This window comes from Polyodon spathula, chromosome 23 (assembly GCF_017654505.1).
Source record: "Polyodon spathula isolate WHYD16114869_AA chromosome 23, ASM1765450v1, whole genome shotgun sequence".
Taxonomy (NCBI): Eukaryota; Metazoa; Chordata; class Actinopteri; order Acipenseriformes; family Polyodontidae; genus Polyodon; species Polyodon spathula.
The window spans coordinates 23,651,246-23,707,355 of record NC_054556.1 but is presented as its reverse complement, the minus strand read 5'-3'; the positions used below and the strand labels follow the sequence as shown (position 1 = coordinate 23,707,355).

Genomic DNA, 56,110 nt, shown 5'->3' with positions numbered 1-56,110 from the left:
ATTAAAGATATTTATATATTACAAAACTTTTCCTTTTTTTTTTTTTTTTTTTTTTTTCTTTTTAAAGAATCATGTTCTGTCAATGGTGTAGCCTAATCTCAATTGACCAGGATTGTATACATTTAGCAAATATGTCAAAGTGTATTTCAGTAGGTTATGGGCAAGTGTTGCCTCATTTTTCCACCTCCAGTGGGATAAACTATACCAAACACTTAAGACTGCAGATGCTTGTTGACAGTCATTTCCAATATAACCCTGCCAGCCACCCCTAGGGCTCATAACCCATTTTGGCATGGGTATAGGAAGGTGGGCAATTGGAACCCCCTATGCCAGCACATACTCTAATGTTGTATGATTAAATACTATGATCTAGTCGCCTGCTACCAGTATTTCAAGACAGGATTTGGGGTATTAAAACTTCCTGATCTACACATTTGTGAATATCCCTGAATTCTCGGTTGTGCTAACCTGCATCTGACCTGCTCTTGAACACTGGGCAGTTGGTGATCTTGAAGATTTCCTTTTATTCTGCTCTGCTTATTTGACGTCTTCAGCATCCACATATTTATTATTAAATATGTAAAAACACAGTTGTATGTATGTACACAATTGTGCTGACTTTAGAAACTCTGAAAGAAACTGAATTCAATGCAGTGACAAACATTAAATCTTGAAGTCTTTTTCCTTTGCCTGAAGACTTCTAGTCAATGTTTGTAATTGAATCTGTGTGTATTTTACACTTTCTAAATACTCTTTAAATAATAAATGCATCTGATTGTTAATCATGCAATGCTGCAGAAGTATAGTGTGTGGGCGGTTCAGTCGGTAATATAGATACATACTCTACATTTGGTTAGACATTTCTAAATGAGAGAAGACAGCACCACCCTCTGGACATTTACAGAAACTGTGGAAAACTAAATAGTTGTTTGTATGAGGTACAATCTCACGTCAATTTCTATTGCGCGTTTTGATATTTTTCTGTTGCAATGATATGCACCAACTGTATAGACAAAGCTGAACGCCTTGGTGGTCCTCTTATTCCTTTCAACTTAAACATCTCCTACCTAATTAAGGAAGCGCAAACGAGCCCCAGTCAAGGGTCCGTGCCAGAACAAGGGTCTCATTTCACTCAGAGAGACAGGCTTTGTCATGCTCAGATATTGTAATGGGCAGCGGGGTACCAGTGTACACATCACAGCTGAGAAAGGACTTGAATACAATGTGTTACATTTTGAGGAACAGAGACATAATGTCAGCCTGAAACTTGATGGATATAAAGGAATCACAAACAGCAAAACAAAACACACAGCTGGTCTTTCTTACAAGACAATACTGCAGTATTACCACACTGGGTCTAGATTGATGTATACTTAATTATTACTGTAGTACATGCATGTTGATTGCTATGTATTCAAAACTGTAGTATAGTTCAATATGTTTTTGTTTTGCTAAAATGTACTCTTCCCTTATGTAAAATTAGAAGAGAAAAAGAGAGTTAATCTAGGTATGAAATGTGATAATGGATTGGAAGGGTTGATACTGTTTATTTCAATAATTATTTAATGCAAAAAACAATGGCTTTCAAGACCTCAAAGGTCACTTCTTCAGATGTGCTTTTTGTATACAATCATACAGTTAAATACATCTTGCAGTAATCCTGATAGCACCCTTATAAACGTTCAAGTGTAACCTTGCACAGTAGTTTGGCACTTTGCCATGCTTTTCTTATGCTTAAACAAGGATGGCAACAAGACTCCCATTTCATAGCACTTTGATCTATTCCTGGTTTTACACCTGAGCTTGTTACCTATACACTGTGGCTAACAAAGATTGTAGCAAAACCTGGAATGGATCAAACTGCTATGCAATAGAAGTCTTATTTCCATCCCTGTTATAGTGTGCATGGGTGATGCTTTACCATGTTAAAGCATGTTTTTGGCTAAAATGTGCGCTTTGCCATGCTTACAGAGACTTTCACTAGACTTTGCCGCTCTCTGCTTTTCTGGTATCATGGTCATTGACAGGGTCTAGGACCACAATATTTACTGGTTCAAATATACAGTTTGAGATGTGGGGCTTAAAATATTGAATGGAGCCACTGATCTATTTAATTAAACAACTAAAAGCAACTTTACATGTATTCACAACTGTGCATGTACTAGAACTGACAACTTACTGTCGTCTTCTTTATAACTGAATGTTTCTTATTTATTTCACCTGGTTTGTGTGTGCGTGTTCAGTTTGGGAAAGTTCTAGGCTTTAAGATGCTGATTCTACATTCATAGACCCATTATCTGGCTGGAAAAAAAATCTAAATTTATACTGTCATTGTGGTAGAGAAGTTAATTTAAAAAAAAAAAAAAAACAACACACAAACCATCACAAAACCATTTTGTTCCAGACGCAGTTAGTAAGTTATTCTGATTTTCAGAAAAAAAAAAACAGTGCTGTGCTGTTGGCTCTGATTTGCACATAAACTAAACAGCAAACTTGAAAAAAGACTAAATATTTAAACAGAAGTTTTTTTTTTTTTTTTTTTGTTAATTCTTTACAGGAACAAGAAGTGATTTGAGGCTGTTTGAAAATATTGTCCACTGGTGCCTTGTGTGGTAAATTAAAAAAGGAACTCGGACAAATCAGAGAACTTCAATGCATGCAGAATGAGGATCGCTATGTACTATTACAGGGTCAGCCAAGCTGGGGGTGTGATTGACAGGCAGCCTGCTGGTGCCTGCTTGGGAAAGTGGTTTTTAAACATGGCTGCTGTGGGGGAACAAACAAGACAGCACAACTGTTGCAGAAGCTGCTTTTCTTCATGAATACATTTTTAATACTAAAGCATATTTTATAGGAACATGGTGAAATATTTCTGCATAAGATCATGTGTATCTCAGTTTACTGTTTCTCATAGTTACCCATGCCAATCCATTCCCATGCAAAACCAAACCTAAAAAAAAAAAAAAAAAAAAAGATCCAAGCTTTTTTAAGTTTCTATTAATGTTGTACTTTTTATCAAGTAAATGTGCTTTTCCTCCAGAAATGCATGTATTATGCATGTATGGAAGTTATTTTGTTTGAGAATATGTTTGTATTATAAGATTGCATGTATGTTATTTAAAAATTGTAATACAAATGTTTATTTAAAAAAAAAAAAAAAAAAAAAAAAAAAAAAACATACAACGAAATTGCTCTAATGTCTTTACAATTCATGATTATTTCATATATATTATACACATGATTCTAACAGTGTGATGCCACAGCACATTTTTTTAATGTTTTCCCATGTTAGTAAAAGTGATACTTTTCAAACTTTTGTCAAATTGACATGGCTTTGTGTACACATACTGCACAATTCACACTCATGACGACAAGCACAGTGTTCCCAGTTAAAAATATACGGGTATATGTTTTTTTCCCTTGTGTTATTAGCATGCAAATTGTACTCACGCATGCACGGTTCAAGTCACCGCATTAAATTAAGCCACGGTGCTACAGAAACAGTTGTGCCCAGACGTCGGTTTTTTTCAAGACCACGTGTCTGTAAGTTGAAACACAGATGACAAGGTAAAGACATTGTCTAGCACCGGTGCTAAGTCTGTAACGTTCTTTGTTGCCACACGGCTAGGGCTCCCATGCTTGCAACGCTATGTGTAAAAATCCTGCCATTTAAACAAGGGGAGGAGCTAATGGACCAGTACGCAAAATTTCTTCCCCCCATTTAAACGAACCGGAGCATGCGCAGTCTACGGAAAACGGGACTTAGTCTATTACACAACTGCTGTTTTCTCCATTCTGCCTTATTGCACCTCACCGGCTACTGCTCTCAGCACATTTCACATTTTATTTTAAAATAAAGAACCAGGAAATGAGTGGGGATCAACTACACAATGACTCGCAGGTAAAATTAAAAAAAATAAGTGTTACAATCGTGCTGAAAACGAATATCTAGTGTGATTAAGGGTGGCTACACATTGCTTGTGATCTTGAATAATAGTAAAAATCATTTTGGGAACACGGACAGTAATGCTAAGGGTCACGGTTGAAGTATATTTTTATATATTTGCATGTTGCCGTTTTTATGACAACTTTACACAAAGTTTAAGGGTATTTGTGTGCTAGAACAATCTACCAAAAGCCATTTTCGCATACCGGTAACCTTAGTTGAAACTTACGTAGATTTAAAAAAAAATAAAAAAATAAAAATAAAAAAAGCGTGTACCTGTATTTAAAAAAATATATATGTCATATTTTTACAGATCGACTCTGGATCACGGACCAATGGTAAGTATTTTGTGTTCCGCAAATGTGTGTTACTCTCATTTCATCTGAGGCTATGCGATTCTGTAGTTAGTTTTTTAGAGACAGACATGGCGTCCCAGAGACTAAGTCCCTTCTCCTCTGCTCACAAGCGCCTATTGTTCAAATGGAGGGCTTAAAAACAGCACTTAAAATGGTCAGTTTTTTGATCGAAACGCGGATTCCTGTAGAGGAGATACTGTTTTTCACAACCCAGCCTCTGATTGGGCTTAGCGAGGGGGTTTAGGACAGTATTTTGGAGCCGAAAGTTGGGGTTTGGAGGTTGAGGACTTAGTCTCTACGCCATTTTCTTTTTCTCTGCCTATCCACCTCTGTGCAGGCGAACACAAAGTGCAGATCCGCTGTGATATGGAGGCACAGGCAGAGGGTGACTCGGTAGGACTTCCCAGGCACGGTTGTATGCACAGTGCTGCAGGGTTTTCGCTGAATCATAATCATAGAACAAAAGCTTTTTAAAAATGTTTTATTATATATATATATATATATATATATATATATATATATATATATATATATATATATATGAAGTATTTTATTAATTATATATACAAAATAACTAAACGTCACATTTACAGAAACAATTTCTGAATTGGTATTTTGGTGACTTGTTGTAAGATCCATACACTTTTTATAAATGTTACCTTTTTCATACTGTAAACAGAAATAAATTAAGTTTTTTTTAACTCATCAATTTATTCTTGCAATATAATTATAATTGTCACCTTCCAATGTTATGAATTTCAGAAACAGACAAAAAAAAAAAAAAAAAAAAAAAACTGCAAATAACGGCTTAGATTTAAATATGTATATAATATATTTGTAAAGGCTTAGTTTTAAACTAATACAACTGAGAGAAACTTAGTCTTGGTGGCTCTCGTTGGCATATTGCATTTTTAACTTTTAACTATTTACATGTGACATTTAGATCAGGGCTGTGAGGTATAACTTCAGGTTCAGGTTGGCACATTCACTGGTTAGGATTTTTCATGTTGGCACATGCAGAAGTAAACTACATTTCAGATTGAATACTGGATCTCAATCACACCAGAGCTCGACGTCTGCTTTTCTTAAGATCGTTTATTTATTTATTTTTTAATCTTTTTGTCTCAAGTAAGATTCAACCTTTGGATAGCTGGCAACCATAAAGGCTCAAAAGATAAATGATCAAATAATCCAGATAAAATATAATTAACTGTAGGGCAACCAATTATAAAATTATAAAGCAGCTTATATAACGGAAGGCTTCATTTAAGGGGTCCGTGGGCGTATTTGCGTAAAAGTAAATTCTGATTGGCTGTGAAATAACTTTGTCTTGGCTCTTTCTGCATTAGTGTAGTCTCTTCAAATTATTTTTTTCTCCAGTAGCACTAGGTAATTCACAAGTCTATCGGTGTCAGAAGTTAGGATCTACAGGCAAGCTAAGCCGGGTAAAGACATATACTGAGAAACCAATGATAATTACTTTGTGCTGGAGCAACAGAAGCCACAACAACTCCACAAAAGTCATAAAATACTTCTGTACTTGGTGTGCTTTGCGTTATAATACGCTTCAATGTTGTACACTGATTAAAGAGGAAGAAACTTTTTAGTGCTTTTTAATCCTTGATCAGTATAAAATGAACGAAGGGTAATGCATTAACTCTTGGTGATTCAGGTACTGTAGAACGTAAATCCCCTTTCACACTGTCACTCCTACCTGGGTCCGGTCACAGTCTCGTGTAATGTGAAACCACCTACCTGGGTCAACATGCTTTGACCCAGGTTGAATGAGACAAAATGCATGACGGCCATTCTTAAGCCAACAAAATAAGAAACGGTCACGTCTGTGTGAAGGTTTCACTTCCGCAAGGAACTGTTTTTGTTTATTCTGTTCAGCTGTATTTTTGTTGCTTGAGACACACCATGAGCCAGATTGCAGCAGGGATGAAGGAACTTTTGCTGTAATCAACGTTTGGGGTGACAGTTCAATCCAGAGAAGATTGGATGGAAGCGTCGGTGACAAGCTGCTTCTGGGGCATTGATACCCACATTGATTACTTGCGTCTGTCACCCAGGTCAACCCTGCTTTATCAAACGCAGTGTGATAGTGCATGCCAGTGTGAAAGGAGCTTAAGAGTACTATTGGAGTGGCCTTTAATGAAGTGTTGAGTAACTTAATAAAATAAATGCAGTGTCTACTGACTCATCCAAGTCAACGTCAGAACTGATTTTTAAACCACAGTACATTGTGTAATTGCAAGTGCGGAAATGATGGTGGTACCAAACTTGAAACGTGGAATTCAATATTTTTTCCACTATCTAAATTTAAAAAAAAAAAAAAACTCCTTTTAAAATGGGTCAATTTTCAGAATGTAGCATTCACCAAACAATGCATCAGGCATTTCATTGCGTACAATGAGGTTGTCTACCTTGATTCCAAGTGTATAACGTTTCCCTTTCCCACACCTCTAATTAATCTGGGTGGGGCTGTCATTTTATACAATTCGTTTGTAATCCACTGCATTTACTTCCTAATTGAACTGTGTTTTCATTGGAATTGCTCTGGGCATTTGCAGTTCACAAGCCAGCAGAGATAGAGAAGTGACGCCTCTCTGATCAAGATCATGCCTGTCTCTGATCAAGCCGTCTTGTTTAATACTTGCTGTGTTTCTTGTGATCAGTTCAGGCACTGACTCAAATTCTGCTTTGCGCTGCCATTTACCACAAAGCACTTTACATTAACTCTGTGTATTAAGTGAATGTTGCCCTCCAGTGCATCCCAGTTTACCCTGCTTGTGGCTGGAGAGGCAGTACTCAGCAGTGTAGTGGGAAGAAAACATGCTGCACCTCTGGGACCCGGGTTCAATTCCTACATACCTGGTAATGATCCGTGGGCCAGTCATATTTTGATCCGAATCCGACCCGAACCCGCTAAGCCTTGACCTGCTGAGTCTGTGTCATGTTCATGAAAGTACACTATTTCAACCGTCAATTTATCTGACATCAAAATCCTTTATTCGTCATCCATAAACAGTCCATAGTCAAAAGTCCATTAACACAGTATCATTAGGCATTTAAATATCACATTTAGTTGCCTTTGCAGCGCTGTGGAGGAACAGAATAGTTTCAGAAGCCATTATTTTAATAAGGAATCTGCTAGAGATAGATATATATATTTTTTTACTTAACATTAAACTGCTGACTACACCACATGGAAATCGTTACTGCACATGCCCAGCAGATATCGGAGAGCTACAGACAGCAATAGCTACACTATTTAGAAATATATAGGGTAATACATTATTTCAAAATTTAATTGTCAACACTTTTTATAGATGACGTTAGAAATAGTTGCAGATTAATGTAGACCCGCACCCAACCTGACCTGAAGTATATTTAAATGTATCTAACCCAAACCCGTCCGACCTGCGGGACGACCCGCGCATCACTAATACCTGGAACACATGAGTTCTGGGGGGGTGCGTTTTCCACCTCGTTCTCTTAAGAAAACCACAAACAATAATTCTGTACGAAAAAACAAACTGAAGAGTTCTGTAGTGTGCAGGATGGCTTCTCGTACTGCCCTGAAGGTGGTTGCTGAGTGACTTGGGTGTTTGTATCAGATCATAAATGCACTACAGTAAGTGCAGAAGGTTATCTTTTAAAGCATAGGAACATAACCTTGCAGCCTATCCACATGAAATCAAACCAAACAGCATTTTTCCAAACAGCACAAGGTATAAAGTAGAATGCAGTTTGTCACTGCCTTCAGCTGAAGCTTTAGTTAGACAAGCAGTTTATAGACTGAGGTAAAACCGCTGTATATAAAGGCAGACCTGTCACTTATCAGGGAAATGCATGTATTAACATTGACAAACGCACACACAGTAGAAAATCAACATTTTATTACCCGTCTCTTGCTTTGAATTCAGGGAGCCAAAACAATTGGTAGTCTTGTAATCATCGTTCATAGTTCCTATTCCAGCCTGCTGGCAGGCCTCTGATTTATCTAAACATTTTCGTTTTTTCTTGCTTTCTACTGGGATCCCAGGTCAGTTGCAGAAGCAGTGTCTTGCGCTGTTGTTTTAATAGTAAAGCAAGCTACGACCTTGTGATAATTGTGTGGAAACCACATGGATTTAAACGCATACGGCACATGCTGTCACATATTGAGCACAGTTGCTTAGTTATTGCTCCCTTTTCTTGCTAATGTAAAAAGCTTGTAATCCCATTTTTGTTGTCATAATTGAAAATGTTTTATTTGAAATGCTAATTTTCTCCTAATCCTGTGTGCACAGTTTGGTAAATGTTGCCTATTGGACACTTTTCAACCTGCTGTTCAGTGCCTGGAGGTGTTCCTGGTCTCCCTGTACTTGTGAATCTCTGACATGGCTTCTGCCTTGTTTAACCGTGCGTCTGTCCTTCCACGTAAGCCTCTCGGCGTGCTCCCGTTTCTCCTCTGAATGTGCTCTCTGCCTGTGCTTCCTTCCTGAGAGATCTGTGGGTTGGGTGGCCTTTTCCCTGCGTATGTGTGAGTGGGGTCTTGTGCTTCAAGACAAGAACATAAGATATAATTAGGATGCTGTGGTACTAAACTAAGTCATAAAACATAACAAATGCCCTTCGAGTTGCTCTCGTTGACAGTGCTGCTGCTGATTAGATTTACTGTTTTCTCGAATGAGGTTTTGCTCAGACTTTGCGTTTTTAGATGCATCTCAAATGTTCCCCCCCCCCCCCCCCCCCCCCCCCCCCCCCCCCCCCCTCCCCCTTCTTGTCTCCTATTTTTGTGTCCTGGATTTTCCAATGTTTTCACCCTTCCTTCAGCTTGTGCCTTTTCACGATACATTTGACTCTGGGTCCGAAGGTTCGTTCGCTAGCCAGGGATTCGACGGTTGTTAACAGAAACTGTTTGACAATGTGTGAATACTATAAATCACACATTAACTGTCACTTGCATGCAAAATTCAGTTTTTTCGTTTGTATAATGCGTGTTAAGTAAACAAGTTTTTATTAAAATCTGCTACCAAATTGTACCTGTAGCAACTCTACATTGTGCAGCTATCGTGTATGGAGCAGGGCATACTATCCAAAGCAGTGGGCTCGTACCTCTAGTGGCCATAGTGCTTGAGTAAAATATGTACTGAATACCTGGTGTACAAGACAGTGTAAGATAAGTGGTATGATAGAATGTGTTTGAAACATACAATATATACGCCAACAGTAATTTTAATTTCAAGAACCGAGCACTGCCCGCCCCTCCTTGCTCCAGCTTGTGTTATCCAGAGGCAAACGTTTCATTTCTTAATTCTTCATCTTGACAGCAAAGTGTTCTAAGCTGTTTTGAAAGAAATGTCTCGAGCCCCTCTGTTTTGGGGGATTTTTTTTGTTGACGACCAAAATAAAATTGAATGCAAACTGTGCAAGCGGCTCCTGTCATGAAGGTATAACCAATCTCTGGAGTCACTTGACAAGTGTAAGTCCATATTATTAGTAGTATTATTCATGTTTTTGGTAGTAGTAAAATGTGGCTGATAAGCTGCTTGGAACAGTGACTGTTAAATAAAGCTTTGTCCACAGCAGTTGGTGCCGCTGCAATGCAAGCTTACTGTATCTATTGCAAGCAAGCTCAATTACGTGTATATAAACAATGTGAATTTTTAGAAACATGATTACTGTTCTATATAAAGTATTTTTAAACTACATATGAATGTTTTATTCCATTTATATGGCTTACCTATAAAATAGTAGGATTTTCAATCAAATATAAACAAGTAGCTATGGTTACATCGCCAATAAATTATGCAAATGAGTACCATCGAAGGTTCAAACCTTCGTTTGGCAATGTGTTCCGAACCTTCGAAGGTCAAAATGTACGCTTTGTTGCAGCCCTACATTTGACTGTCTTCTTAAATAGCACCAGTTTTGCCGAAATGTGTAGTGGGTGCATGCTTTTTCCTGTAGCTCATAATTTTTAAAGCATTGCACAAAATGTGTTTTAAAATAAACCCCTCCAAATCAGAAGTGGCAACATGGCTTTTGCAAGGATACGATATCTGATCTACCACTGGGTCAGGTTTTGGGCGGGGTGGTTTGTTTATTTTCAGCTACCCTGAGCTGCTTTTCACCAGGGTGCCCTTGATTATTAGCATGAAGCTGTTTTCTGTGCTGTTTTATTGTAAGAACGTTCTTGGGAACACCTTATTGAGAACATGAGTCGTGGAGATATCTAGAGAACCACCTACCTAATTGTGATAGAACTTGGTTTAGCTGTTCGTTACCACATGATATTGGAGAGTATCTCTTATTTAAGACGACACCATTCGTATGTCACGCTTGTTAGAAAATGTAAAGCAACTATATGGTTAATGGTCTACTTTTTCATGATGGGTCTTGATTTTTGTATTTACAGTGGGGATTTTGTTTCAAACATGTTTTTTTATTTTAATATGACAAATGTATGTAGTTTGGCCACAGCAATACAGAGTTTGAGTTTCTACACCATCGCAGACTTTACAACCAGTCAGGTTGCTCCGCTGCTGTAGTATGTGCCACAGCTTTGGATTTCTGGAACCAGCTTAAGCTGAATAAAACATCACTATGGCAACCACGCAAAGTAAAAAGTGAAAATGTCTACAATAAAGACTTGGCAGGCCTTTTTATTAGAACTGTGAACGTTTACTTCCTTGTACGCTACACCTACAGACAAGTTATTGCTTATGTACTCTACTGGTGTGACGTGCCTGATTCGGAGAGACTCCCTTTTTGTTGCTGTTTGGTGCTGAAGCTGTATCTTTTTCCCTTCCCCTGCTTGTCACACAAGAACTTGCTAGGTTGTGTGGGAGTCGGGATCCTCTGATGTAAGGGGTTGGCTCGCTTCTGATGGCAGCAGCCTGTAATAAAACTAGGGCTGGTTATTCAGGAAAATCATGGTCTGGCTTCAAGTCATATTGTGGGGTGGGAGGGCAGCTTTTGATATCTTAACTTTTTGTTGCTTTGTGTCAAACACTTAAAACAATAACATCCTTTTCATCTGCACTACATCTAGATCATGTGTGTAGTGTGAAGTGCAGAAACAAGTTCCTATATTCCTGTGAATTATCTAAAATATAAGATTACCCAGACGCAGCATTTGCTTTCCGGTAAAATCATGAGAGTTTCCTACACAGACACATCAGTTTGTATGGGCTTGTTTGCCTAGATCCCAATCGATTACAATTAATACCTGTTTAGTATTTGTCTGAGAAGAGTGTGCATCTTTAGATGAACTCTGCCAGCTGTAAAGTTTTAGGAAGAACAGCATTTACCACATAAAGATTTTGTAATTGTGCAGTACTTTGATTTTATCCATGTGTATTGGACAGGTTTGATCAGGTAACTCCTGTGTGTAAAAGAGGTTCAGTAAAGACCGTGATCGTCAAAACAAGTAGCAGGCCGGCGTAATTTAACAGACACCCTGGGCAGGCATTGTCAACATTTAATCTGCCTTTGAAACTCCAGCCATCACTGTGATGTCCAGAGCAGTTTGAAAATGGAGTTTAGAAACACTAAAAGCCATAGAGCTTTCAAGAATAAGCTGTCAAAGATATCTCGTGGAGAGAAAGGGCTTCTTCAAGGATTATTGGTATGATTTAATTACTGAGCTATGTTGCAGCCATCTGTTGTTGCTTTAGGCTAGTGCTGTGGAAATATAGTATTGCAGAGTTGCAAGATATGGCTGGTTTTAATTATTGTAGTTTTTTAATGACTGGGCCCCCCCCCCCCCTCATCCCTGTGTATATTACCAAGATTAAAAAAAAAAAAAAAAAAAAAAAATCCTTTTTGGCCATGCCATTTAGATTCAGTTGTAAGGCACTGTACTGTTGGGTTGGGTGATGTGTTTTCACCCTTTTAAACATTTCTACTTTTTTCACTTGCAGATTCTCACAAACACAAAGACAAGCATAAGGACCGAGAACACAAACACAAAGATCACAAGAAGGACAAGGAACGAGAGAAATCAAAGCACAGCAACAGGTAACGCCAGTGAATTTCCCTGTGATTGCATATTCCAACAGCCGTAACAAGCGCTGGACAGGGGCTGAATCCAGTCGGCACCCTATGTATTGAAATAAAGATCGCAGCATTACACTCCAGTCTACTAGGGTTTCTAGCTCTTGTGTTTAATTGGCTATGGTAGATGAGATGATCTGCTAGAAGAAGATGCGATAATAGGGTGAAGGGCTTCCCCAGTAAGGCTGTAAATCTCCTTGCAAGTAGCCGAGGGTAATTCTTTCCAGGCTGTTGCAGAGTTCATGGCTGGGGTATCGAACCTGAAGATTCAATGTCCAGCACAACAGATGCTCCGTGTAGAATTGATTCGTAGTGAAACCTCACAGCTGCTCAGGTTGGAGGCGGAATCTAGGTGTTAGTCTGCACTGCTTTCACGTACCCGTGACACCCAAGCCTCAGTCAGATTGTAACAAAGGTGTGTCGGCTCTCAGGATTTAAAAGTAAATGTTTAGAAATAAGAACCTGGATGATTGGTGGTCCCAGAGGATCAGGGATTGTGAAGAGCTGTCCTGTGGCCTGAGCTGTAGTCGAGTGGGGTTGCCTGTGTTGCTAAGTGGCGTTGTCTGGAGTCCCGGGGTGAGTTCAGGTTATTCTTTGTTCTTCCTGGGAGGTTCTGACCCGCCCCCTCATATTCCTCTGTCAAAAACCATTCCGCTGCCAGCTACGAAATTCCTTCACATTCTGACCTGCAGCCCTCTGGCAAAAAAAAAGTTTAGAAGCTGAATGTCTTTGGAACGCCTGCTAAAATGGAGTCTAGTTAAAGTGAGACCAACTCAGCAGCCCACCCCCACCCCCAAGAGCCTGACAGTCAAAAGAGAGCGATTCCAGTCATTAGATATATTTGAAAGAGTCCGTCTCTGACTCCTGTATCTCTTTCTGACTTTCTCACAGCGAGCACAAGGACTCCTCGGAAAAGAAAAACAAAGACAAGGATAAAGTGAAGCACAAAGACGGCAGCTCAGAAAAACACAAGGATAAACACAAAGACAAGAGAAAAGACGAGAGGGTGAGGCAGCGGCTGCCTGCACTGGGGCAGAGGCTTGCATGCAGGGTTGAGTTGAGTCACAAGCACACCTGGGGTCAATTCGAATGACAGTAAAATACTAAAAAGTAACACACAAACAAGTACACACGTAACATATTCTGACTAACCAAGCAGTAACCCCATGTACAAATGCAGAAACACACTAGAACCTATTTCATTTTTTCAAACAAATGGGGCCACCAAAAGTAGTTGAAAGTACAAGAATAATGTGAGTGATCAACTACGGTCGCACAGTAACTACAATCACACAGGTGTGCCAAGGTTCAACTAGGGTTAGTTACATTGTAACTGCAGTTAGTGACGAATGTTCTGCTGGTCTGCAATGATATCTTCTGTTTTCTTCTATCTAGAGCAAGTCTTCCAGTGGGGAAATCAAGGTCAAAAAGGAAAAAGAAAACGGGTTTGCAAGGCAAGTGACTTTAACTGGAGGGCGTTTTGAGAGAGAACTTCTTAAATACGTGTGTGTGTGTGTATTGATGTTTGAAGGTCTTCCCATATCTAAGTTATTTAATGGGTTTCATCCTTGTCTCCTTTTAAAGCCCTCTTCACATCAAAGCAGAGCCAGAGAGTAACCATTGCCTGTCCCCTAAACACAACAAATCATTAAAGAGGGAGCGAGATGATGATGAGTAAGTAGAGAACTGGGGTGCTGTTATAGGAGAGAAATGTTACAAGCAAATGCGCAAAGCTTTGCTGAGGGAGTTGGGATTTGGTTATTTCCTCAGTTTTCTAATTTGTCAAAAGTAGAATGTGCTATTTTGGTAGAAGTATTGACCGATCACTTGCTAAATGTCAGTTAAGTGTCTTACCTGAGTAATTGATTATATACAAAACTTAATAGAACATGTTCAAATCTAAAGCCAATTTTGTAAAATCACATATTGACCCTTCCGCTACAGCGGCGCTAGAAATCGTTCATGTATGAACGATGATGTAATGGTGACATTAGACGCCCATTTTAAGCCGTTTTAAACAACCATTGGTTGCTTACCAAATAGCCAACAGCCAATCAGGGATGGCTTTATATACACAGAAAGTAAAGTTTAGATAGGCAGAAAGCAGATTTGCCGGTCACAAGTACAGGATTACCAGAAATTGTCCAAAATGTTTGTAAATCCAAAAAAAAAAAAATTGTGCAGTGTTCATAGGATAAACATCTTGCATCTCTCCAATCAAAATACATTTCACAAAAGGTCCAGACCATTAGAGATAACCTTCTTTTTTTTTTTTTTGAGGTGCAGCATTCCAATATCTTTTAGGTTTCGGTTTTGATTATCGTATATACCGTGATTTTAAAACGCAGCCTTACCGGAGAGCATGCTAAACATAACCAAGAATGCTTACTGACCCGGAAGACACTTGTCTTTTTTACAGAGTATGTTGATGATGGCGAATTTCTTCACACCCGTCAAACAATTTGTTGTAAAATCAAAACGAGGCACAGTGTTAGTAAAATTCTTTCTGATCCTACTTCCAGAGGGTTGTGGCTACTTTTACAGTTTTTGGGTAGGAGATCACTAAATTACACTTAATGGAGACATCTCAAGAAATGAATTTGAGAACATTTTTAAATGTTGTGGTTTTTTTTTTTTTTTTTTACATTTAAGTAATCGTAGGGTATATTTCATCAGAGTAAAATTCTCTTAATAATCTTCAGACTCTCAGCTGTTTAGAAAGGTATAATCTGATTTACTTTTGGTGGATGTTTGTCCTGATTCGCAAGCCGAAAGCCAAGTTGTGTGTCGGACGTCAACTGGTCGAATGCTTACTGGAGCGGAAGGGTAAATAGTTTCAGTTGCAGTAATTACTTTCCTGTTAGACTGTTAAATGTGCAGATGCACACTTCATTTTCTGACTGCTGTTTTTCTTTCAGCACTGACTTTAAGCCCAAAAAAATCAAGATTGAAAACGAAAAGAAGGCAAAAAAGAGAAAACAAGACGAGGAGGTATGCTTGCGGTTTTAACCGTCTTTGCTTTGAAACTCAGCTGCTTTGAAATGACTGACCGCACTTTTTTGGGGGAGTGGAGCACTAACTAGATCCGACGTTCCAGAGTTAATTAAACTTGATAACCCATTAAGTAGCAAAACTTTCTTTGAAAAAATCAGAGCTGTGTTTATGTTCTAAATCATTATGCTACCATTCTAAGAGTTCTTAGGAGTGTAAAATGGCAAGCATATTTACAACATATATTCCTAGCGTTTTAACTATTCAGATTAGACATGCATGTAATCTGACTTTTTTTTTTTTTTTTTTAGGATTCGGTTTCTTTTATAAAAAGGCCCTTCATGAGTTAATACATTTTCCTCTTTCTCCAGGATATCAAACCCAAAAAGAAGACCAAGGACAAAAAAGGAGCTGCTGCTGATGGCAAGAAGAAAGTCAAGAAAGAGCCAGAAGAGAAATGGAAATGGTGGGTTCAATAAACACATGGTGGAGTCTAGGGCCCTTCTGTTTCTTTTGTGTTGGAAACAGCAGCCTTAAGCCAGTCTACCTCCTGTAAATACTTGGCACTTCAAGACTCTAGTACTGCAGGTGCTGTGCTACTTAAAGAAGTTTTGAAAGCCCATGCAAATTGAAATGGAACATGGCAGTTTGCATATATGCAATGTAAATGACATCCTTGCCTTTGTAAAGGACATGCCTGTGTGTGCTGCGCATAGCTAGTGAATGAGTAGATTACAGAAAGCAGTTGGTCCTCGCATTCCTGCTGATTCGGATAGGTGTACTCAGCAAGGGTGGGGGGGGGTGGTGATGAGGGGGTGGTAAAGCTTCTGATTTGATTCTCCGTCTCTTCTGGGATGTCCTGCCAGGTGGGAGGAGGAGCGATACACTGATGGAGTGAAATGGAAATTTCTGGAACACAAAGGACCTGTCTTTGCACCCGACTATGAGCCACTGCCTAGTAAAGTCAAGTTTTATTATGACGGTAAGCTTTTAAAAATCTGATCAGTGTTTCAAGAGGGTGGAAAGCGTGAATCGGCAAGATCTGTCCTAGTGGTGAAGCACAGCTGGGTTTGAAATGAAAACCAGCTATCATGCCCTCTTGGTCTATCAGCTACCATGTGAAAAGCTGGGGTTGTGAGCGTATTTCTCTGCTTTCTTAGTTTGAAAACAACACATTTCAGCTTGCAAGAGTCAACAATAAGAGTGTAGTTACTAAATTGAAATAATTATTCAAGTACAGGGTGATTAAGTAACTTTACCACATCATTGATCATCTTGTATTTAATTTGTAACTAGCTGTATGTGCTGGCTACAACCCGAATGTCTATTTATTGTTTTACACAAAATTCACCCCCTACTCAGCAATGACCTGGCCTGCGTTTTGCTTTGCACAGGTAAACCTATGAAGCTGAGTCCACAGGCAGAGGAGGTTGCCACATTCTTTGCTAAAATGCTGGACCACGAATACACTACCAAGGATATCTTCCGGAAAAACTTCTTCAAGGACTGGCGGAAGGTAAGAGCATCCCATTGCGGAGCAAACGTCTTCACATCGAACGATAAAAGCACTGGGGGGCGGGTCGGGCGTGAAACGGCTGTGAAGAAAACACAGGCTGATTTTTTTTATTTATTTTTTTCTTCCACCAGGAAATGACTGCTGAAGAAAAGTCCACCCTCACTGACCTGAAGAAGTGTGATTTTACAGAGATGTCAGAGTACTTTAAGGCACAGTCAGAAGCCAGAAAACAGATGACTAAAGAAGAAAAACTGGTATGTCAATAACATTATTTGGGGGTACTGAACTCTCCTATCTAGTGACAGAATCATCAGACGCATCAGCTGACAGAATAAGATGTTCTCTCTTCCCATGACTGTAGAAAATCAAAGAGGAGAACGAGCGACTCCTGCAGGAATACGGGTTCTGTGTCATGGACAACCACAAAGAACGCATCGCCAACTTCCGCATCGAACCCCCCGGGCTGTTCAGGGGCAGAGGGGACCACCCCAAGATGGGCATGCTCAAGAGACGCATCCAGCCTGAGGAGATCATCATCAACTGTAGCAAGTGAGTTGGCTGGGTTTGGGTTAGTCCAGGACGTGGTTTGTAGCTTCCAGACTGGTATTTGGTTGTGTGCAGGCCCGTCCAAGGAGTGTGATGTGAATATATTTTCTTGCATCATTTAAATGTATTCATTGCCACAAGTTTGGAGAATGTTGCACTTGCAAACCTACATCAGTAATTACATTTTACATCGGAACTGTTTCGTCTGCATTGGCTTGAGCGGATCATTGTATATTGCTGTATGTTCTCGTGCTTGTTAAACTGGTGGTCCAAGTTGTTTTAGTGAACTAATGAATGTGTCCTTGCTGCTTTCAGAGACTCTAAGATTCCACTGGCTCCGGCTGGACACAAGTGGAAGGAGGTGAGGCACGACAACAAGGTGACGTGGCTGGTGTCGTGGAACGAGAACATCCAGGGCTCCATAAAATACATCATGCTGAACCCTAGCTCCAGGATCAAGGTAAAGTGCAGGCTGTCTGTGTTTCTTTCAGTTCGTGATTACCAAACGTCACCAGGCTCGCTTGTTTAAGGTCTGAAGCAGCTTTTGCATTTGATCAGTCGGCTATTCTCGGGTTCATTCTGAGAAATGCCTCGACTTTAACTCTGTTGGAGTGTGAGTGTGGCCCTCAACCCCGCTGTGTGTTTTGCCCCTTTCAGGGAGAGAAGGACTGGCAGAAGTACGAGACGGCCCGGAAGCTGAAGAAGTGCGTCGACAGACTCCGGAACCAATACCGGGAAGACTGGAAATCCAAGGAAATGAAAATCCGCCAGAGAGCCGTGGCTCTGTACTTCATTGACAAGGTGAGTCCAGCGGGCCCTGTGATTCTGAGCATCACCTGACCTGCCACTGTGTGTCTGGGCTAATTCAGATGGAACAACTGGTCTTCTATGTACGTGCACAGACAGTGACCTAAAAAAACTCCAGGAAAGCTTGCTTGAAGCAGCGGAGCTAATGTTGCAGCATACGATCATGGGTTGCAAGAAAACTAGACTTGTGACCTATATATTCTCTGTAACCTGCGACTCCTAATCCAAGGTCATTCCTAAACACACATTGAGACCAGCAACCTCTGCTGCAGCGTATGTACTGATCTCTGTGAAGGCAGCCAGAAAATACCTGGCATCACTGTTATAAACCCAAGGTACTTCCACTATGGTTTGTAGGGCTTACCGAGTTTGTGTACCAACCTGTTCAGTTCCGAGCATACATGAGAACAGGGCACCTTTTAGGAGTCTTGTGAGGTTCCAGCGTGATTAACGAAGGCGTATGTTCAGATGCCCTTGCTTGAGCAGTGTTTTTCAGTGCGTGGTTGTCTCTCCTTTCCGCAGCTGGCTCTCAGAGCAGGTAATGAGAAGGAGGAAGGAGAGTCTGCTGACACAGTGGGCTGCTGCTCGTTGCGAGTGGAACACATCAAGCTGTACCCCGAGATGGACGGCCAGGAGTTTGTGGTAGAGTTTGACTTCCTGGGAAAGGACTCCATCCGCTACTACAACAAGGTTCCTGTGGAGAAGAGGGTCAGTGCTCCTAGTCTGTTTGAAAGTTTAGGTGGAATGGTGCATACCGCTCAACTAAAGATTAGCCTGAATCAGTTTTCTAGAGGGAATTAATTCAACAGGTTGGACGAGGAGGACCCAGTAAGCAAACTGCAACAGAGCACATGAGAATGTACTGTGTGGTGTAAATACAGTAGACCTGTGTTCACATACTGAATCCCTGTTCCTCTTTGCTGTAGAGGATCAGTTTATCTGATGATATTGGCCTAGCTGTTTACAGTAGCCTTTAAGTTTGCTTTATACCCACCTTCAGTAAACAAAGCAGGTATCATGCCGGTAGCTTTATTTCCTCTTATCTGATTTCTTTTCCTTCACGTCATTGTGTTTCCATGACTTGGCAGCGCTCCTCCTAATGATGTAATAAAGGTATTGCTCAATGCCTGTTAGGACCTCCCAGAGGTGTCTGGGAAGTGTTTTGGTCTCCCCCTTGTGGGGTTTATTGAGAACCACATCTAGCTTACGCCATTGTGTGTGTTTTACAATATTCTTTCAGGTCTTCAAGAATCTTCAGTTATTTATGGAAAACAAGCAGCCTGAAGATGACCTCTTCGACAGACTCAATGTAAGCAAGAGTCTTGAGTTTCCAATCACTCTTTCCAAGAGTTTCCAGTCTTTTCTGTCGTCACGTTAATTGAAATCTGAGCACTTCAAATCCCACCAAGAACCAAAAGTAAAAACGAACAGAAAAAGATGGTGTGTTTTAGTTCTGACCACCAAATTACAATACAGCCCCTTAATAAAAATGAACCTGTCTGTGTTCACCCTAGACCTCCATCCTGAACAAACATCTTCAAGAGCTGATGGATGGACTGACGGCCAAAGTGTTCCGTACCTACAATGCCTCCATCACTCTGCAGCAGCAGCTGAAGGAGCTGACCAATCGTAAGTGCCCTCGACCTTTTGCTCTCTCGAACACGGTGAAATCCCACTGTAGGGGACCGGGGGACATGGTCATGGAAGGCTGGGCCTCGTTATCTTAGTCAAATAGACGGCTGGTGTGTAGGGGGTGCACTTTGTATGCTAATCAGGCATCTGTTGCCAAATCAGATCTAGTTCACCCATTATCTGTAAGCCTTACAGCCTTTAATAGGTTAACAACGGCTTACTTGGAGAACCACTGTTCAGCTCAAATGACTGGAATCGCAGGATTGAAGGTCCATTGAGTCAGAGGTTGGTATAACGAAGTTCCCTTCAAAACTCGTCAGTTGTTTCTTCTCTGTGTTTTAGCGGATGAGAACCTCCCTGCAAAGATCCTGTCTTACAACCGAGCAAACAGAGCCGTCGCTGTCCTTTGTAACCATCAGAGGGCGCCACCAAAAACCTTTGAGAAATCCATGCAGAACCTGCAGACCAAGGTGTGTAACAGTGCAGCGAGGCAGTGCCCTTCAGCTGTGCGTGCCTGGAGAATAGACTTTCATTTTAAACCCGTACGTGGTTCTGCTCCTGCCCCTCTTCTCCCTTTCACAGTCTGTTCCTCCCCTAGATTGATTCCAAGAAGGACCAGATTTCGGCTGCACGGAGAGAACTGAAGAGCGCCAAGGCTGACGCCAAAGTCCGGAGAGACGAGAAGTCAAAAAAGTGAGTGTCTGCAAAATGTATAGGTTTGACATGGCCTGTGTGTGTTTTCAGTACTTTGCATTAGATGCGGCTATAAGGGTTTTGTAACATTGTTAGTTGGTTTGATGCTACACACTCACACACACACACACACACACACACAGTAATTGGTGTTGGAGGATTATGAAAGATATGGCTTCGTAAACTGACGCCCCGTTGTTCTTTTTTCTTTTTAAGATGTGTTGAGAGCAAGAAGAAAGCCGTTCAAAGATTAGAGGAGCAGTTAATGAAGCTTGAAGTCCAGGCGACAGACAGAGAGGAGAACAAGCAGATCGCTCTGGGAACATCCAAACTGAACTACCTGGACCCCCGCATCAGTGTGGCATGGTAAGAAGGGCTTCAAATGTTCAATGAGCTGCCTGCCCCGCAGCCCCCAAAGCGGTGCCGGGTGTCCTTACCTTGTTCAAACTGAAACCGTCTCTTTTGGTTTCCAGGTGTAAGAAGTGGGGTGTACCCATTGAGAAGATCTATAACAAAACCCAGAGGGAGAAGTTTGCCTGGGCCATTGACATGGCGGAGGAAGATTATGAATTTTAATCTCGTTTGCGATTTTCCATAATTTTTTTACATTTTTTTTGTAGCCTAACCGATTTTATTATTATTTTTTTTTCTTTTGCCAAGTAGGCTGACCTGGCAAGAGAAAGAGGGGACTGGATCTTGACAGGTCTGAGACCTTTGCTTGTCAAGGGCTGGTCAGATAAGGGGGGGGGGGGGTGGTGGTCCTAAACTGTTCTCAATTTCAAGGAGAGGGCAGTTGTAGCAGACTAATCCCCCTGCCCCCATGATCAAATCATTACAGTGTGACTTCAGTTTGGGGGCCATGGCTTAGCAGTTTTGTTTTCCCCACTCCCAAGGTCGCAACTTTAAACTCTGTGGTCCGTATTGCTACTGTGTACAACCAGCTGTGTGTATGCGTATATTTTAATATTTTATGTGGTCTCATTTTTAGCCCTTAAATGTTTTGATAACTTCTGTATTTTAAAAGAAAAACGAAGAATTCTGCAACTTCCACCCCCCCCCCTCCCCCACACGAGAGAGTTAGCCTTCCCTTGGGTTAGCTAATGCTTGTAATAACTGACCACACCCCAGTGCGTATGTAGTTTGTGCGAATGTGTATTTTATTAATTTTAAACTGAACTTGGAACTCTGTGGCTAGTAGCCCCAAAAATGTGAAGGTCAGGAAGGAAATCGGTATATTAAGTATATTTTTTACCATTTTAGATTTCAGAACGTGAACCCCCTTCCCCTATATTCAAATGTGAACAGTAGTTTTCTTTTTAATAAGTAGAACTTTCCTGTCCTCCTTCTCTTGGGACGTTCCACAGTGTTCCGAGCCTCCAGGCAGTTTTAACTTAACGTATTGTTTTGAGGACAGTTTTAAACTACAGACCCATGTCTGTTACTTGAAAATGTTATTGTATAATTTTGGGTGGGGAGAGGAATGCTTTTTTTTTTTTTTTTCATGGGTCAGATACGTAAGTGAGGGATCTGAATTTTTGCCAAAAAAATAAAAAAAATATATATATATATATCTCTGATACAACAAGTTAGGGTTTTTATTTTTTTGTAATTGTGTAAAGATTAAAGAAAAAAAGAACTTTTAAAGAGTTTTAATGTGAAATAATTGTTCCTCTGGATCAGTTTGTTTTAGGAGCATTGTTTTAGTGTTACTTGGCCGCTGTCATCAGTTTATCCCTTACTGTCTGCTTCTGAATCATGACTTTGTTTTTTTTTTTTTTGGGGGGGGGGGGGGGGGGGGGGTCCTTGTAGGCTATTTAAAAATAAAAATCCTACAACTCTGAACTGTCTTGTCTGTAATTTAAATGGAACTCTGTTAAGAAACCAGATACTATCTTGGTGCTTTTTTTTTCAGTGAAAACTTGTGAGTTTTAATGGTTAGGGAAACGGGTGGCTGTGTTTTAATAAACTCCACATTTTAGATGCGTGTATGCTTCTTGATTTCCTAAGTGAACTATTAAATCAAATGCCCTGCTTCACTATGCTGCTCTGCTTGCAGGTTGTGAATAAACGAAGTTATATTCCTGCAAAAAAAAAAAAAAGGGTATCTTTTATAATGAGTTTAATCAAAACTAACTAAATTCTCTGTCCTATCTGTCCTGAAGGATATGATTCCAGGTTCATTGTATTGGTGATACCCTACCTTTTGGAAATTGTGTATCATTTACAGCTGTGCCCTTTTACCCTGTTTCCTCAAGCACACAATGTGCAGTCCAATCTTGGCGGAGACTGAGCCAGGATTGGAAATCCGTTTTGCACCCCTTCGATCTCATAACTAAGGGGTGTGGGAGATTCTGCTGACCCGAAAGGGCTTGTGTTAAAGCAGTAGTGAGCCCCCAGCAGGAATCTGGTAATTTAAATAGCTGGTCTGGTGAACAGCTTTCCAGAACCCCACTGTGGCTCTGCACGCTGCCTGAGTGTTATTGATCGGCAGGAAACAGATACTCCTGAGTCATCTGTGTGCGTCTTGGGGGAGGCTGCTGAGGTGGACGCATCGTTATGTGACAAACAATATTTTCCATTAACCTCCCCCTGCAAGAACTGCTGATACAAAACAACTTCATTCATCTGCAAATGTTAAAACTAACAACAATGCTGGGGCTGGAAGTCTTAGTGTTTTATTCCCATGCTCAACTGGATCCTAGTCACAAAACTTGCTTTATTTAAAGAATGCATTAGATCTACAAGTGACACATTGTTTGCAGAAGTAATTTTTTAAATCTATATGTTCTTGAATACCATGAGATGTTCACTACCTAAGAAGAGAAACTACAAATCTCAATATTGGAGAAGTAGGACCAGCTATGCCAAAATTCAGTACTGTGTTAAATGTGCAATGGCTGAGAAAGCCTTCATAATAATATGCAAATTTTCTTTTTACATGAGTTAATGCTTTGTGAATAAGAACCATGGATTCTAAGGATTGTCATACCATAAAACAGGGATTTCTGTATCCAAGTGATAAAACAACAACGTGTGTTATGGCCTTTAATTTTTAATAGACTTGACACGTGTTAATTTGGGATCTCTATTTAAACAACTGCACACTGCAGAGAAAAAAAATAATAATCTGGAACGTACTACTTGGATCTGACAGCAAACTAAAAAACAAGAGATGGTTAGGAAGGAAAACGACTATCCTCAGCATGGTGCATTCGTACTTGCTAGAGTTCTGGCGCTGCCACATGTCCTTTCCATGGAAACTGGAGAACGGGAAAGGGATGGGATACCTGATCCACAGTAAAAAAAAATAATGCATTTCCATGTATCACCACTAGAGGGCCCTGTAGACATTTTTGGTTGAACAGTAAGTACTGCACTGAACAACACTGAGTATAATAATTGGAGACATTGATATAGTTTTCTTGTGTTTTATTTATTTATTTTCTTTTTTAGTAGACCAAAAACAAAAAAAAAAATGTTTTACTGGAGTTAGGTGAATTAAATATAAGTGCTTGTTTAAAAACATTGATTTCACCTAACTAGAAATTACATAACCGCAGAAAAAAATGTAAAGAAGAAATATTTTGGAAACTATAAAAAAAAATCTAAAGGAATTTCAACAGGAAACTTTATATTTTTGTTACTTTTAGGTATGGAGTTCATTTTTTATAAGGAGTTACCAAAGACAATATATAAGCAATTAAAACGTCAAGAGTTCTGACATTACGGAATAACAGGTGTTATTAACACTACTACTGACTGGATAAGACACTTTTAACTTTATTTTCCAATCATTACAAAAAGACTTTCAAACTTCCGTTGTGTAACCAAAACTTAATAAGTAAGATTGAAGCAGATTCCACAGATTAAGTATAGATTATATTTTTATAAAATGCTTTGCACCTCCTGACGTCGTTCAATCTCATTATCGTCACATTTGACATGGTTAGGAGTTTGAGAACACCGGGACGGACAGTCATAGGCGCCACTGCACAGCGGAACATCTTAAATTATATAATAAAAAAATAAATAAACGAGTCTGGGCGAAAGAACGCTGTTCCCTGTGTCTTTAAGAGGCAAATCTGCCATTTGCTCCATTGAAAGGGGGGGGTGGGCTGTGGTTCACAAAAAAGGCTTTCAATGGAGTCTCTGAAACAGGATGCGAAGGGAAATCCACGAATCTTTCCCCGGGAGCGAAAACCATCAACAAGAATAGACGGGATATAAAAAAGGAACCCAGAAGGGGCTGATAATACTAATATGAGGTTGCGAGGCAGTGATTAGTGTGCCGCGGTGCTCCGTTTGTCAAGATCGCTTGTGTTATTTTCAGGCTGAAAAGTTAAATAAAGAAGGTGCAAAACGGGTGGAAATACTGTACTAGACAACCTGGATTGACTACAGTGTAACCCAATCAATACCCCCGTATTGCTTAAAAGAAAGTACAGCCAGACTGGCCGCCGCATAAACAAAGTAATAGTAATATATATATATATATATATATATATATATATATATATATATATATATATATATATATATATATATATATATATAGCCGCACTGTAGGTTGCATTGGAACAGGGGTCACTGGTAAGCAGTTGTTTAATAATTTTTAGTTTTATATCAAAAATAAAAAGCACTTTCTTGTTGACCTGCCAAGTTAGTGCAGGCTCGCTGCACTGAAGATTTGACCCTCGTTCATACAGCAGGGTCCCTGGACCTCGGATTGCTGCTTTTCTTTGGCACCGGGTGGCCAGCATTAGGAATACAGTACTGTGTTTCATTGTTGTTGTTCTGAGGAGTGACCGAAGAGTTTTAAAACAAAATGGACCAGTGAACTTCAGCATCGGCCCATCGTTTTGAGGGGGAAGATCGTTTGGGATTTGTTATTGTAGATTTCCCAAGTTTGCAGATTTCTTTCTAAGAAAGGAAAAACAAAAAAAACAAACGGGGGTAACTGGTCATGGCTTCGACCAATAACATATTTTCCAATGGATCCGTTCCCTGGATGGGGAGTGAAACTGAGGCCAACAGCCTGTGCAGAGACCTGGAGCTCGGGACGGTCCTAACACTGTTCTACTCCAAAAAATCTCAGCGGCCCGAGAGGAGAACGTTTCATGTCAAGCTTGAGACGAGACAAATCATCTGGAGCAGAGGGACAGACAAAATAGAAGGAGAAAGTAAGTAGTGATTCCCTTCTGCAGACAAAGGGACCTACATAGAGGTGGCTGGAATTTGAAAACATATATTACCCTACTTTATAACTGTATTATGACTCTACTAGAAAACAGAACTCCCATGTTGTATTTATAACACATGTGTAAGACTTCACAACCGCATTCAAATTGCATAACCTCATCTATTGCAAACTCTCATAAGGTGTGGTTTTAAGTGTGTACTAGCACATCCAATTCTAAAAAGTGTGTGCCAATTTAAGTGTAAGAAGGTTATAATACGACTTATTTTGATAGCGAAAAAGGAGACTGAACTGCTGCACACTGGCATTTTCATATGAAGTGTTACCAAACAGACAATGCAGCAGCATCAGAAATCACGTCCCAGTAACCTATTCAGCTGGACTCCTACCCAGTGAGTAGGTTATAAGCAGCGCTTTAATCTGTTACTTGAAGTTTGTGCATAGGGGGCTGTGTCTTGGTTTTAGGCAAGGTGGTTTGCCATCAGTACAGGTAGAAATGTTTCAATCTCCTGGCAGTTTTAGGGTGATGACACGTTCTTGCTAAAAGTGTGTCCCGGTACATTGTGTTTTCTGTGTGCTGGAATGGAGTCCAGGGCTCCTCTCTAACTTGCCTCCAGTGGACACTAGGCCCCGTCAGAAAAGCAGCTCTGAATTTAGCACAATGTGGTACTACAGCAGAGAGTCAATTATCCAAACTAATTTCAATAAATCTATTTGTACGGATAATCGATCAGGTATTAATAACAATTGCTGTGCCTTTCATAATGTATAGAATAAAGTTTACACACACAAGTACCTGCTGATGATATTTAGCTAGTAACCTGTTCTATCACATTAAGCATACAAAATTTCAAGGCTTTACAAATCATGAAATTAACACTTTAACACTACAGTTAAGGTAATGAAATACAGCAATTAAACGCACCATAAACCACACTTTGAAAATCATCAAATACAATTCAGTGCAACTTTGACACATTACAGAACTTTAGGGATCATTCAACTTCAGAAATTCAGTAAAATGCTTCTATACTTTGATACTTGCTGTTAAAGCATTGTAATAACGTGCAATTGAAATGAATTAAATAAAAGTTCTCCGATTTCCAGGATCTCCAGCCCTTGCTGATGAAATAGAAGAAAAATCAAAAATCACAAAAAAATCACATTTTGACAATTAGTTTTTTAACAGCACCTGATGGCTTCTCATACGTGATGTATAAAATGGATGCGTTCAAAGTCTCCCCACCAACTTTGACCTGATGTCTTTGCATTCAGATATTTATTATTATTATTATTATTGAACTGACCTCATTCCTGACAAAGCTCCTGTTCCACAGTTTGACCAGAACTGAATGTAAGGCCCTGAGGGCTTTGATAAGTGTGTCTCTGGTAACTGTGTGCAGATCCTGGACATTTTGAAAGCACAGTGAAGGGGAGAGTGGTGCAACATCGCCTTCATTCGTATAGAAATCAGCTGGATATTGTGTGGGGCTTCAGCCCTTTAGTATGTTATGCATAGTACCTGTATGTTACTATAGAAACACCCAAGGCTAGATTCTCCACTCTGTTTACTCCAAATTGTCATATTTTTTTATGTACTGAAAACACACCCAGTACAATTCCAAAACAAATTACACAAGCAAACATACAGCTGAAGACTGCTTTAAATTCACCTTCAGTGAATTGGCTGAGTTTATTTTATTTCTGCTGTTTTTTTAAAGTGGAGGTTTCTTCCTTTCTGAAAAAGAGTCAATAATGATTTGAAGAAAGTAGCTGTGGCAGGCTGGCGAGTGGATAGAGGCCCAGAGACAGACTGCAGTTCAAAAAAAATAACTATTTTATTATAAATAAACAAAAATAAAGTGCACAAGGGCAAAATAACAGATACTCAAACACAAATAAAGCAAAAACAAAACTCACAAAAATAAAGTTTCCAGGCTGGGCAATGCCATCACTGGATTTAGAAAATTCAAAAACCACAAAACAAACACCAACCTGCTTCCTCAGCTCCCTCTCAAATGAGAAGCAGAGGCCTCCTTTTATATCAGGTGGCTGGGTGCTGATTGATCGTTAATCAACCTAATCAACTAATCAACCCCAGCCACCTGAACATAATAAACCCAGGCAGGCAGGGGAAGTTAACCCCATCCCTGCCAATTTAAAGGGCAGAGCTTTGCTCTGCCACAGTAGCACTTTCAGTTACGTGTGGTGTGGTGTGGTTTTCAAAACCTTCAAAACGGCTTTTAATAGGTTAAGGATAGGTGTGGGGCATTTCCAGTTTGCTTCTTCCATTTAACGGCTCTTGGAGTTCTTAATTAGACGCACGCTTTTGCGTTTGTTTGTAATTCCCCTTGCTTTAAAATTCACATTTAGTTTGTTGGACAGTGTGCAATTAACAAGCCTCTTTTGCATTTTACTTGACACGAGTCGGCACAAAACCCACAAAGTACAGGGTAGCTCAATCGCTGTGTACTGTAATTAAGACTTTGCAAAATCCTTAAGAAACATCTTGGTGACTATCGGTCATTATAACAAAATATCTGAGCGTGGCATTCTGTCTAGCGCTTGGCATGCTGGTAAGGAGGTCTGTCTCCAAGTCTATAAAAAGCAGCTTCACCATACATCAGTTACTGAGGACCACATTGATCACCACTTTTAGGTTCATGAAACCGTGATATTTAATACCTGTGAGCACGCTAGTTTTGTGTTTTTTTGATGCTACTGATAACTCGGGAACATGGCTAACACCCACCTGTATTTTGTGTTCTGTTGGTGGTTTAGGTAACATGGCTCTTTGACAATCAACTAAAAAAAATAAAATTCCTCTGAAATGCCTGGCGCTGTGTGTAAATTCACTGCTTAATCTGTCTTGATCACAGAAAATGTCTACCTAAAACCTACTGCTGCAGATTTTCACGATTGTATCGGGTCTTAAATCTTAATGCTTAAAAACCTATACAGACTTTTGACTGTGTAAGCCCTCTGATCCCAGTTTCATACCAAATTAGAACAGAGCAAATTACAGGTCCTGTAGACTAAGTCTGTTTTCATTATACCAAAGCTTGCAGAGTCGTTTACACAAAACAAAAGTATAGGCAAGGAGTACTGCTGCTTCTCGTTCTCTCGCTTTTCCTGTTTCTCCCTTTTGTCCCGCCTGTTTTTTTTTCTAACTTTATTGTTCCTCGGTCTCTCTTCGGCGAACAAAATAAAAAGTTAAAGGCGCAGTCCTCCAAGTCCGAACTGATAAATAAACGTAACTATTTCAGTCTTGCATCAACATAGCACCCAAGCAAAGTATTGCAAGTGATGTGTTTTCTCATACTGATTGTATTTTGTACTTAGTATTTTGGAGCGTGTATGTTTTTTCTCAGTTTTCTGGTTTTCTCTCTTCTGTTTTCTGGGGTACACCGCTCGCAATACTTTAGTTGGTAATTTGTTTATTTATTTTTAAGTAAAGGGTTCTTATTTTATCTTTTTGGTAAGGAACGGTATCTGCTCAATAACTGTAGATAAAGCATTCACGGTTATTATTATTATTATTGGATAATTAAAATTATCACTGACAAAGGATGTTATGTTGTTTTCTTTCGAAGTTCCTGAGAATAGTCGACGCAGTTATTATTATTATTATTATTATTATTATTATTATTATTATTATTATTATTATTATTATTATTTTATTATTGTTGTTTGAGGTGTACTTGCTGCTATTGCAAAGCTTGTTTTAATATTGTCTTTATTACACCAGCCAGAGACCGTCATTTACAACTGCATTGTCACATTTCCTACATTTTCCTCAAATTCTCAAATTAATAAGCGATACCCGGGGAGTACAGAGGTCGTGTCGAGTAATTTAAAACCTGACGGGTACCCGGGTTTTTGAAAGTGGGAGGGGGGTGTCGAAGCTTTTGAACAAAGGGATAGAAGTGGTGCATGCTGGCACATTTTTTGCATGGTTTTAGCATGTGCTAGACTAGTAGTCTGCTTGTAGTCTGACAAAGTGCTCCATTAGTGCAATGAAGGAGCTTTATTTCGGCACTGCTCACATCAAGGAAAGATCAGCAAGAAGAAAACTTGACTTTAGGATCATCAAGACTTCTGCAATACAAGACTGGCTGGGAAAAAGAACTTGGCTAAGAAAATCGATGGATACTACTACTACTAATCACTTTCATTCAACTTAAATATACCCCTGCTGCTTTAAATCACACATACAGACTAGTGTGCAAAAACTTAGGACCACCCCACTAAAAATTACTTTTGGAAGCTATAAACCAACTGGACTGTAAGCAAAGTCTGCATTCTAAAGAAGTTGCGTGCACAGATAGCTGAACTGTGGAAAAATGCAGTAAACATCCATATATAATCAACAGTAGTTTAAATATTGTCTTTCAGAGATTATCCTTGTGATAGTGAAGGTGTTCCTAAATGAGTACTCAGTTTAGTTGCATGGTATTACTCTTGTTGTGTACTGTAAAGGGTGACTTGACTATTATTATTATTATTATTAGTATTATTATTAGTATTATTTAGCTGCTGCCTTTATCCAAGGGGACCTGTTTGTTTATTAATTATTGATTATTATGTATTTGCTTCGGTCTCAAATAACTCAAGATATTTAAATCTACAGACGATAATATTTGTAATATTGGATTTATACAATGCACAGGCAATTAAGGCATATTTGAATATGAACAGAATGAAAAAACAAAACCTTCATACTGTATAGAGAACAAGCAGCTGAAGCTGCTTCTGAACAGAATAAATCTGTACTGTACTGTCAATGGTAAAAGCAAAAACCACTGGTTTAATAATGCAATAAAATACTGGATAACAGTATTTAATGAAAAGTACAGACATTTTTAAAACAAACTGCGGTGTAGATGTGTGTGTGTGAAAAATATATATAGTCACAGGAACTACATAGGAAGTAAGATAAATTGTCAAGATAAGACATGTGATCATTAGTTGAAATGTCTGGAACCAAGCTGTGCTTACAAAATAGTAAAACTATTTATATTTATTCTCTTTTTCAAAATATCTGGGGCAAAGTTTTTCAAATCCGCATCTTGTTTATGCATGAAACATGACTTCCTTTTACTACAAGTTTGATTAGCCGCAATGTCTAGGTACTGTAACAAGCCCAGCTGTGTCTTGTTAAACCCCTAGTAAAACCAGGAACTTGCCAAACAACTGCTATGCAGTGGGAGTCCTGTTTTTCATCCCTATTTAAAATATGCATGGTCAGTGGGATTTGTTAGTATTCTGTCTTGGAGCTGTGCCTGGAGCTCAGTTCTATAACGTGCAATCTGATACATGATGCAACGCTAGCTATCACATCCATCAACCTGCCGACCCAGCTTCTCCTGGGGATGCTGTGATTTGCTTGTAGTCGATTTGGTTTCGTGATTCCCGGTAAAGGAGCAATTTGCAGGCTTTTCTGCACTGTATGTAGAGAACGGACAGAAACATTTCTTCTTTTTTAAATTGTTTTTAGTGTAATTGCATCTTTTTTTTTTTTCCCTAAACATGTTTTAAAGTGTTCAGTAGTCTCTAAAGTAGGTGTTTTATAGGTCTGATTCTCTGAAGCAGGTGTCTTTTTTCCTGTTTGGTCTGTCATTTTACAGTAGGTGCAGTATGTGGCCTGCCCCTCTTCACACAGACCTGCAGTGGAACAGGGGTGGAAGAGGAGGAGGCTCTGTGCTATTTAGGTCTTTGGCAGAGAAGAGGAAAGCCTAGTTTCAGTCGAATTTGGGTGGTGTAGTGTGTGTGTGTGTGTGTGTGTGTGTGTATGTGGGGTGGGGTGGGGGGGACTTTTATCTGTACATCTTAATACAGGAAACAAGCCTGTTGTGGAAAAATAAGCTTGCATTTGGAAAAAAAAAAAAACAGCTTTTTTAAAGATGTACTAACCAGGCCTATGAAACTTGCACATTTGTACATTCATCTGTGAACTAGTCCAGAAAACATTGCCGATTGTAGTTTCCTTTATTCACTCTTCTACCTGTAGAAAGCAGACCCTTGTCATAGAATTATACAGGGTGATTAGAAAGTAAGTTTACCACATCAGCGCACCAGATCTCATGCGGTAAACTAATCTCCCTGTACATAACAAACATACCTGTTCAGGATTTTCTTTGGTGACAGCAGTCCTGTGTTTTTAAGTGTGTTGACTTAAGAGAGTTTCAGAAATGCACGAATTGATTGATCAAAGATACAGCTGCCATCTGCTTAGTTTATTGCTTAGATTAGACAGTTTGCATTTTTAACAATATAAGCAATATAGCCTCTCATTGCTTTAGGTACCTTCTATTGTACTAGAAGCCTAAAAAAATAAGCAAAAAAACGTACGGAACTACAAGACTTTAACCCCTTGGATCCCAGAAAGCAACGTGGATTAGTTCTCATAGGAAATCTATTTTGGTGCATTGTAATTGAACTGTGTTTTCACCTGCGTATTTGGGATATCCAGATAGCCCCAGCTTGTTTTTACACTCTGGTAGCTACTGAACTGCTATTGCTGTTTCAGGATCTCGTACTGAAAAATAAAAATGTTGTCTATATGTTAGTGTATTGGATGGCCTGCTGCTTTTGTTGGAGTTCAGGGGTTTCTCTATCTTGTACTCCTGGCCTGCCTGAGTATGGGTGTGTCTCGTTTAAATAGTTCAGGTCCAATCTTGTGTTTTTTCTCCCTCTCTCTCTCTCTCAGTTGATATCCGCGAGATCAAGGAGATTCGAGTGGGCAGGAACTCACGGGATTTTGAGCGCTACATCGAGGATACCTCTGTGCGACTGGAACACTCTCTCTGCTTTGTCATTCTCTATGGCACAGAGTTCCGCCTCAGAGCCCTCAGTCTCGCAGGTAAACTCAGCACTATGTTGCTTATCAAGCTGTTTTAAACTGTGCAGTTTTGAAAGAAACACATGCTCTAGCACACATGCATTTTAAGTTTAAAATATGATTTCTGTGACTTGTTCTTGGACCTGCTGTTTGTAGTTGTACTCCCTGGGTGATTTCTCCTTGGCAGAGTCTTCTAGGTCATGTTATTGGCTGAAAGAATGTCAGTCAAGAGGGGAAGCAGCTGATATGTTGTTTATTGATAGGAAAGAAGCCAGTGAAGGGGTGGGGACAGTTTGACTCTCCAGGTGAAATGATCCAGGAAGGACGAGACAGTCTAAAAGCATTGTAGTACCAGGTATCGTGTTTTGAAGTGAAAATATTGTAGCAGGTGTTTCTTTCAAAACTGTACATTTATGACCTATATAATGAATAGATGCACAAGGGAGAGATGTTTTGTGGAACGGTTTTGTTAGCTACAATTACTTTGTCAACAGTCTTAAAATGGCCTCTCTTAAACTTGATGGGTAAATCGTTTTCATACTTTCGGGAGGGTGGTGGGGAATTTTGAAAAGTCCTGGGTTAAAGCTTTGGTCCTGGTGTGTTCTATATTTGCACACGCATGCATTCGGAGACGTATTGCTCATGACATCATGTGACTGCTGTTGTTTTTCTTGTTCCTCCTCACAGCCACTTCAGATGAAGAGATGACCATGTGGGTTAAAGGCCTGAGCTGGCTTGTTGCGGACACGCTCAGTTCCTCCACACCCCTGCAGATTGAAAGGTCGGTGCGGTTTGAAGAGTGCGGTTTGAGTCGAGCAGTTGGGTCGCCTATTGAGAAATATTAAAAGAAGCTAAACTCCAATGGCAAACATTTCAACTGGGAGTCTTTTTCAATGAGGCCTATTGGTTACAGCTAGGGGACTCGGAGGCAGGGTGGCCTAGCAGTTAGAGCTGAGGACTGGGGGCAGCATGTATTTTGTTCAAATTCTGCGAAACGATAATGTCCGCTTCCTGTTTCTCCACAGGTGGTTAAGGAAGCAGTTCTATGCAGCGGATCGCAGCAGAGAAGACAAGTAAGTCTACACAAACCTTCCAGGAAAAAAAGATGAAGATACTGTTCAGAAAAACAATGAAAGTGACACGTTCCGGTTTTTATTATTTTAAATGAGGTTTAAACCGTGCCACTATTAAGCATGGGTTGCCATTTGTCAGTGAATAGATGAATCTCTCTCTCTTTCCCCCCCTCCTCCCAGTGAGTGGTTTTATGAATGAACTTGCTGAGATGGTTGCTTTCCTAGCATGGAGCCCAGGGGGGAGAGGGGGGTGGCCTGTGCTGTAAGTCTTGCTGTTCTGCTCTATTACCTTTTTTAAGGTCTACATTTACACTGCAAACCTACTGGCAACCTAGCTGTGCTGTAAAGGACCTGTGCTGCACAGTCTTCAAAGATAACAGCGTTCTTTCTTGCAGACAGGTAACAGGTGTTGCATCCTAAACCAGCGGCCAGCACTCTGGACTGCTTTGACGGAGATAATCCTTCAATTGCAGATGGAGACACTTCCATGAAAGACGACCAGGTGCCGGGTGAACCCCAGAGCTCTGAGAACAAAGGCCGTGCTAGGTTTCAGTGGCTGCTTCCTGTTGCTCTGTTTACTGAGCAATGATTGAGAGGTCCTGTCAGTCAGACCCCTAGATAAGGATTTACAAACCACTTCTTGCTGCCACTTCTTGTTTGTGTTTTAGATGGTGGGCAGATAAAATAAAACGGCACTTGGTACAAATAAATGCGTCCCAAGCTTGGTTTGCCTTGTGCTCAGGACACGTATACTGCAGTGTATTGCTGGTGATCACGTGACCAGTGACCCATAAAGAAGGTGCACTGTTGCTGGCTGCTGAGTATCCTGGCATATGCAACTCATTGAATTTCGTTGTTGATGGGAGTCAGTACTACATATCAATGCCACAATGGCCCTATTCGTCGGGGGGTGGGATTACGGTTTGCAAAGCATGGGGGATGGGGGGTCTTCACACCCCTTATTTATGCTGAGCATGTAGAGTATTTTTAACAATAGATTTGTATTACATGAGCGCAGCTGTTCTTTACTTCAAGCTAACATTGTAGCTGGCGTTTGCCCAGATAAAATGAGAATTGTGGTGGGAATCAACCAAGATGTAGCTTCGATATAATATATGAGCCTGCTGTGCTTTTCCTCCAGGTAATGTGGATTTTCTGTTGGCCCGATGTTGCTGGCTGAAGTGTAATGCTGGCTCCAGGGATCAGCCTGTTTGTTGCCTCCCTGGTGCATCAGCACACAGCGGTGTTACTGGCTCCAGGGACCAGCCATGAATTTGACAGATCTGTTTCTATGCAGTCTGAGCGATTTGTTTGGTTCTTGGAGAACTATTTTGGGGTATATCCTGCTGAGACACAATGAATGTTTTGTCAACAGTAGTTCCCCTTTTTCGTTTTTTTTTTTTTTTGGATAGTACTGCAGATATTTCTGGACTTGTGTTTATGTATCTGTTTGTTTATTTCAGGATTTCCTCAAAGGATTTGAAAAGCATGCTGAGTCAGGTCAACTATAGAGTCCCCAACATGAGGTTTTTACGGGAGAAATTTCCGGTACGGATTACAAGAATTAAGATGTTAGTGTTCCACGGAATAGTTTGACCATTATCCCTATAACCGCAAATGTCACATTTTTCAGTTTTCCATTAAGTATCTGGAAAACTACAAAGCAGTATGTAATTCAATATGTTAACACCAAGGTTTCAGTCGACTTTATGAAGCAAAATTAGTTAATTCCATAAAGCGATGCAAAACTTTCGGATATTAATAGCAATGTGGCTTTCCAGGTTTTTTTTTTTCCTCCAAACCTGGCCCTGATCATACAAAAATGTCTAGAATATCCTTGAAGTGCAGTAGGTTGTATGTGCACAAGAAAGCAGTGCAGATTTCAAAGGAATGATTGAGCCTGTGTTGGTTGGTATCTTAGCAGTCCAGCCCATCCCTAGCAGGATGTTTGGACGGATATGGGGTCACTTACAGCACCTCCTCACGAGTGCCCTCGCAATAAAAATGCCTTGCTTGCCGTTTGTCTCTCAGGATGTGGAATTGAAGAATGGGGATGTCTCCTACAGCCAGTTTGCCCAGCTCTATCGTAACCTGATGTATGATGCCCAGAAATCTGTGAGTAACTTCATGCTTCTGGCTGTGTGCGAGTACATGTGCAGTTGAGAATAATATTAGCACAGTGCAAATTTAAAATGAACCCTCTTGCTACCGGATTCTCTCTACTCCTAGATAGAAAAATCTTTCAACACTGCGATTAAATAAATGTACGTTTAGGGTTGGTAAATAATATTACTGATAAAACCAGTGTTAAATATCTAGCATTGAATAACTTTAGTGCATGTATTTTTAATTGTTTGAGCAGTATGCGTTCACCACAGAAATAAATTAATTGCACACTGCTGTGACACCTTTACGCTTCGTCTATCGGGAGAAAGACACTTTGTTTTGTGTGTAACATGATACATGATCGTAGCTAGGCCATGGGAAACTCAGACACACGAGGGACTGACTCAAAGCTAGTAATGGCTTTGCTCACAAAAAGAATACGTTGACAGCTGTGCACCATTGTGATTTCCTTCCGTCGCACAGCACCACTCCAAAAATCAATACTTGCTTCTTAAAACTGAGGTCATGTTGTGGTTCTAAAGTGGTTCAGCTGTCTAAATAAGGCAGAGTGCAAGAATAGTGTTCCTCTGGCCCGTTAGGTGCAGCTGAAGTGCTGTTATAGCTGTGCAATAAACCCATTCCTTCCTGCTTCCTCCTCCTGTGGTCTTTGTCTTTGCATCTCTTTTTAATAAGCACATGTGTGGATGGATGTTGCATGAAAGCTGTGTGGCTTTCATTACGAAGTTGAGAGCTATTTTAGATGTCAGCATGCTGCGGTATTGATCCAGCTATCATGAGGTTTATGCTCATCCCACTAAACATCCTGGATTTTATTGAATAAATGATTTCATCAATGCGTTACGAAATTTGCTACAGAGCCAAACGTTACTATTTAAAAAAAAATAAAATAATAATAATCTCTAAAACGAAAGGAAGTCGTCTTAAAGCAATACGTTTTCAATTTAAAAACCCAGTGCACTCTCTTCATTCAGTGCATCTGAATGGAGACCAATGTCAATGGTTAAATCCATTCCAGTAGAAATTTGACAGACCAAATGACACTGCAGTGAGAAACTTCATAACCTTGTGAATTTATATATATTCTTGTCACCTCGTCTGCTTCACGCTTGTCAGTTTGAATATAATCACCTAATGAAAATCTGATTCAGGTTGGACACTGTTTTATGATGACTGAGGGGTTAATGCTTGCACTGTCTTGAGCCAGAGTTAAGATGGATGCTGACTCTAAAGACATGAGTGTGCCTGATTTACACTGTAGTTCCACTGGTTTAACATCCTTATTGGAGAGTTACAGCAGATACTGATCTGGTCTGTTCTTTGCAGATGGAGATTCCTTTCATCCAAAGGTAAGGTGTCTTGTTCCATTTTATTGGGGAGGTCATATAAATGATGAAGGAACAGAACGCTGTAGTGGGATCTAGGAGGAGGTGAATCCAATCTTGTGGAAACATCTGTGCATGTGCTTCATTTATTATGGATTTCTTTTTTTTTAATCTACAGTTTTTTTCGGTTTTCACAGAGTTGACGAGAGACCAGATCAGCATAAAGTCACCATGGAGGAGTTCCAGTCATTTTTAATTGAGTATCAAAAGGTAACAACCCCCCCCCCCCCCCCCCCCCCCCCCCCCCATTTCTGAGGTCAGCTCTGTGTACTTGAAGTGTGTCTCTGGGAAAATGCTTCCTGTAACTCTGCTCTCTCCTCTGTGTGCGTGCCTGTGTTCAGGAGCTGTGGGCTACAAACATTGGCCAGGTCAAGCAGTACATGAAGACCTATCTGAAGGATCCTCTGAGGGAGGTTGAAGATCCGTATTTTTACCAGGACGAGGTGAGACGCCAAGGAGTCATTTACAGAGTGCAGAAAACCCATTCCAATGCATTTTGTTTCTCGAAATCCCTTTTCTTGTTTCTTATCCGGTATTCCTGTTTCTTGGTCAGGTTTGTCTTCTAAAATAGTTTTAGAATCACTGTCGATACAACACCCCATCAGACCTGGTTCTTGTCAACTTGGTGCAAACAAACATTTTTGTACCTGTCAGGAGAGACTTCTTGGTCCAGGATTGTTATTCTTATCAATATGACACTTTGAGGCTATCATAAATTTTCCATTATTCAAAATAGTACCCAGTGGTGTGTGTTTTTCACTCTGCAGCAGCACAGTCTTTGAAAATGACAAATCCTGAAATAGATTTTGAACCACATAGTGTTTCATACTGTTTTACCAAAATGAGACCTTCTAGGATTTTTGTTTTGTGGCAACAAGCTTACCACCCCCCACCCCCCCCACCCTCGCACACAAACCTTTTAACACTTAATTATCACTTTGGCTAGCAACTTTTATTGACCACAAAACAAGCCAGCTGTATGGCGTATGTTTTTTTTTTGGTTTGTCTGCACCACAGAGTCGTAAAGGGGTAATGCCAGCCTGAATAATTGTTATGCTTTTCCTCTCTAGTTTCTGACGTACTTGTTTTCCAAAGAGAATACTATCTGGGACTCCAAACTGGACCAGGTGTGTCCCGAAGACATGAACAACCCTCTGTCCCATTACTGGATCTCCTCCTCCCACAACACGTGAGGGAAATCTATATATATATATACAGCTCATCCTGAGCCTGTCTACTCATTAGCAGCACTTTAGAGCCTGACTCTCTTTCTCTCCTCTCTTCACAGCTACCTGACCGGGGACCAGTTCTCAAGTGAGTCCTCTTTGGAAGCTTATGCACGCTGCCTGAGAATGGGCTGCCGATGTATTGAGTGTAAGGAATCCTTTTTTGTTTTTTATTCCTGTCATTTTTTCAGATGACCACTGCATTAGAATTCCCAGTGAACCCGTCATGTAAAATAGATAGAGATTAGAACTACAGAGCAGCTGTCTACTACCAATTTAAGAATATGAAGAGGCAGTAAGTTTGTTTTTTTCTCTTAATTGGCTTGCTTTGTGTTTCAGTGGATTGCTGGGATGGTCCAGATGGGATGCCAGTGATCTACCATGGGCACACCCTCACCACCAAAATCAAGTTCAGCGATGTGCTCAATACCATCAAGGAGCACGCCTTTGTCACATCCGAGTAAGAGCGAGCCAGCGTCTGTCTGTGTGAAGCTGCTGTGATCCGTTACATTGATGTGTTGTGGTTCTGTAGCAACGACCTCTGAACCAGGAGACTGTATCGTCTAGCATGCAGTTTAGAATTGAAACTAAACCAGTGGAACAGAGTGTAGAAGAGTCTGTTATTAATAAACGTATCGGCGCTCTGATGGATTTATTTGCTGTCCGTTGCTGACGTCTTGTTACCAGGTTGCTTCTTGTTTTCCTCCAGATACCCTGTCATCCTTTCCATTGAGGACCACTGCAGTATATTGCAGCAGAGGAACATGGCCACCACCTTCAAGAAGGTCTTCGGAGACATGCTGCTCACAAAGCCAGTGGACATCTCGGCCGACGGGCTGCCCTCGCCCAATCAGCTCAAGAGGAAGATCCTCATCAAGGTACCAGGATGGGGTGGGGGCATTGCCAGCTGTAGCTCGCACAGAAACACAGGGCTGCTTGTACCTGGATTCACAGCTCAGGTCTGCTCATCGACTGTGTGGGGACTTGTTAGCAGCAGGCCTGGGCTCAGTTATAATTACAGTAACAATTACAGCAGCATTGTTACCTGAAATTACAATTAGTTACAATGCTGTTGTGTTCAGTTATAATTTACACTAGAAAGTGGCAAACTACACACAATTACATGTTAACTCTATTGTAAATAACCAAGCAGTAATCCCAGGTACAAATACAGAAACATACTATATACATTTCATTTATTTGTCAAACAAATGGGGTCACCAAAAATGGCTGAATACAAGAATAATGATCGAAAGACAAGTAAATGCATAACTGATCAATTATATGGTATAATTACAATTACGCAGGTGTGCCAAGGTTCAACTAATTACTAATTGCATTAACGACAGGGCTGGTTCAGTCACGGCAAAAACACGTGGGCAAGTTAGGGAAAAGGATCATCTTAGAAGGGTGCAACAAATGTACACTTGCATTGTTCATGAATGATCAGGTTGCAATAATCCTGGTGCATTTCAACCAAGATCTCAAGATCGAACATGTGTTATTGTGAGTGGACCTGCTAAATAATTTTTTTCACTCTGACAATGTGAGGGTTGAACAACTTGTTAAAGGAGGTCTCTCCTTTCTTTTTTCTTTCTCTCTCTCTTCCTCTCTCTCTCTCTCACAGCACAAGAAGCTGGCAGAGGGCAGTGCCTATGAGGAGGTCTCCACATCCACCCCCTACTCTGAGAACGACATCAGCAACTCCATCAAGAATGGCATCCTGTACCTCGAGGACCCCATCAACCATGTGAGCCCCCCACACACACAGGGACTGGATTCATTGAAATGCATCCCTCCATACTAACCCCCTCCCCTCCACACTCGCACAGGGACTGCGTAATTTTGTGTGATTATTTTTCCTAGTTGTTTTAATGTGCGTTTAAGATCTCTACAGCCTGTCTCTTTCCCTGCAGGAGTGGTACCCTCACTTCTTTGTGCTGACGAGCAGTAAGATTTATTACTCCGAGGAGACCTCGATAAACCAGGGCAGCGAGGATGATGAAGAGCAGAGGGAGGTAAGTTCAGTACCCTGAGGACTGGAGTCCAGTATGTGATGAGGAGCACTGCCAAACGTATTCTAAATACCAGGCTTGCGTCACTGGAATGCATGTGGTGTACTGCTGAATTGAAATACAACACAAAGTGAACTGGCGCTTCTCCTGGGCAGGCGTCGAATGGGATGGACCTGCACGTGACAGAGAAGTGGTTCCACGGGAAGCTGGGCGCTGGGCGAGATGGTCGTCAGATCGCAGAGAGGTTGCTGTCGGAGTACTGCTTAGAGACTGGGGCCCCGGACGGCTCCTTCCTCGTTCGAGAGAGTGAGACGTTCGTCGGAGACTACACCCTCTCATTCTGGTGCAGACTTTCTTTCTTTACTTGGTTATTTTAATGCTTGTTTTTTTTTTTTTACACACAGACAAAATAAAACCTTTTCTTAGGGTAACGAAGGCATTGTAGGCTTTGTTTTGAAACTAATTATACTGTTTGTTTTATTTGTGATTTCAATGTATTAATTAGTAAACCCCCTATCCTACTTTTTATTTGTGATTTCAATGTATTGATTAGTAAACCCCCTATCCTACTTCAGGAAATATCCTTTAGTAAATCGATGAGTTGATTTTATTAAAGTCAAAGTGAAGGTCTGTTACAGTAACCTTGATGAATAGCTTTGATTTGGTACCTCACATGTTAACCACAATGATCCTAAACAAAGCAGAGCTGTGTTTGAGATTGTTCTCCTCCCTGCCCAGGCGTTCTGGCAGGGTGCAGCACTGTCGGATCCACTCGCGCCAGGAGGCCGGCAGCCCCAAGTTTTATCTGACTGACAACCTGGTGTTCGACACCCTCTACTCCCTCATCACGCACTACCAGCAGGTACCGCTGCGCTGCAACGAGTTTGAGATGAGGCTGACTGAGCCCATCCCGCAGACCAACGCACACGAGAGCAAGGAGTGAGTCTCCACCCTTACCTCTGGGATCATTACCCAGTAGATTCTACATTCCTGTGATGATCATTTTATTTTGCCTGGATTCTCTGGTTTTTGCTTTTAGTTTTTACAGTACCAGATTATAACAGCAGGTGGCAGCAGAGCTTTGATTTAAAACACATGCTCCAAATGTGTGAATGTATGTAACATCAATATTGTAATAGTGTGAGTAACTCCCAAGCTTAAAATATCCACATATGATAAATTAAAGTACTTAGTGAGGACTGAAAATGATACCAGATGTGATAAGGTAAGATTCTTTTGAGTTTGATATTTTGAGGGAAACGCTGATTTGTTGAAGGGCAGAAACTGGTGATGATGAGAATACAATGCCTTTTAGAGCAGCTGACTGTGTTCGTTCATTCTCTCTCTCTCTCTCTCTCTCTCTCTCTCTCTGTCCCTGTGTGTGCCCTGCAGGTGGTACCACGCTAACCTGACCCGCAGCCAGGCTGAGAACATGCTGATGCGGGTCCCTCGCGATGGAGCCTTCCTGGTACGCAAGAGGACCGAGCCCAACTCCTATGCCATCTCCTTCAGGTGAGGGACTGTACTGTGTGTGTGTGTCTGCGCATAGCATCACTCAAGCCATACTTGGAAACTGTCGTCTTCTTAACAGCATCTGTGAAGTCCCTTTCTCATAAAAATGCATGTCTGTTCCACAAAAATTTTCCTAATTGCAAAATACAGAATAAAAGGTAACGACAGTAATAAAAAGATTGCTGATATTGTGGTTTTGTTTCTTACGCAACTGTCGTCATGCATTTCAGTTGTTGATTCGGACTGATTAGCCTGCTCTAGCATTAACAGAAAGCGTTTGGTTCCGCAGGGCTGAAGGGAAGATCAAGCACTGCCGGGTGCAGCAGGAAGGCCAGCTGGTGATTCTGGGGAACTCTGAGTTTGACAGCCTGGTGGATCTGATCAGCTACTTCGAGAAGCACCCTCTGTACCGCAAGATGAAGCTGCGTTACCCCATCAATGAGGAGATGCTGGAGAAGATCGGGACTGCGGTGAGCATCTTGCATCCAGAAAATCCATTGCAAATGGGGCATTGCATCCACTTGTAAACTGACCTGCTGCTTTTGTTATTCTGCTTTTTTTTTCTTCAGGAACCTGATTATGGATCTCTCTATGAAGGACGCAACCCAGGATTCTATGTGGAGGCAAACCAGATGCCTACATTTAAGGTACATCCTGCTCAGTGAAAGACAACCCTTCACCAAGGGTCATTTCTTAACACCTGTAATGCACCTTGAAATCTGTTCTGAGCCTCTCTGCCACTGCTGCAACAGTCCTTGTCTTGTGTCTTTACGAATTTGTGCGTTTCTCTTCCCTCCCCTCGACACTCTGATGCTATCTGCCCTTCTGACTCTGTCTCTCTCTCTGTTGTCTGCCCTTCTGACTCAATACTCTCTCTCTCTCTCTCTCTCTTGTGTGCCCTTCTGACTCTGTGTCTATTTCTCTCTCTCTGTCGCAGTGCACGGTAAAGGCGCTGTTTGAGTACAAGGCCCAGCGAGATGACGAACTCTCGTTCTTGAAGAACGCTGTGATCCATAGTGTGGAGAAGCAGGAGGGTGGCTGGTGAGCTGAGCTATATTCCTAGGGGGCTGGGGGTGGTGCTGAGACGGGATAGGTGCAGGAGTCTTTTGGGGTGGGGGGTGGGGGTGGAATTGGTATTCTACTGATCCTTTTATAGTAAAGCTTGCTGATGTGATACTTATCCCGTATGTTAACAAACTTATGAAATAGATTTTTCAGATGTTATTGAATACTTGAGTTACTGCTGGAGAGAAATGGAGAAGCTTTTGAGCATTGAAACATCTTGGGATTCCTAATCTTCAGAGTGCGAGGAAAACGACTCTAAGTGTGCTTGTGTCGCCTCCGCAGGTGGAAGGGGGAATATGGTGGCAAGAAGCAGCTGTGGTTTCCAGCCAATTACGTGGAGGAGATCAGCCCGAGTGCACTTGAACCAGAGAGATCTGTAAGTGTCATCGCTCAAAGTAACCAAAAGTTACTGCAATGGCTTCTCTGCATGCATCTCAGCAGGGCACTGACCAGTTAGCTTATTCCTTGCAGCCGCTGACCGAGAACAGCCCCCTGGGGGAACTGCTTAGAGGAAGCATTGACGTGCCGTCCTGTCAGATCGGTAAGTGATGCTGACATTTAAAGTGAATGCACCATTGCACAGCAGTTTGGTTCAGGTTTTTCAACCTGAGCCTTATTTGTACCAGATGAGCTTTAGATGAGAAGATACAGACTTGGTTGTGAATAATTAAAACCTTCAATGGCTATATCCTACCTTTTAAACTGTGTTGTCCATCACTTGTGGTTTGTCTGTCATGAACTGTAGGATTTAATTCTAATGTGTGTGCTGCCTGACATCCCATTTGATCACTCTACAGACATGATCTAAGCACCAGTACTAGAGAACTGCTGCTTACTCCTGTGTCTGTGCTGTATCCCCACAGCGGTGCGCGCGGATGGGAAGGGCAGTCGTCATTTTGTCTTCACACTCGCCGTGGGCCCAGTGCAGAGGGCTGGCCATGCGCTGGACATCGCTGCCGACTCGCATGAGGAGATGCAGGACTGGGTGCTCAAGATCCGTGATGTGGCGGTGACTGCCGACGCCAGGGTGAGTCTCTGAACGCCTCTTGTTCCAGTACTGCCTGCCCCCGCAGATCTGATGCAGAGGAAATCCCACCGAATTACACAGTGGCATCTGGTTTGCACAAAATAGACAGATCTTTTTTACAGAGAAGCATTGAACTTTTAACTTGTTTTTGCTGCGTGGGGATTTTTCTCATGTATTTGTTAAATATCTCGGTGTGTAGTACATGGCTTATTTTTTCATTAAAATATAAAAGCGCACCCGTTGAGTTGCTGTAGTTGTCAGGTTTTAGTGATGCCCGGTGTGTCTCCTGTAGCTGTCAGAAGGGAAGATAATGGAGAGGAGGAAGAAGATTGCTCTGGAGCTGTCTGACCTCGTTGTGTACTGCCGGCCAGTCCCCTTCGACGAGGACAGTATGTAACTCCCTTCTCTCTGCTGGGCCTCCCTCTCTGGGATCCTGTTTTAAAGGATGATTCTTGAAGACCGTTCCGCAGTGTCAGATGATATATTGAGTTTTCTGTAAAAGATTTCTGCTAACGTGTGTTACTGCATCACCATGCTGTAACTGGTGCAACTGCTTCCGTTGATTGCCAGGGCAACCCTATCGCCTAGGTTAAATAAAATGCAAATGGTCTCTTTCCCCCCCTCCCGGCAGAGATCGGCACGGAGCGTGCCTGCTACAGGGATATGTCCTCCTTTCCGGAGACCAAGGCTGAGAAGTATGTCAACAAGATCAAAGGGAAGAAGTTCCTGCAGTACAACAGGCTCCAGCTGTCCCGCATCTACCCCAAGGGCCAGCGCCTGGACTCCTCCAACTACGACCCCCTGCCCATGTGGCTGTGCGGGAGCCAGCTGGTGGCCCTCAACTTCCAGACCCCAGGTATAGAGCGGCCCCTCTTGATCTGATGTATAGAAACCATTTTTACCACCAAATAATTGGGGTTTTTAAAGCTGTTTTAAAACTACTATTTTCTAGTTTTCCCTCATACAATATCTGCTTACTGAAAAACAAAAAACAAAAAAAAAATAGTCTTTTACAGGAAGTCCTGTTTTTTCCCTTCACCATGGGTGAAAAGTCTATTCTTTTTAATTGGGCAAAATGACCTTCACTTTTGGAACTGATTGTACTCAGTGTAATATAAATAGGGGGGGGGGGCATCCTTGCTCTGAGCTGTGTCTTCAAGGACAGTGTATTGCGCTGTGTTTGCAGATAAGCCCATGCAGATGAACCAGGCTTTATTCATGCTGAACGGGAAGAAAGGCTTTGTCCTGCAGCCGTCCATCATGAGAGAGGAGACCTTTGACCCCTTCGATCGGAACTCCCTTCGGGGAATGGAGCCAATCACTGTCCAGATTCAGGTAATTGCAACATTTGAGATTACCGAATAGGGGGGCATCATAGGCGGAAGCAGAGACGAAGCTTCCTCTGTTGTCAAGTTACAAGTTTCCTGTGTTGCTAACCCACGGGGCTGGCTGCAGTGAACAGTGCTTTGGACTCCCTGTGCCTTGCTCACTGTCTCGTCATCCTTTCCTCTCCTCCTTCAGGTGCTGGGCGCACGCCACCTCCCCAAGAACGGCAGGGGTATAGTCAACCCTCTGATCGAGATTGAAGTGTGCGGGGCCGAGTACGACAGCGACAAGCAGAAGACTGACTCTGAAGGTATGAGGGCGGGGACAACGTACATGTCTATGCAGCTCTACTAAACTAGGAGAACTGGCTGTTTGTAATATTTTTTACTTGAATGGTAAAATTTAGTTCTGTCTACTACGCTAACAAACACAAGGGAACATTCGAGTAACAATCATGTATGGTCCTGAAGGGTAATGGTGTACTAGCGAGAGACAAAGAGCCTCTTTTCATGCGGAATGTTCATGTTGAAGAAGAGCGTTTGTGTGTTGCAGCGGACAATGGGCTGAACCCCACGTGGTCCCGAAAGCAGTTCCGTTTCATCATCTGTAACTCGGAGTTCTCTTTCCTGCGGTTTGTGGTGTACGAGATCGACATGTTCAACGACCAGAACTTCCTCGCACAAGCTACCTTCCCCGTCAAGGGACTCAAGACAGGTAATTCTTCTTTCCCCCATCGACACAGGACGTCTTAGGAGGCGGTGCCTGGGATTTTTCATGAATGCTCTTCAACGAGAGATTTTTAATGAAAGGTTTCAGTTTAGGAAAGACCAAAACCAAGAAAAAGGCTCAATGTTTGCCCTTTTTTTATTTTTGACCAGGCTATAGATCGATACCTCTGAAGAACAGCTTCAATGAAGATCTGGAGCTGGCAGTTTTGCTTGTCCATGTGGAGATCTTCAGCGGCAGGGTAAGCCATTGGCCATCCCAAAGGGGGTGGAGGGGAGGAGGGAATTGATAATCTCATGTAACCCTGTATTGTCTACATGATGGCACGTGATGTGGATATGTGAGAAATGACTTGACGGAGTCAGAGTTGTGTTTTATAGTGTCTGCCGAATGAAATAACTTTCAGGTACATTTTGGTAAGGAAGAATAATGGAGCTGCACTTACTCGTAATGTAAGTGTAAGACTAGAGGAAGATATGTATAGGGCTTAATGCACAGCACATTTTGTCCTTAAGGTCAGTTATAAAAAATCTTACTAGCTAGCAAAACCCTTGAAAGGATTTCATTTGAAATACAAATAAATGAGAGGTACCTTTTCATATGAAGCCGCTGCAGATATTACATTTCCTATATTAAATGAACAGTATGCATCTAGGCACAAAGGAGTTTGTGCAACTCCACTGTTTTGGGGTCTTCAAACAAACTTTGAATAGTACAGTAATGTATGGAGCCCCCTTAGCCAAGATGGGATGCAGTGATATCCAGTGGATGAGATGTTAAATCAATGTCCTATTGTAAGTGACTCTGCCTATAATGCACAGTTCACAGCCTACCTCTGTAAAGCGCTTTGTGATGGTGGTTCACTATGAAAGGTGCTATATAAAAATAAAGATTATTATTATTATTGTGGCTTTCCTCCCCCAGCACGAGAATGGGGATGCGAACCCCTTTGTTGTTGCAGCCCAGTCAGTCCGGGAGAGGACCAGTGACCCCTCCTCCAGCCTTCACCTGGCGCAGTGCGGCCGGGAGGGATCGCTCGAGACGCACTGCCAGACTGCACTCGATGACTTCCGTCTGTCCCAGGAGCACCTGCTCGAGCAGGCCGACTCCAGAGACAGAAGGTGAGGCCTACAATTCTCTTCTCTCCAACTGGGATTTTTATTTTGTTTTTATCATGAAATGCTTTTTGTGTTTGTTGCAGAGAAGAGCTTGACAGACACGGGACATTAGAATACACCCAGCATGTCATGAACGCTGAATAACAGTAGGAAAAATAATACTAATAACACTTGGTGGTGGGTTAGGGTTAAAGAAAATGTATTATAAAACAAATACTAGGCCTTTTCTGATATGATATCTAACATCACACTTTTGTTTTGTTCTGGATATCCTTCAGGTTGATGCGAAGGACCCGAGTGAGTGGAGACAATCGTTTGTAGACGAGACGGGGCCTGTTTCAAGTGCCTCCAGTACTGGTGATGTCACTGACTGCTGTGAAAACTGGTTTCTATGGAAATGTTACCGCTTTGGCCTACATTTCAGGCAGCTGTTCCTTGTTCTCACCTGTCCCAGGCCTCACAGAACTACGCTTGTGCAGAAAAGCCATCAGTTACAAGAAAGAATGCATTTTATCTGTCCTTGCTAAAAATAAAAATGTGGTTTTAAGCATTAGTGGGTGAAGCAGAAATTGCCCAAAATGGCTGTTTTGAACACCAGTTTCAAGCTGAAATCCTGTTGTTTTATTCTGGAGATGCCAATAATCTATTTATTCCTGTTCTGCTTGGCAAATGCTTTTAACTAGCTATTGAAACCCATCTTCTTTTCAGGAATAGCTATAAGACTGTGTAACCCAGTATTCTCCCTCATGGCTGGTCAAAAATTTGCATTGACCACCTGGTTCTGGGTGGATAATCTGTTTGTATGAAAAGATGTGTGTATTGGACAGTGATAACTCTCAATAGATTCCTCTTGCTCTACTGCCTCAGCAATCCATTCCAGCCGGGATTGGAACCTATGGCCAGCTCTAAAGCACTTCATGCTAATCAGTTTGGCTACAGGAAGCTCAGTAATTTGAGCCCTGACATGCCACACATGCTCTCTAGTGCAACAAAGCTTTTAAAATCCAGGTCTGTCCTGAGGAGGCTGATAATAGTAGCTCCAGTGAGGATTTGTTGTTTGAAACATTTTATTCTTCACCTATATCATGATTTGAAAGGTTGACCGTGTAACTAGAGTTGGTATGTTCAATAGATACAGTGTGGATTTAGCCTATGCTTCATTTTGTCTTAAAGTAAAAGATGCATGGTAGAGGACCTGATTGTAGCTACTATGTATGAATTATATGTTTGTTTGTTTTTTCTTAACTTTCTTTTTATATTGTGGCCAGCTTTTTTTTTTTTTTTTCAAAGTGAAGTTTTACCAGATTTGTTTATGCATAAGCTTTTTATGTTCTGGAGATAAAGTTACAAAGCTCCCAGGAAATGCAGTGAATAATGACAATCCAATTTGTTCTGTACACTATCGCCTGACCAAATAATACATGAGTCCTTCCCTACAGTCCGCACCTCTGAGCTCTTGTATGTCTACCCCCTGTATTAGGATAACGTCAGACTTTTTTTTTTTTTTTTAAGCTAAGTGCTCTAATAATGTTGAAGTCTGAGTGGATTGAAGAAGTAATGTGTCTGTTTTTTTTTTTTTAACAGTGTGATTACTTTCAGTCTGGGTGTTTTTTGCTTGCTTTTTATTTATTTACTCGCATAATTGCTTATCAAACTTTTATAGAAGCATCAAACCAATCACCTTGGAATTGTTTCCTGTAGCTTGAATAGGAAAAAAACCAAAAAGGAAATTTAAAAAAAAAATTTATTATGACTCTTCTAATGCAAATACAACTTTCATACTCTCTTCCTAGACAAATCTATGCAAAACTGTGTAAAGTCCAGCTTTAAATCGTTATAGCTTGTACGCAGACCCTGATTTAGCACTAAGCTTGTTCTACCTAATGTGAACTAAGATAGCCCAATTGTATTCTGTGCAACCAGCCAGCAGCAATAAAGCAGGCAAGCACACTGTTCAAAAACACAAGCAGCTGTTGAGTGAGGGCGCTGCAGCTCTAATATTCATGCCAAACAGACTATCAGGTGAGATATTACTGGTCCTGTTAATCCTTGTACAATTACTAACCACCTAGCCAGTGTATTTCTTGCCTGAGTTTTTTTTTTTAGTCTCGACTTTATACCACGATCTATATCATGCCTTTGTGTGTGTATATTCCTATTGCACATTAACTAATAACAGATTATACTGTAAACATCTGCAAATTAACACATTAAAAGGAGACCTGAAGCCTGCAAAGTGGTCACACAAACAGCGCACCGGTGTGACTTTCTTCCTGTGTTCCTGGCACACCGAGCAGTGATAAACCAGCACTCTGGGAACGTCTGCTTCAACTAGCCTAAGTGATAGCACACTGAAACGTTTTGAGGATGATCTTGAACTCCTCCACCGTGGCAAAATGAAGAGTCGATTTGAATGAATTGTCTGTCTAGCCAGTCCAACAGCGAAAAACACACACAAAACAACCAAGCTCACTGTTCTGGGACGGACGGGTCGTCCTGCAGAATTTCCGTTTGCAAGAGTTGAATTAGTCACACTGCAGTTTTAGGATGATAAAACATAATGCAAAATACTGAGTCATGATCGCATCATTGTATTTCCTTCTGCTGTCATTTATTTTTCTGTGTTATGTCAGTCTGGCTCTGAGATCCCTGTGCTTAGTCGGCAATGTGGGTATGCAAACGGTTCTCCCAGTCACGAACACTTAGCCTGCCAGGGTTCCAGTGTTCTGCACACCTCTAGTCGAATGTTAGCGCTGCACCTTTAAGGAGGGGTAGAATGGCGTTGGTCAAGAATTGGGAAGAGAAAAAATGACCAATTGGTAGTCTGGAATTCTAAATGAGGGGACCAATAGGAGGGTATAGTGTATATAAGTCAGCCGAGTCTGACTGCATGTATTGTTTAAATGTGAGAGTGTTGTTTTTTTTATTTATTTTTTGATACAGTGAGCAATACGCATCTGCCTGCAACGTTATTTTTCGTTTTTTTTCATGCCTGTAACTAAAAGGTACATTTCCCCCGAGCCGATCTTATTTAGGGGGGAAAACCCAATTGCTATTTGAGATTTTTCAAGATTTAAAAAATCAATTACATGTGTTGTCCAATATTGCCTGAGTAAGACTAATTACGCTGCCTAAAAATACCCTGTTTCTGATGAAATGACCACAAAGATTGTACATCAACCTGATGGAAGTTTGAATAAAAATTCTGTCAAAACTAGGTTTGTGTTGTGCAACAATATCCCTGTTTCAGTCACTGCAGACTGACTTTACATACCAAAAAAATTTCCAAACCCTACGAGGTTTGGAATGCTCGATGTATTAGGGACAAAAGGGCAGTTAACCACACGTAATAAAAAAAAAACACACACAAATGAATATTTCACAGGCTACTGAAATTTATAAATTGCAGCTTTGTGCTTTTTAAAGCCTGCAAAGCTAGGAGCGTGCAATAGTTTTCTTTCTTGTAATGCAACTTTTGTTTTTCAGGGTTTAGGTCAATAACCAGATCAATTCAATTAAGCAGACTGCATACACTGCTGCTGTTAATCCAAACCACTGAACATTGTTCTGTATTCTTAAACCCACCGTACTGCATTGGAAGAGGTGTTCTACAGCAACCTCTTGCTGTTTCCATCATGAAACCGTTAGATTAGTTCTTAAAACTGGCCCAATTTGTGACCAGAAATAGGGATACTGGGGCCGGGTGCTGCTTCCGTTCATTAGCTTCAGTGTGCTTCCGTATCTTGTGAATTTGTTGGATTTGTGTCATTTATTTTGTTGTCTCTTCTACTTATAAAAAGAAGCCTTTCTGTACTGTGCCTAAGCTAAGGCAAATGTACATTTCATGTTGCCTTTCATATGAAAACATATTCAGTCTGAGAAATAAATAAGTACTTCTCCAAAATCTTATGCATCCTGTGTATCCTTTCTTCCGCAAAATAATGAAAGCCATATGAAAAACAGCTTATATGCAATTTCTGGTCATGTGATACACTAAGCTGCGCGAAAGTCCTGTACAAGCATGGTGTTGGAAAACATGGATTGAGAATTGATTAGCAGTTTGCTACGCATGTGGACTGGCAGAGCTATACTGGTGTTTTTTTCTGAAAAGAGACTAATATTGCAGATAGCAGACTGTTTGGTTCAAATTGCATGTACTGCTAACCATTGATAGAGGCCTACAAGCTTCTTGCCCAGCATTGACTGCAAGCTAAAAAGATAACAATGCTGTGGACCAGAAGGGGCCAGGCTGTAAGACTTTTGGAATCAGAGCATCAAAAGAGATAATCCCAGGGGCATCAAAGGGGGTCGCAAGGAGATAACAAAAGGCAGATGTATGGACCTTTTGTCTCCAGGAGTGTGAAGAATGCACTGAGTTCAGAGGTTGTCACACTAGACCACACACACACACACACACACACACATTAACACTCACACAATATAATTAAATTACCTTGACCATTGGTTAAGTGTCAGAGAAAGGGGAGGTGGACCATCTATACAGAAGGGTATTTAATGTCATGCAAACATTGTAATGATGAGTATTCTGTTTGTCCTGTACCTGGGACCAGACTCCCTACATATTTCAATAAACCTGGCAACTGATTGAAGAAAAGGACTCTGTGCATTTTCTTGAATCTACTTACTCACCATCTATTTTGTTAAGTTACTTCATTGGCGAGCCACCTGTGGACTGTTTCCTGATACTTTTTTTTTTTTTCCAAATACCGGGGGGTTGATACTTGATTACGGAGAAACCTTTTTTGCAAGCCTGTATCCCATGAAGAGGACCAGGACAAAGCAGACAGAAGGAGACTGTTTCTACTTTCAGCTCAGACGGTGTGGAGAATCTTTGAATCAGGACTTCAGATCGAACATATAACCACGTACATTGGTGAGTAGTTACTGGTTTTTTGTTTTATATGCAGTTTTTAGAATGTAGTGAGAATCAAGGGTAAAGTATGAAAGAGGACTTTTGACTACTTGATAATTCATGTACATTGAGGACACAATTAGTTAAGACTGCTTAATTAAAAGTGTATTGACTATTAGGACTTTATGTATGAAAGAGGACCTCTGGAATCCTAAAAAAAGTCATGAGTAAATCGTGTAGTGTTATGACGTGCCAGTAGAGTTTATTGGACTAGTTACACGGACTTGTATTGCTCAACAGGTACGGGCATACTCGGATTTATGTTTTATGTTTGTTTTTGAGAAGATTTGTTACACTTGTTTTGTCTTTGTTTGTACTGTTTGGTTTATATGTCACGATAAGGGGGCAATAGGATAAGCCTCTTATTTAACTGTCCACATTAGGTGGTACAAATAAGGAACAATCAGACAATAAGTTCCAGTTAAGAACATTGGTAACAACAAGACAAAACTAAAAAGTGGTGTTGTTTTTTTTTTGTTAGTTTTGTTTTGTTGGGAGTCTGTCTGATCAACTCCAAATATGTTAAAATATAATATTGACGGTCATCAAATGGATGACTGGAGAATATGGAACATAGGCTATGTTTTAAAACATGGCAAAAAGGGAAGCTATGTACAGAACAGTAATGTACATGTTCATGTAACAGATCAGGAGTGTGTGTCTCGTAAGAAGAAAAAGACAAAGGCAATTCAAGACTGGTAGCCCACAAAAAACAGAACAAAAAAAAAAAACCTGTAATGCTAAAGATTCTATATCAACTTTGAGGAATACATGTTGTAAAAATAAAATTAAAAGGTCACATTAAAATGTAATTAAGAAGTTGTTTATTAATGATTGTTTGAGTAATTCTGATTTTACTCAAGCGTGGAGATAAAGTAACTTCTTAGTAAAACTACGTACTAATAAGTTGTTTATTAATGATTGTTTGAGTAATTCTGATTTTGCTTAAGCGTGGAGATAAAGTAACTTCTTAGTAAAACTACGTACTAATAAGTTGTTTATTAATGATTGTTTGAGTAATTCTGATTTTGCTTAAGCGTGGAGATAAAGTAACTTCTTAGTAAAACTACGTACTAAGAACCAGCACGAATACTTATTGTGTTGCCCCGATCATAAGAGGGTTTGATATAAAAAAAAAAAAATGGGGGATGGCTAGGGTGCCAATTGGGACAGTTCCATATGAAACTATGGACAAACTTGTGCAAATCAGTAAAGACTGTATAAAAGATATTAACTTGAAGTTTTTTTCGATTCTGGGTGATGTGCTCAGAAATAGCTGTTTTGTGATAAGACAAAAATAAACAGACTTTGCACTTAAACACCAGTAGAGATCTTGTAAATAAATAAGCTTACAAAGGCTTAAACAGATCACTGTATTTAAGAAGCGAGTATTATATTTCTCTGTTACAAACTGCTTTAATAGCCTATACATTCCCAGATGAAATAAAGAAAATTCAAGGAGAGAATAACCCCATTGAAGGTTTAAATGAAATCAGATGTTATCAAAAGAATTAATATTGCACTTGATTTTTCTTCTAGGTTTGGAAAAGAAATAATTCTGATGGAGATTCAAGTATTGGGACACAGGTGGAGACAACGGTGAAACAACTGATCGTACAGCAGGGGCTGTGAATGGGATGAGACCATTGAAAACTGCTGTGCTACTGAAGAATATTGTCAGTTATGCTGGACATTCATTTTGAAAAGAACGTGACATTTGAATGATTCAGTGTTGTATATGTCTAAAATGAATGAAGGGAAATTCATGTTAACATTATTTGTAATAGGTTAGCAGTAGAAGTGTTGTGCAAAATGATTATATTTGTGGGGGTATTGTATAGAGAATATCACAAGATATAATTAAGGTTTTTTATAACTATGAGAAAAGAAACACTTACCTACTAATGTGTTACATATAGATAGTTAAGCATTCACACGCTATTTTAGTACTTGTTCAATGTATTGTGATCATTTTTAAGTCATAGTTTTAGTTTGTAATCAATCTTACGTGCATTTTAAGATTGATATGGTCGAGCTAGAATATTGGATTCTAGAATGATGGAATTTTACATATGCAAGTTAAAAATAACAATGATTCACCTAAATGTGTAAGGTCAGAGCAACATACCAATATCCAGAATTGGCTTCAAAGAGAAATAGGCAGTACAATAAAAGATTACAAAGAGGCGAAAGCAAGATAGATACCTACACATAATGGAGAGACTTAGAATGAAAGGAACATGCTTCACTATAATATATTATACAAACACGTTACTTGATGTGACTACTCAGAACCAGAGAAGAGGACATCTGAGGGCTCGGGATCACGTGAGCAACTTGGTTGTAGCGGGTCACCCCCCTCCATCTTATATTCTAAAAGTAGGGTATGTTGGAAAACATGGATTGAGAATTGATTAGCAGTTTGCTACGCATGTGGACTGGCAGAGCTATACTGGTGTTCTTTTCTGAAAAGAGACTAATATTGCAGATAGCAGACTGTTTGGTTCAAATTGCATGTACTGCTAACCACTGATAGAGACGATGCGTCTACAAACTGCCCAACAATGACTGCAAGCTAACGAGATAACAATGCTGTGGACTAGAAGGGAACAGGCTCTAGACTTCAGAGAGATCAAAAGAGATAATCCCACTGGCATCAAAGGGGGTCGCAAGGAGATAACAAAAGGCAGATGTATGGACCTTTTGTCTCCAGGAGTGTGAAGAATGCACTGAGTTCAGAGGTTGTCACACTAGACCACACACACAGACACACACACATTAACACTCACACAATAAATTAAATTATTACCTTGACCATTGGTTATGTTGAGTATTCTGTTTGTCCTGTACCTGGGACCAGACTCACCTGCATATTTCAATAAACCTAGCAACTGATTGAAGAAAAGGACTCTGTGCATTTTCTTGAATCCACTTAGGGACAAGTGAGTCCTGACATGTGGTGCCTGCAGTCTTGTGCAACACATCATGTCAAGCAACTGATCTTGACATGATGTGTTGCAAACACAAATATTATTTGCTAGCAGGCATAGACACATCTTGGTACTTGGTTACATCTAAAACCAAATTATGTTGCTATAATTGTTTTGCAGTAAAGGGTGAAACTTGGGTAAACGTTGCCCTTTTTGATGCAATTGCAAGTTAACCGGTATCTAAAACTAGCATATTTTCATACTGAACCTCCTCCTGTAACCTCTGGGTCATATTAAAAATAGTTACAGCATTAGATAAGAGACAAACATCTTGCTGTCTACCCCTACGAGGGTGGTCCTGTCTAGACAGGCTTCAGGCATGTGGATTGGAAAGAAGGCTGAGAAATCTCACCTGTGCCACTGAACAGCCGTTCACTTACATGAAGTAAAATGAAAGCCTCCTCTTCCAGAACAGTCAGGAAACTCCACTTTAACATCACAAGCCTGGTTCGGGCCCGGGGAAGCAACAGAACTCTGCGTCTTTCGTGGATTTATTGGAGTTAAAACAGTAGGCCTATTTATTTCTTAATTTTACAGCACACAGATCAGTTTACTTAAAGATGTAAAACAAACACACACACAAAAAAAACCTGACAGTGGCATTAGTTCTCATGAAAACAATAATCAGCTTATCTAGTGTATTGAAAATATGACAGACAGCAGAAACAGGCCACATTTCAGTGAACTTCTGCTCACAATGTAAACGAATACACAACTTTATACACCACCCATTCAATATTTCACAGATGTCAGGGTCCAATATAAATCTCCTATATATCGAGAGACCCATAGAAAAACAAATAGGTTAACAAATAAATACTGTACAACCACTCCCTCGTTTTATCGGGGGCATCAGGGTGCAGTATAAATCCTCTATGAAACCTACTTTTCATTTTTCGTATAAAAAGCAGCACAACGTTTTAATTCGGTAACTGCTTCTCATCAACATCAGTCTCCAATTACTTTAGAGAGTCTTCCACTCCTTTCTCAAATGCACAAACCCGCTGCACTGAAATAAT

General features: G+C 40.7%; 2 protein-coding genes across 3 annotated transcripts; both read left to right on the top strand.

Moving 5' to 3' along the window:
- Positions 1 to 3,754: 3,754 nt before the first annotated feature.
- Positions 3,755 to 22,511, top strand: top1l (DNA topoisomerase I, like). Its single transcript, XM_041224666.1, has 21 exons — positions 3,755 to 3,901; positions 4,260 to 4,284; positions 12,216 to 12,312; positions 13,240 to 13,354; positions 13,744 to 13,802; positions 13,933 to 14,022; positions 15,267 to 15,339; positions 15,711 to 15,805; positions 16,206 to 16,321; positions 16,734 to 16,855; positions 16,987 to 17,109; positions 17,217 to 17,404; positions 17,717 to 17,861; positions 18,059 to 18,202; positions 18,731 to 18,916; positions 19,449 to 19,517; positions 19,723 to 19,837; positions 20,183 to 20,310; positions 20,439 to 20,533; positions 20,750 to 20,899; positions 21,007 to 22,511. The coding sequence occupies exons 1-21, from the start codon at positions 3,869 to 3,871 to the stop codon at positions 21,107 to 21,109; spliced, it is 2,271 nt and encodes a 756-aa protein (XP_041080600.1). The 5' UTR covers positions 3,755 to 3,868; the 3' UTR covers positions 21,110 to 22,511.
- Positions 22,512 to 25,075: 2,564 nt separating this feature from the next.
- plcg1 (phospholipase C, gamma 1) lies at positions 25,076 to 51,072 on the top strand. 2 transcript variants are annotated; one of them, XM_041224655.1, is made up of 33 exons: positions 25,076 to 25,713; positions 32,440 to 32,592; positions 33,259 to 33,352; positions 33,597 to 33,644; positions 35,108 to 35,192; positions 35,676 to 35,759; positions 37,095 to 37,117; positions 37,291 to 37,363; positions 37,495 to 37,596; positions 38,224 to 38,342; positions 38,442 to 38,527; positions 38,719 to 38,839; positions 39,089 to 39,257; positions 40,007 to 40,129; positions 40,296 to 40,397; positions 40,550 to 40,737; positions 41,133 to 41,333; positions 41,787 to 41,906; positions 42,196 to 42,376; positions 42,476 to 42,553; positions 42,844 to 42,947; positions 43,254 to 43,347; positions 43,443 to 43,512; positions 43,835 to 43,998; positions 44,291 to 44,387; positions 44,630 to 44,854; positions 45,185 to 45,333; positions 45,520 to 45,634; positions 45,877 to 46,038; positions 46,203 to 46,291; positions 46,975 to 47,171; positions 47,252 to 47,314; positions 47,447 to 51,072. In XM_041224655.1, exons 1-32 carry the CDS (start codon positions 25,497 to 25,499, stop codon positions 47,310 to 47,312), a joined length of 3,894 nt encoding a protein of 1,297 aa, XP_041080589.1. In that variant the 5' UTR covers positions 25,076 to 25,496; the 3' UTR covers positions 47,313 to 47,314; positions 47,447 to 51,072. The 2 variants fall into 2 exon arrangements, with proteins under 2 accessions (XP_041080589.1, XP_041080590.1); XM_041224656.1 differs by lacking the exon at positions 47,252 to 47,314.
- The last annotated feature ends 5,038 nt before the right edge of the window (positions 51,073 to 56,110 follow it).

Bases quoted from the DNA above. Each gene is read 5' to 3' on its own strand.
- plcg1 (XM_041224655.1), top strand. From the start codon at position 25,497: ATGGCTTCGACCAATAACATATTTTCCAATGGATCCGTTCCCTGGATG. The intron at 37,597-38,223 runs GTGAGACGCCAA...TTTCCTCTCTAG, and splicing joins CGTATTTTTACCAGGACGAG to TTTCTGACGTACTTGTTTTC. The intron at 41,907-42,195 runs GTGAGGGACTGT...TTGGTTCCGCAG, and splicing joins TCCTATGCCATCTCCTTCAG to GGCTGAAGGGAAGATCAAGC.
- top1l (XM_041224666.1), top strand. From the start codon at position 3,869: ATGAGTGGGGATCAACTACACAATGACTCGCAG. The intron at 3,902-4,259 runs GTAAAATTAAAA...ATATTTTTACAG, and splicing joins AACTACACAATGACTCGCAG to ATCGACTCTGGATCACGGAC. The intron at 20,311-20,438 runs GTGTGTAACAGT...TTCCTCCCCTAG, and splicing joins TGCAGAACCTGCAGACCAAG to ATTGATTCCAAGAAGGACCA.